This window comes from Schistocerca piceifrons, chromosome 2 (genome assembly GCF_021461385.2).
Source record: "Schistocerca piceifrons isolate TAMUIC-IGC-003096 chromosome 2, iqSchPice1.1, whole genome shotgun sequence".
NCBI lineage: Eukaryota > Metazoa > Arthropoda > Insecta > Orthoptera > Acrididae > Schistocerca > Schistocerca piceifrons.
In genome coordinates, this window is record NC_060139.1 from 899,524,961 (window position 1) to 899,597,049 (window position 72,089).

The 72,089-nt window shown below is 40.3% G+C and overlaps 1 protein-coding gene across 3 annotated transcripts; it reads left to right on the plus strand.

Moving 5' to 3' along the window:
- The first annotated feature begins 4,830 nt into the window (after window positions 1-4,830).
- Window positions 4,831-58,048, plus strand: LOC124777036 (glutathione S-transferase-like). 3 transcript variants are annotated; one of them, XM_047252300.1, is made up of 6 exons: window positions 4,843-4,986; window positions 23,077-23,307; window positions 23,420-23,577; window positions 41,616-41,783; window positions 54,441-54,583; window positions 57,642-58,048. In XM_047252300.1, the coding sequence occupies exons 3-6, from the start codon at window positions 23,442-23,444 to the stop codon at window positions 57,807-57,809; spliced, it is 615 nt and encodes a 204-aa protein (XP_047108256.1). In that variant the 5' UTR covers window positions 4,843-4,986; window positions 23,077-23,307; window positions 23,420-23,441; the 3' UTR covers window positions 57,810-58,048. The 3 variants fall into 3 exon arrangements, with proteins under 3 accessions (XP_047108255.1, XP_047108256.1, XP_047108258.1); XM_047252302.1 differs by having other exon boundaries at window positions 4,862-4,986; window positions 23,127-23,307; XM_047252299.1 differs by lacking the exon at window positions 23,077-23,307 and having other exon boundaries at window positions 4,831-4,986.
- Window positions 58,049-72,089: the final 14,041 nt, after the last annotated feature.

The window sequence follows — 72,089 nt, forward strand, 5'->3', positions numbered from 1 at the left end:
ATGCTCTGGCGCATGTTTTCAGGCGTTGTTGGTGGATCACGATAGCAAATATCCTTCAACTTTCCCCACAGAAAGAGACCCGGGGACGTCAGATCCGGTGAACGTGCGGGCCATGGTATGGTGCTTCGACGACCAATCCACCTGTCATGAAATATGCTATTCAATACCGCTTCAACCGCACGCGAGCTATGTGCCGGACATCCATCATCGCCATTCTGTCATGCAGTGGAACATCTTGTAGTAACATCGGTAGAACATTACGTAGGATATCAGCATACATTGCAACATATAGATCGCCATCGATAAACTGGGGACCAATTATCCTTCCTCCCATAATGCTACACCATACATTAACCCGCCAAGGTCGCTGATGTTCCACTTGTCGCAGCCATAGTGGATTTTCCGTTGCCCATTAATGCATATTATGCCGGTTTGCGTTACCGCTGTTGGTGAATGACGCTTCGTCGCTAAATAGAACGCGCGCAAAAAATCTCTCATCGTCCCGTAATTTCTCTTGTGCCCAGTGGCAGAACTGTACACGACGTTCAAAGTCGTCGCCATGCAATTCCTGGTGCATAGAAATATGGTACGGGTGCAATCGATGTTGATGTAGTATTCTCAACACCGACGTTTTTGAGATCCCGATTCTCGAGCAATTTGTCTGCTACTGATGTGCGGATTAGTCGCAACAGCAGCTAAAACACCTACTTGGGCATAATCATTTGTTGCAGGTCGTGGTTGACGTTTCGCTTGTGGCTGAACACTTCCTGTTTCACCGAGCGAGGTGGCGCAGTGGTTAGCACACTGGACTCGCATTCGGGAGGAAGACGGTTCAATCCCGCGTCCGGCCATCCTGATTTAGGTTTTCCGTGATTTCCCTAAATCGCTTCAGGCAAATGCCGGGATGGTTCCTTAGAAAGGGCACGGCCGATTTCCTTCCCTAATCCGAGCCTGCGCTCCGTCTCTCATGACCTCGTTGTCGACGGGACGTTAAACAGTAATTTCCTCCTCCACTTCCTGTTTCCTTAAATAACGTAACCATCCGGCGAACGCCCGGACATGTGGATGATGTCGTCCAGGATACCGAGCAGCATACATAGCACACGCCCGTTGGGCATTTTGATCACAATAGCCATACATCAACACGAAATCGACCTTTTCCGCAATTGGTAAATGGTCCATTTTAACACGGGTAATGTATCACGAAGCAAATACCGTCCGTACTGGCGGAATGTTACGTGATACCACGTTTGTGACTATTACAGCGCCATCTATCACAAAGCGAAAAAAGTGGTCCAGGTAAAACATTCATATTTCTTTACGTACTACACGAATATGTAATAAAAAATTGGGGTTCCTATTTAAAAAAACGCAGTTGATATCCGTTTGACCTATGGCAACGCCATCTAGCAGGCCAACCATATGGCCATCTGGTTTCCTCCTTCAAGCTAGACAAGTTTCGTTCTTTGTAGTTTTTTCGTTTGATACTTATTTCGTGAGATATTTGGTCCGGTCACTTTCAATGGACCACCCTGTATAATCTCCATACACTGGAAGAACTACAGCACAACGTTGATAGCGCTAATAACGCTGCCATCCCTCTGGCTGGGTTGCTATGTAGTTCTTCTAGTTTGCTAGATCATGCAGTGTGGTGCATCGATCTTAATGGTGGCCGTTCCCAGTATCGTCTGTAAAGAGCAATCCTTTTCATGCTCATCAAACAGTGAACTTGTTTCATGTCAAACTTGTAAACATTTTCTGGACCAGTTCCATGTTGGCTATTCCGTATCTGTAAAGTCACTTGGGCAACAACTATTTTCTTTCATATGAATGCATGGTGATGATGTTTAGTTTGTGGGGCGCGCAACTGCGCAGTTATCAGCACCCATAGATATTCCCAGTCTTTACACAGCCCATCTCGCCATTTTCACGAATGATGAAATGATGAGGACAACACAAACACCCAGTACCCAGGCAGAGAAAATCCCCAACCCACCCGGGAATCGAACGCGGGACTCCATAATCCAGAGGCAACAATGCGAGCCACTAGACCACGAGCTGTGGACTGAATCAATGGTGTCTATTCTTTGGGACATGTTTGAAAGAACCGACACCAAACAGTCATATAACTGATTCACCTCGATGGGCAATGAAACCACAACCTTCAGTGTGGATGCACGTTTACGATCGACCTTCAACAGCAATATAAAATTACCGAGCGTGAAGGTTCAAATGGCTCTGAGCACTATGGGACTTAACATCTGAGGTCATCAGTCCCCTAGAACTTAGAACTACTTAAACCTAAGGACATCACACACATCCATGCCCGAGGCAGGATTCGAACCTGCGACCGTAGTGGTCGCGCGGTTCCAGACTGACGCGCCTACAACCGCTCAGCCACACCGGCCGGCTCCGAGCGTGGACATGGACGGGACTACAGACAGGTGGTGCTAGATGGGGTTGTGGGTTGGCCGTGGAGGGTGCCGGAATAGTTCACGCATTTGCGATAAAAACTTTGTCCTGGCGGCACAGTGGTTAATGCAACTGCCTACTAAGCAGTTTCCTGAACTACTAAAGTACTCAGTAGTAAAAAAGGGAGAAAGGGATAATGTAGACAATTTTAGACCTATTTCTATGCCATCAGTGTTTGCTAAAGTTATTGAAAAGGCTGTGTATGTAAGAACAATTGATCATTTTATATCACATAATTTGCTATCAAATGTACAGTTCAGCTTTAGAAGTCGTTTAACAAGTGAAAATACTATATTCTCTAGTCTCTGTGAGGTACTGGATGGATTAAACAAAAGATGTCGCACGCTAGGCATTTTTGTTTTTGTTTTGTTTAAGGTGTTTGTTTCTTTTTATCACAAAATATTGCTCCAGACGTTGGACCATTACGGAATACGGGGAGTGGCTCATAACTAGTTCAACTCTTACTTTAACAACAGACAGGAAAAGGTCATTATTCACAGTGTTGAGAATGGCTGTGATGTGGGGTAAGGTGAAATGGGGGGGAGGGGGGGGGGGTCCCAAGGATCAGTGTTGGTGCCACACCTGTTCCTTATTTATATAAATGATGTGCCCTCTAATATTATGGGTAATCCTAATGACACTATCTTGGTAGTAAAGGATATTGTGTGCAACACTTGCTCTGTTTCAGATAGTGCAGTTCATAACGTAAGTTCATGGCTTGTAGAAAATGAACTAAAGCTAACTCACAGTAAGACTCAGTTTTCACAGTTTCTAACACAGAATTCAACAGAAAGTTTCTAACACAGAATTCAACAGAATCCGTTGTTTTAATTTCACAGAATGGGCATATGATTAGTGAAACTGAACAGTTCAAATTTCTAGGTGTTCAGATATATAGTAAACTGTCGTGGGAAGCCCACGTTCAGGATCTTGTTCAGAGACTTAATGCTGCCATTTTTACTATTCGAACGGCATCTGAAGTAAGTGATCGTTCGACACGAAGATCAGTCTACTTTGCTTATTTTCATTTGCTTATGTCGTATGGTATAATATTATGGGGTAACTCTTCTCATTCTAGAAGGATATTTTTGGCTAAGAAAAGGGCAGTTCGGGCAGTAAATGGTAAGTTCGCGAACTCTTGTCTGGGTATTTTGACATATCCCTCTCAGTATGTATATTCTTCACTGTCGTTGCTTGTTAACAATATCAGCTTATTCCCAAGAATTACTAGCTTTCACTCAGTTAATACTCGGTAGAAATCCAATCTGCATTTGGATCGCACTTCCTTAACTCTTCTGCAGAAAGGCGTGCAGTATACTGCTGCATCCATTTTCAATAAGCTACCACAAGAATTCAAGAATCTTAGCAGTAATTCACGCACTTTCAAATAGAAACTGAAGAGTTTTTTCTTGAACACTCCTATTCTGTTGAGGAGTTCCTTGAAAAATCAAGCTGATTTTTATTGTATTGTTGATAGCGTTTACTTAAACTTATGGACTGACTTTTTTAAGGTCAATGAACATTTACTTTTATCTGTTATTACGTTTATGTTGTAATTTCATGTACTGACACGTTGCTCCTCAATTTGGTCCTACGGAAGTAGACGAGCAAATAAATAAAAAAATAAATAAACTGTATCTGAGTTCGTGCTTTAAAGTTATAACCTCTCCCACCTCTTTCCGATACTGAAAAGACAGGAAAAAAAACTCCAAGCGACGAAGATGCAGGGCTCAAGAGAAATCCTAATGCATTTTACATAGAAAACCCTGCGGCACAGAGTTCTTTCCCGGCTCTCATTTACCACGGATATCGGGCGCATTGTACTGTCTCTCGTGCATGGTAAACACCATCGGTTTGTGATAAGCTACGTTAAATGCCCAGAATTTCGAAATCATGGAAGTTAGGAAACAGAGCAGACTGTCTTGTGGTATACAGGGATACTTTTATCGCATCGACTCTGTGTTACGGGTTATCGTGTCTGCACTTGTATGCAGATAGGCACTTTTCGTAACGGAAATGGGAGGAAAATCTAATATGTTTCATTTGCTGTCAGTGGCGTCACAGTTCGCTTGAATCGTATTGACCTTGAAACTGGCTAAACGCACACTGCCAACCTTAGTTGCGTGATGTTGCCGGAGCAATAAGTAGCCATTGTGAAAACAGTGTTGGTTCGAGTGCGGTGCTGTGCGTCGTGGTTATTATCGTCACTCAGAAAAGTGAGCCAGGAGGCTGCACCTGGTCCTTCTAGAGTCTAGAGGCTCGCCATCAACTTTCGTTACACTTCTGTGACGCATTAACCTGTTACATGTTCGATTATTTTGTAGGTTGTAAGTTGGCTGCCCTGTGAGAAGGTGGGGGCGGGGCTTGTCCCAGCAGCCAATGTGCCACGAGCCGATGGTAACCACTCGCTCCATGCATCTTTCGCTATAGAGTTATCTTACACAGTAGTCTGCCGTTACGCAGTGAAAGAAGCTCTCGCATTAAACTAGGGGACAGCGTCTGAACTCGAATAGAGTAAGTAATAAGAATTAAGTCTGATGCTAGACGTAACATCAAGGTGAATGATAAGTGTTGAGACTGCTTTGTAACAGATGCATCCTGTACACTCAGAATTAACTAGACACTCAATCGAAGTTTCTATCCTGTATACACTGTGCACGCTTTTGAGAACATGTAAATAGCTGAAACAGGTGAATGAACCGCAGAAGCAGCAACCAACGTATATCGAAGTTTGTTTTTATCTCGATATGGCTTTTCGTATTTCGAGCCGGCCGAGGTGGCCGAGCGGTTACAGACGCTATAGTCCGGAACAGCGCAACCGGCGGTCACAGGTTCGAATCCTGCCGCGGGCATGGATGTGTGTGATGTCCTTAGGTTAGTTAGATATAAGTAGTTCTAAGTTCTAGGAGACTGATGACCTTATAAGTTAATTCCCATAGTGCTCAGAGCCATTTGTACCATTTTTCGTATTAACCATTCGAAATGTATGGAGGACATTTTCTCCTCCTTGTTCTGGTCTGCCGCCCGGGGTAGCCGCGCGGTCAAGGCGTCTTGTCACGGTTCGCGCGGCTCCCCCTGTCAGAGGTTAGTGTCCTCCCTCGGGCATGGGTGTGTGTGTTGTCCTTAGCATAAGTTAGATTAAGTAGTGCGTAAGCCTAGGGACCGATGACCTCAGCAGTTTGGTCCCATAGTCCTTACCACAAATTTCAGTTTGTTCTGGTCTAGCAAATATTCGTGCACAATACGTGATTTTATCTTCGGGATACACGCCAGTTTGGTTACTAGTGCTGAGAATCAAATAATCTCATTTTTAATAGATATTGTACATTCCATTAGGGGCCTATTTCGTTGACTAGTAACATGAGAAAAAACATAGCGAACTGACTTACAGCACCAATGGAAGCTTTTACAATCCGAAAAGACATCTGACATTTTCAGTTTTTAGGACGACAGTAGCGACGCCAAAAAATTTTTAAGATTTCATGACATGATTATGTTTACACGTGCTACTGTATAGTCAATATAATTATGCGCCCTGGCTTCGTCAGACTTTTTTTCTTCTTTTGCGAAGTGGCTGAGTGCCTTCCACTGCCCCTCTCTGGGTACACCATTCTGCATGTTTTAAACAACTGGGAAGTGCATGGCAGAGGGTACTTAACACGATACCACACATTATGGTTTGTTCTCGTCCCAATCGAGCATGGAACGCGCGTAAGATGACGGCTTTCGTGCCTCTGCGAGTGTCGTAATTATTTTAATCTTATCTCTGAGATCCGTATGGGAGCGATACGTAGGGGGACGAAGAATCTAGATTCTTCACTTAACAATGGTTCTCCAAAATTTGCAAGTAGGTTTTCGCGTTATAATTGGCGTCTATGTTCATGAGTCTGCCAATCCAAGTTTTTCAGCATTTCCGTGACGCAAACTTACGAGACGTTCTCGTTTCTATAGGCGGGAGGACAAACAACGAGGGACGTGACACCTCGTATTTGCACCTGTTAAGAAAGTTAGGGCAACACGAAAGTTTCTCGGCTGGAATAGAGATTGCGTTGATGCTGCGACATTTTTGATCAGTTGTAACACGTCTTTAAAAAAATGGCTCTGAGCACTATGGGACTTGACATCTATGGTCATCAGTTCCCTAGAACTTAGAACTACTTAAACCTAACTAACCTAATGACATCACACAACACCCAGTCATCACGAGGCAGAGAAAATCCCTGGCCCCGCCGGCAATCGAACCCGTTGTAGTATCTGGTAAACGTCGCACATGCAAAAAAGCCCATTTCTGCGCTCGATTTCATAGTACACAGATTCACTATTGACTAATTAGTACACTCATCTTTTCGTAACGGACGCTAGTAACAGGCACACGTCTGGTCTGTAAAAGCGATAAGCATCAAATCTCTCACCCGTTCCCCTGCCTGGGTGAAGCAGTTCCACTCGTAAAATGCAATACATTATGTCATCATTTATGGTGAAAAGGCATTTAAGTTATTTTATCAAAGATAAGCAGACTGTAATTTTAAATGATGTCCCTGACAGAATACCAGTTACTGGAATCATTATTATAACTACAGTGCGCAACACAATTAAACGATCACTTCTTTGAACCCCGCAATTGTCTCCTATTGCGATGCAGAAGTTTGAAATTTGGTTCAAAGGTGCCTTCGATCTTCTTCTGTAAGGGTGCAAAAGCGTGGCGCCCTGCAACGCCACCCTTCTTGGGCTCGGCGACGGTTCAAAGAGCAAGGTGTCTACATATCCAAATAAAACGCCAGAGCTCAGAAGATCGTGTGAGATGTAATGTGCATTAACGATTTCACACTGGATACAAACTTCACCACAATTCGGCCCAACGCCATTGCGGACGTGTCACAGGATGGGAAGGTCGTTACACGCCCTCTTACCAACATTTCATCCCTTCGTTAAGCCTCTGCGATGGACGTCAGAACCGAGGGTTTCTTATGGGTGGCCCAGGGAAACGTAGAAACAGAATCAATACGAAAAAAGACCTCAGGAGTTGGCATAAAGCGTATCAATCAAACCAACCTGATACGTTATTTCTATTTTGAACTCCAATTTCCTTAACCTTTATATTAAAGGGAGTGGAAGGACTTGAACCATACAGTGACCATTTCATTTCAACATATTTATTTGCATCATAGATAAATCGTTAAGAGAATTACAATCATAAATCAGATAATAATTTCTTTAAGAAACGCCGTTCAGGCAAACTTTACAAACTGCTTGTTATATAAAACCGCAAATGAATTAATCTCTTTAAAAAAAATTAAAAACCCGCCACTCAGGGCAATTTTATAAACTGCTTGTTATATGAAACCACAAGCGAATTAATCTCTCTGCAAACATTTAAAAAACCGCCACTCGGGCCAAGTAAATCATTTAAAATAAACTTTACATCAAATAACCAGGAAATCAATTGTTATGTCCACGTAGATTAAAAACCGCCCCTCCCGGGCGAGATATTACCAAACAACTTTACAAGGTTATAGACAGTTTGATCAATAAGAACCCAGTTATTTCCCCATCAAAATTGACATACGCCACTAAGGCTGAATTGCACCGCAATTTTAGAAAACGGTTTCAATTAAGACACATTCTTCTAGAAATCCCTCAAAATTCTTAATACAAATATTTAAACCATTTAACGTGGGCAACCTTGAAGAACCACCAGAAGTTTTAGAAAACTGCAGCTTGTAAAATAACTGAGGTCCGAGATTGTGAGGCCGCGAATTGGCCACGAACGGTGGACGCGACTGAGTACTTATCTTCGAATTAAGATGTGGACTCCGTTTGTACTTCCATCCCTTTCAGAACACCGAAATCGGAACCAAACAGCACACGCGAGCTCAGGCGAAGTCCACCGCCCTTACGCCCGCTAGTAATTTAAAAGGGGAGGCCGTGCACTTCGGTGGCCCACTGCTTCCGATCTCTGAAACATAAATCAGAAGCGACAACATTGAACCAAACAACCCTTCCTTCATCTTAATACTCAAACTTTTACAGAAAACTACTTCGATAAAATTGACAATAATAAAACTGATTTTATTTCTTTAAGCAGAACCACGTACACGAATTATGCAAACGAAACTGGCTCATTAAAACACAAGCATCACATGGAGCACCTCATGTGGGCCTGTAAGGTACCACACGGCAGTCTTTAGACACGGAATATGGATCGTTCGGTAAGGCTGCGCACACCTATCAATGTTTTAGACACATGCCAACTGAAGTAAGAACAGTACTATTAAGGAGCGAAGCACACACTTAACAAGAGGCATGAAATGTCACATCACAGTCCTAGCAATGCTTTGCTGCCTGAAGAGCAATCATCATTATATTTCACTAATCGTTGGTAGGACTTGAATTACTTGATGCCAGCTGCTGGATCGATGTGGCTAAGACGCCAGACGTTGCTTAGTCCGATAGTAACAGCGTGTTCCTTCACGGAAGCGAGCACATGCATAGCTACACGAGGTTGCCAAGAAGCCACAGCGCCGGCCCGCTGTTACTGACCCCAGTACGATCAAGAGCTTAACTACCGCCCGTACTCAGGTACACCATGCTTGCTGTCGTCTCTCCAACGTCTCGCTAATACGCGCCCTTCCGCCGCTCTTCAGCCGAGTGACACGACAACTAAAACAAGAATGAAATAATACATACATAAGGAGATAAAAAAAAGGGGAACATAAAACAGAGTAAGGGGAGAAAATGGAGGTAAAAATACACTGGCATGTAGACGTTCATTGGGGACAGTTAAAAAAGTCACCAGAAAGTTAAAAAACACAGTTGGCGATTCTTAAAACACAGAGAAGACACTGGATGCGCATACACAGGTTAAAAGTTGGCCACAGTAAAAAACACTCCGAAACAACACACTTAAAACCCACTTGGAGCACACACGACGAAGAATAAAACTACCTGGTGGGACCTGCCGAGGGAAAGGTCAGAGAGGATGGAAAAGGAGGGGAGAGCATGTGGCAGCTGGGGAAGCGGCGGGATGAAGAGAGGAGGGGCAACCGTGGGTTCACGAAAGGGCAGGAGACACATGGGGCGGGAGAGGAAAAGGGAAGACAGGGCAGGAGGGAGTGCAGAGACACTGAAAGAAGACACAAGAGATGGAGGGGGAGTAGGAGGGGAAAATCCGCTCAGAAGGAGGGGGGAGGAGAGGGAGCCCTGAGGAGGAGGCAGGAAGAGGGGGTTAGAGTTGGTAGGAAGGGTAGATGTCAGGGCGAAGCTCATCATCCGGGAGGGGTAGACGGTGGAAGTTGTATTGGGAAAGGAGATGGAGGGTGTGGAGATGGAGAGAGGGAGGGACACCTCAACGTTGTTGTTCCTTTTCCCTCCGTACTGCCCGCTATATCCTGAGCCGGCCCAGGCTCCAAAGACAAACTTCTGCCACAGGGAATCGATAGTGCGTAACCAAAGATAGCCCCGCCACTGCTCACACCCCTTCCATAGGAGCGTCCATTTTCATACCTTTCGCGCTCGAAAACGATACTTTGCCGTGCGATGTAGAACAGGACAGCTTTCTTGACAAGTTTTGCCAGTGCTAATGCCTCCTGGGCAACTCAACCCTATTTTAAGCACATCGTGAGACTGCAATCCCATTAAAGGTCGTCTCACTCCTCTGAAGTGTAGTGCGAGCACAAGTTTTGCTTTCGTATACAGGGTGGAGCCACTAGGGACCGTTCTAAACCATTCGGCGCAATTTGAACGTGATCTGATGTAGAAAAGGGTGTTAATAGTTTTTCATCCCTCCTTTTTCGCGCCCTCCTTTGGCGTGTGCACGGAGGGTTGCGCCATTGGCATGCATATGAATGAAATGCCAAAGGGTCCATCTAATACCTCCCAGTTCAGGAACACACTTGGTGCCACTCAAGCACCTTTGCCTTGTGCACTTTAAAAATGTCCCCGTACAGAGATACTAATTCACTGATCACTATCTGCAGGCGAGACAAACAGTCCACTCCACACTAGCGCCTGCTGGCCGCTTGCGAAATCAGAGGTGTGTCGAAAGTGCTGTCCCTCTGGCTGGAGGGTAGATGCATCTCTCTGTTCACAGACCTTTTAAAGTGTCCAACGAAGGTGCACAGGTGGCACCAATCGTGTTGCCAAACTGGCGGTTCGTAGAAGGATCCATCGTCATTTTACTCACGTGCGTTTCACTGTCGCATCCTCACCGTACAAACGCCGCAGGAGGCCGCAAAAAAAAAAAGGGGGGGGGGGAGATGAACACGCATAAACGTCCTTTCCTGCTTCATATTTCATCGAATGATTTTGAACGGTCCCTAGTAGTTCTACATCGTACGCCTAAGCACACGCTACACTCTAGAGGGGTAGGATCATGTTGAGTGCGGTTGCGGCCTTGCGATGTCATTAGAAAAGTGTTGGATCGTCCGGAAGTTGTCAGCAGTGACAAAATTTGTCAAGAAAATCGTCCTAGTATACATCGTATAGCAAACTGTCGTTTTCGATCGCGTTTCAGAGAAACTAAAGTGGCATGATGTTGAGGATTATAAAAGAACCAGACTGTGCAAATAAGGAACATTACAAGTACTTGTGTATTTACGTAGTTTCCCTTGTATAGATATGTGAATGCACCAGTAAAACACTGGACTCTATATCTGTACACAGGTCCATTATAAAAATGGATGTGTGTATGTATATATGTATGTTCTACATCTCCTCCTGAATCACAGGACTAATTTCAACTAAACTTGCTACTCAGATGCCTTATTGTCAGGCAACAATCGCTGAGGGGGTAAGAACCACTAATCCATCAGAGTTCAGGAGATATGATATCATAAACAATGAAATGCGTGAAAACTGCTGCATCATAAACTTATGACTTCTGTGCTACAAACTGTATTCATAATAAATTTTGTAGACAGTATCAAAGTATGCCGCTAATTGCGACTACAGAATTAATGTTATGGTACCACGCATAATTCAGGAGGTATGACGTCATAAACAGTGAGATGCTTGAAAAACTAGCGCGTTGTGCATGACGTTTAAATTTGTTACTTCTATGTTACTGTATTTGCAATACAATTTGCAGAAAATGCCCACATATGCCACTTAACGTGCGCACAAATTATATAATTTTATGACACCTAGGTTGGAAGATATGTCGTAATAAACACTGAGATACGTGAAAAACTGCCGCATTATTTCTTCTTTGCTACTATATCTGTTCGCAAGATATTTTCTAGGCACTAGCCACATATGCTGCTGAGTGTACATACACAAACATATCACTGTACGATACATAGTTTCAAATGTGACGTCATAAACACTGAAATGCGTGAAGAAATGCCACATCATGCACGAAATTTTAATACATTTATTCTTTACTGCCACGACACTGCTACAGTCGAGTCAACTTAAGGAAATCCCTGAAAGCTGGCAGTGCTTTTGACAGCTAGGTGAAAACAGTAGCCGTCTACAGAGCAATGAGGAGGTATTGCCATAGAGACATTTACAAAATCGTGCATTAGACATACAAAGCAGCTGCACCCGGTATACAGAAACTATCCAGGAACTTTGTACAACTGTTTCATAATTTCCAAGGTGTTTTCACGAGTGCAAGGAAATGAAATTTTTTAGATACTGGTATTACACTACAACCATAGTTCATTTCTAATTTTCGTTTTAAACAGAAAATTGACAAAAAGTAATCTTGGAAATGCTGCATTTCTCAGCAAGTATGGATACAAAGCTTGTATTCACACACTGCACAATACAATGTGTACACCTCATAATATATTCTAGTGCAATATGCCTCTCACAGTCGTGGGTATTCGACTCTTCCAGTAACAAAGTTAGCAGCGATCCAATTTGTGGCGGTGTCAAAACAGAGGCCGTCACCTGCCCCCCCCCCCCCCCCCCTCACCTGCACCCCGCCCCCCCTCCCTCCAGAGTGCAGAGCACCGGAGGGTGTGCTGTAAGGTCGACATCATGGAGCAGTGAGTGCTGACAGTACTTGTAGTGGCTGTCTCCTAGATATGGAACACAGATGGTATGGCACGAGCCATGGTGCGAGGTGATGAGGCCAGCTGTGGCATGAGGTACTGGGGGCTTGAGGAGATCTGCTCCTGCTGTCGATGGTGGTGGGCCATGTAGGGGCAGTGGAGGTGGTGATGGCATAGCCGTGGCTGGTGAGACGTGTGGAGAGTTAGCTGGCAGGGTGATAGTGAGTTCGCCCACTGGAGAAAGCTGGGAGGACACAGCAGTAGACTTTGCAGTTGGCAGCAAGTGGAAGGTACACATTAGTTTGATAGTGACTAGCAGGGACAGGGAGTCTTGCCACAACCTTGTCTGGTCGAACTTTGTGGATGTTGACTGTAATAGACACTGGTTCAGTAAGTCGTGAGACTGTTAGGTGTGAGTCATCACAAGTGTCATCTTTCTGAAGAACAATTTGGTCATCCAAAGTGGAGAGGATCCACTCAGGTTTCAGCCTGATGATGGAGACTGTCATGAAAGTACCATTTACATCAGTGTTGATGGAGTGACTACCCCATTTTAACATCCAGAATGGTGTCATTGTGGAGCATGACATACACACAGACTGCAAGGTTCATGTGGATGAGTGGTTTTTGGGCCAAATGTGCAGATAGGGGAGTCATTAGAGAATTACAGATTCTTCATATGCTGCACCAACATGGGGTGTTCCATCAAATTGGGCCTGGGAGTAGGTAGAACGAATTCTTTTGGTCGTGTGAGAGTCCCATTGTAGAGTATTTCTGTGAGCGAGGCATGTAAGTCATCTTTGAACTCCATACAGACGGGGAGGAGCACCCACAGAAGGGACTCAGTCCATGCCACCTTCGTTTTGTCGTGCCATCGTTGCATGAGACCATTGCTTTGGTGATGATACATCTTGGTACGATGGCTGAATATGCTGCAGAACTTACTGAGGGCTCTGAATGTTGTAGATGGTACCCAGGCAACCAAAACGTGAGAACCAAGCCATAAGAGAGGCTCAGGCCATGAATCCTGCTGTGATGTTTGTGACTAGCACAGCTTCCACTCTGCATAAACTGCGATCAGTCATGGAGAGATCCAGCAAGATTCAAGTGCATGTGAAGGAAGTGTCCATGCGGTATGTCTAAGTTGCCAAGGAGTGGTTGTGTGTGGTGGCCCACCTTATTGAGGCATGCTGATGTCCATGCTCGGCATAATGCCTAACGGCTGGGCAAACACAGTTCTCAGTGGCAAGCCAGATTGTTTGTCGATCTCCCAAATGAGTGGGGTTGTAGAGACAGAGATTGAACATTGCATCAATATGGAAAGGAGCAACTGAAGCCTTTGCTGGGACAAGTCTCAGAGGACACTGGCATCTGAAGTAGGAATTTATCAGCGTTCAGCTTTGAGCTTGGAGGAATTGTCATTAAATAAGACAGAAATTGTTGTGGGTTGACAGTCATTAATGAATATAGACCATTTCATTTCAGAGGCTGTGAGTTTCTTGGGTGGTGAAGAAATGGAAGGATTGCATATCACCTGCCAGCTCTTGCTCCAGGGCTACCCTGATGGCCAAATTACTCGTGTCTGTCGTGATGGTAAGCTGGGTAGCTGGTGTAGGGTATTCCAGGGAAACAGGCATCGTGAGACATTCTGTAGAACAATCAAACGCCGTTTGTGTCTCTGTAATCCAGACAAATTTCCGTTTCCCCTTTGTCTGTGGGTCCACAATGACGTCACTGAGGGTTGCTTGAACCTCCATGGCATGCAGTATCAGAGGTAAAACATTGTCGATGCCCAGGTTCTGGTGAAGGTCATGGTAGGTTCGAGGTGGTGGCAGCTGGCAAACAGGTTCGGCATGGTCTATAATGTTGGTTTGATCCCATTAGCTCTGAGGGTGTATCCAAGAAATGTTACCTCTGGCTTCCATAACTGCGATTCTTCCTCATTGAAAGTCATCCTTGTGTTAGAGAGGGCAGTGAGAATGAGTCTGAGACATCATTTGTGGCTCTGAGAATCAGTGGAGAAAATTAAGATATTACCTAAGCAAGCATAACAGCAATCAAGCACCCCATAAATAATTCGTTGCCATGCTTGAGCTGCATTTTTGAGTCTACAGGGCATGACAAGAAGCTCTAACAGGCCAAAGAGTGTAATAATAGCCATCTTCATCATCTGGGAGCATGAGGATTTGATAACAGGTCTTTCGGCTATCGATCACACCCCGTGAGTGAGTGCATGAAGTCTTAGATGTTTGGCACAAGGTAGCTGTCATGAATCATGCAGATGGCACCACAGAGCTGGACAGAACCATCTTTCTCAGGGACCAATTTCATGAGAGAGGCTGAAGCACTATCTGAAGAATGAATGATACTGAAGTGCAACAGTTCATACACTGCCATCTTAGCTGCAAAAAGGATAGCAAGCACAAGCTGCCACACACTGTGATGAATGGGTCATATTGATGCAATGCTTCATACCATTCCTGGCATGACACTGATAGAGCCTAACCCACAGTGTGTTGTGTGGGAGATTGGAATGTGTTAGCTGAACTGGGAGGAATGGGATGACCCAGAATGCACTGTGGGCAGTTGCTGTCACAGTGAGTCCTGCAAGGCTGCTTCATCAGGCCATGGCAAGCGGTTGTACCCAGATGTTGGGGGCATGGTTCGATTGTCCATGGTAGTCACAGCATGTGATAGACATCAGAGTCGCTTGTGTGTATAGTAGTGTGAGAGGCTATTCCTTTATTTATTGGCACAGGTCATCGTTAGCAAAGTGTAGCAGCTATGAGTCATAAACAATCACTTAATGGAAGCAGCAACCGAACATGATAATGTTACAATTGATGTGAAACCCATTCTCAGTAGAAATGATCATATAATTCTTGGAGTGCAACTAAGGAGCAAATTTTCGAAACATGTAATGTCACAGAAAATAAAATTTACAGGAGAAGCAAAAAACTTATACTGCAAAAAATAATTTATCAATTTTTTCAAATTTTACACGTTGCTGATAAAAATGTGTTTGTTACAGGGTAAATCTTTTCTTTTACTTCCAAGATGTGATGACTTTTAGCCGAATTGTGGTTCGTTGTTTACTATTGGACGATATGCCTTTTGGTGTAAGCTACTGTAGACACCGTGCATTTTGATTAGTTTTCAGTAACATACAATGGAAAATACTTTTACTTTTTTGAAATTTCCCTTTTTATTGTTCAATACAGCACTTCAATATCAGAAGTAGAAACAAAAACATAAAGGTGCTTCATCTCCAATGGTTTTCCCAAGAACAGGCTCCTCCTCTAAACAATCACAAACAATATCTTGGGCAATGAGTTTTGTACAAGAAATGCTGCTAATATTGTTGGAAAACTTGTGTCTTGTTGTATCTCCAAATTTTTCCAAATCTGAGGAATACTTATTTTTATTGCCTTTCATTTCTTGTTTAATCCTGTTCAGAGTTGACACTTCAGATCTATTATCAACTTTGTATAATTGTATTCACTTTGCCAAGTGGTAAAAGACACTTAGAAGGATCATTAGAAAAGTCAATAATGTGAGTTTGATGTTTACATCAGTTACCCTTTTACTATACTGTATTTCTTCAGATGAATCATTTTCTGACCACTGATCCTGTATATAGGCTTCAAATTCTTACAAAGGTTCTTGTAATAAAGTATTTCCCAATCTTTCCCTGAAATCGTTGTTTTATTCATTTCTGTATAAACTTCCTGGCAAGAGTTTGGATTCAATATTTCTGAAATTTTGCAGTGTTTCTTTATACTTGGCCAAAATCTCAGTCCACAGGGAAAAGGGAGTGTCCTCGAATTGGAAAGCAGAGAAATACATCAGTCACAGGCATTGAGGATTCTCTTCTAACTAAAAAAAAAAAAAAGTGAAAAGCAGTTTAAAAAATATGCATCCATTCTTTATTATACTCTCCATCTAGACAGAATAAAGTTTCTACATCTGATTTCAGTATATGTAACAGTCAGAATAAAAAAATATATATAAAAAACCAAAAAAACAATACTTTAATATTGAAAAGGAATGGCGTTTGGACAGTTAACTGGCTTCACTTCAGTCCACCAGTCTTAAATTGCACTCAGCATTGCTTAATAACACAAATAAAATAAACCAATGGACTTAATGTGGTTTGATTCATTCATACTAGAGGAGAAAATGTTATTGTTGCATCTGCTACTTTTCAAAGTTCTTATTGAAGATTTTAAAACACCTTTTGATGGGATCTAATTGTAGAAGTGTGTACAGTGGGTCAGAAAATATGATTCAATATCAAACTCAAATTTGTCCACCAGTGGTCATTGCACACTTTGAAAAGTTTCTCCTCGTCTGTTGTTGAAAGCAGAAACAGTAGTGTGTAATAGATTGAGTAAAGAGCTGATCAGTGAGAGGAAAAAATTCAGCATTAAGAACAATGAGAATAACTATGGAAACCAAAATGATCTGAGATCTGAGAATAATGAGCTGAACTGTGAGGTCTACAAAGTAAGAATAAAGGAACTAAATAAAAACCCAAAATCTGCTGCAGAAGAAGAACCCATATCACTGCAAATAAATCCAAATGCAAAACCAATGATGAACGGCTGCAAATTGACATCTCCACAGTAGATATGAAATAAATAATAGTCCAACAACTGTTGCAGAAGAAGAGTCAAAATCACTAGAATTTAACCCAAATATAAAACCAATCAATCTGATACATAGCAACAGTTACATATAGGAGCAGGAAAAGCCAAGTGGAATAGTTGCTATGATAATTTCAGTAAACAGAAAGTTGGCACTTCTACATTTGGCCAGTGATTTTTTTTATGGTATGGACAAAGGAAGGAAAAAAGCTGGAAGTTAAACATTAGCGATAAAAAATATGGACATGATAATGAAATAGAGGCTGAAAATTTTATAATTATGGAAAAAGAAATTAATTTCAAAATTCTGCAGTACCATTTGCAGTACCTTAGCTATAAAAAATTATAAACATTTACAAATGAAACATATTGAGACAAAATGATTGTAATTGAATATGGATTAAAAAAGAATGAAGTATGAAGTTTCACCATAAAGTATGTTCTTGTAAACTATTTCTGCAGATCAGAGTGTAAGGGTGAGGAAGTAATAATATTTGTCAAAACAGTTGCGAATTCTGATACTAATTTATATACTCTACAAACAGAATTTTGCAATAATTTTGGGCAACTATGTGAAGTATATGGAAGCAGGAACTCACAAAGGGAAGACAGGAGAGAGAGATCCTATAATTTCAACCACAAAATGTTGGGGAAAGAACAGTGGGCAAACACTCTTCAAGCACAAGGAACAAAGGAAAAATCCAGTGATTTTCAAGGAATTATAACACATTTCTTCACTATAGCATTTCCAAAAACAAAGACAAAAAGAAAAATTCTCTGAAATTATCAGTGGGTAATGAAGTAAATGACAGAACTGAGTGCTACATTAAGAATAATAAAATGATGGGAGAGTACTGAAATTTTCAAAATGTACCAGAAAAAGTATAGACAATTGATAAAAAATGGCAAAAGCTAAATCAATAAATGTGATAACTTCAAAATCAACAAATAAAGTGAAAACAGATTGGGATGTAATTAGCACCAAGAGAGGTAAAAAAAATATACACAGAAAAAATGAAAATATCATAGATAAAACAGAAAGTGACAACATCCTGAAAAATAACTACATACATACAGTAGAAAACCTAAAATATGGACATAATGGCCAAGGAAGTCATCAGATGACAGTTACAGAAAACCAAAGTCACTCGCTGTTCTTGAAACTAGGAACTAAAGAGGAAGTGGCAAAGGTTATGAAAAAGGTAAAGGCAAAGAAGTCTGCTGGACATGATGAAATGTCAGACTACCTAATGAAGGACATAGCTTTCCCGATAAAGTATAATGTAATAACCCCAGCACAATATGGATACCAGAAAGGAAGATTAACTTAAACAGCAAATGAATCCTTAACAGAATTCATTAATTCATTGTTCATGTCTTAGATAAAAGGGTGGTAATTCCTAGAGTTTCCCGTGACTTATCAAAGCCATTTGACACAATTAATCATGCAATTCTACTAAAGAAATAACAGAATACTTGTATCTATGTGCTCGCAGCAGACTGGATACATTCATCTAAGTAACATGAGGCAACAATGTATTTGTCAACAATGTACAGACATATGAAATAAAAATTAGATGTTCTTGCTGATATTATTGCGCTAAATGTGGCTAACAGTTGAGAGATTTGAGATGAACACTTTATATCTGTCGCTAATACAGCACAGCAACTCATGGGGAATGAGCTAACTATTAATTTGAAAAAAACTTCACGTGTAGTTTTCAACAATAAACAAAATGAGGAACAATTGGATGTATTATTGGATGGAAGGACTGATGCTTCAGTTACGTGTTTAGGTATAATAAGAGATAATGCGCTAAAGTGGAAACAGCAGGTAAAGAACAAGTTAAGCCCAGTACTATATGCAAGAAAACAGCTGACTCAGTACATATGTCAAGACCTCATGTGCACTGTCTGTCACAGATTTTTTGACCATATATGCAATACGGAATCACAGTATACAGGAAAACTACCATCACAGGAATGAAAAGAATATTCAAACCACAGAAAAAAGCATTTAGATTATACAGAAGAAAAAAGCAAAAATAATCTTGTAGAAATTGTTTTGAGGATCTTAATATTTTAACATTTGCATCACTGTAAAATATTCAAGAGCACTGTGACTGAATAACAAGATTCCACAAAAGTGGATACCAATGATGCCATTTATTTCCATAAGACAAGAAACTGAAAACAGTTGCATTGGCCTTTCACACAGACGAGATTTTTTAAAAAGAATCTTGGTACTCTAGAATCATATTAATACAAGCATTGCCAAGAGAATTATAAAGCATCAAAAGTGAGAAGACTTTCTGTGCAACCCTAAAAAAATTCTATAGTGTAGCAGAGTACACAAGCTGAGATAAAATTGCTTATTTGGCCATTGAATAATGAATTTTAGTACTGAGAAGAGAAGTAGCATTAGGGTGACAGAGTACATGAGCTGAGATAAAGTTGCTTCTTTGGCCAGTGAATAATGAATTTTAGTAATGGGAAGTGAAGTAGTGTTAGATCTAACTGTTCTATTGAACCAGTCAGGTACAATCAACGATGATAATACAACAGAAAATTATATTTTTTAAACCATTACATCATTATGCACTGGTTAACATTAGATGTTGTGAAATACTGCATTATACAGGGTGGTCAGAAGTAGTCTGAATAGTTAGTATTGGTGTTGCTGGGTGGGTTGTACTGGGAAATAATTGTTAAGAAAAAAATTTGACACATTGCACTGTTTCTGGGTTAATTAAGCACTTCAGTTAGCCAATTAGGGCTTTGCACACACAAATTCAAGCTGCTTGCCAGAGACGGTGTCGCCAAATGTGTTCTTTGTTTGGTTTCCTAAAACCAAATGACTGAATACAAAAATTAGACATTGGATGGTAGTAAGGATTGAACTCAGGCCAAAGGCTGAGCAGTCTCATGTGCTACCATCTATGATATGAGAACAACTACATTAATTGTATCTGGTAAGCTACTTTAATTTTTGACTAACTTCATTGCTAATTAATTCAAAAACAGTGCAGTACACTGAAATTTTTCCTTAAAAATTATTTCTCAGCACAACATACCCTGCATCAGTCTTATATATATTAGATGATGTGTCCTGCATTCCAAGTACAGAGCAGTAATTTATGGGAGCAAAAAATTAAAATCACAATTACAAAAATTCAGAATGATGAAATCATCTGTGTCACTTATGCCATGAAAATACAGTCTTCTATTTTGTTACAAATACTACATTATTGCAAGTTCTGATGAATTTGGTATGCCATCTTCATTTTTCCATAGTTTTACAAAATTAGGTCAGTAACTTAACCAAGCTCAACATTGTCCAATCTGTTTATGTGGATGGCAATATACACTCTAAGAAAAAAAAAATTATACACCACCAGGGAATTATCTGAATGGGACAGAAATCAGTAGATGCTATATATATGTACACACAAACAAACGATTGTAATTAGTCGATTTATTCAAGAGAAAGAGGGTCACAAGTTAAACCCATCAATAAGGGGCTGACCCACCTCTGGCCCTTGTCCAAGCAGTTGATAGAGTTGTTGGATGTCCTCCTGACAGATACTGTGCCAGATTCTGTCCAATTGGGTCATTAGATCATCAAAATCACAAGATGACTGGAGGGCCCTGCCCATAATGCTCCAAATGTTCTCAATTGGGGAGAGCTCCAGAGGCCTTGCTGGTCCAGGTAGGGTTTGGTAAAAACAAAGACAAGCAGTAGAAACTCTCACTGTGTCTGGATTGGTAGTATCTTGTTGATATTTAAGCCCAGGATGGCTTGCCATGAAGGACTACAAAATAGGGCATAGAATGCTGTTGACATACCACTGTGCTGTAAGGTTGCTGTGTATGACAACCATGGGGGTCCTGCTATGAAAATACTATGCTCCTAGCTGTTGGGCTACATGACAGGCAACAGTCATTTCGTATCCCACTGCTGTCCACGGCATATCAGGGCACTTCATCAGTCTAGAATCTCAGTGAATGGAGTAGAATTTCTTCAGTGATAAGTCCCAATTCAAACTGAGCCCTGATGACCAGTGATAATATGTCTGGAGATGCCCTGGACAGTGGTGTACCACCAACCTGACTGTTGCCTGCCATATGGCATAGCAACCAGGAGTGATGGTCTGGGGTGCCATTTCTATTCATAGCAAGAACCCTTTAGTAGTTATCCATTCAGTATACTGCACTGTTTTTGAGCTGTATGTTGATGATATTCTATGCCCAATTTTGTTGACCTTCAGGTAAGCCACCCTGGGTTTACATTTCAGCAAGATAGTATTCACCCACACACATTAAGAGTTTCTACTGCTTGTCTCTGTGCTTGCCAAATCCTACCTTGTCTAGCAATGTCACTGAACATATCAACAATTGAGAACATTTGTATCATCATGGGCAGGACCCTCCAACTAGCTCAAGATTTTGATTATCTAATGTGCCAACTGGACAGAGTTTGGGACGATATCCCTCAGGAGGGCATCCAACAATTCTGTCAGTCAATGCCAAGCTGAATAACTGCTTGCCTAGTGGCCAGAGATAGACCAATTGTTATTGACTTGCTCAATTTGTAAAGCTCTTTCTCGTGAACAAATCAAGTTATTCTGAAATTGTGATCATTTGTCTGTTTGTATGTATATGTAACATCCACCAGTTTCCATCCCATTTGGATAACTTCTTTGTGATGCATCTTCTTTTGTCTTAACATGCACAGTGATGGTAAGAATAAATAATTACTGCTAATTTGGTGACATCTGAATGAACACAGCTATGGTTTGGTAGCAACTGACTGTAAATGTTGGGCACTAAATGAATATTGCTTGTCTGTGTATAACTTTGGTGGTTGCCTACCAGTGACTGCTCTGTGGCACTGACAACAGTGCATATTTACAGAATCATTTAGAAAAGTTTCTACAAAATGTTAAAAAAGAACACTCATTTAATAATAATATAATAGATAGGAATTTTACAAGTGCTTCAGCCCCTTACACATCTGATAATGACATTATTTTGTGTAATTATATGAACAGTGTACAAATAGCTCTAATGCTGGCTTCTGGTTTGATGAGCAGATTTTTGAGAAACACAATTTCCCCCTTTTTGCTAATGAAACTAGACAAGGGTTTTTTTATTTTTTTTTATTTTTTTTTTTGTAGAAACCAGAATGTTGTTTTTTCAGATATTTCCTTCAGTAACAGGTTTACTTAGTAATAGTAATAGTATACATTTTAGCTTCAGAAAAATTAAAGATTTCAATATGGTAATGTTGGTTTTTTGAAATGTGTACCATTTGAAATAAGAATAATCTGACCGTGATATTTCTTAAATGAAACTTTTGAGATTAGAAAAAAAAATTTCTTTACAAGTGTAATAGCCCTCTAATAAATGTCAGTTTTTGTCAAACCTCACATTTCATCACAATGAACTTCTCAAGAGGATAAATGCAACATAATTGTTCATTTGTATGACTATTTATTAAAACATTCTTGTAAGATTGTAGAATGAAGGCTTTCACGACCGGGTGACATGGCTGTTGATATACTTTCCGGGATGTGAGGTCGTGGTCCAATAACTTTTCTGCTCCTTACGTTTCGTCCAGGACTGCGCTGGACTTCCTCAGAGGCGCTGCTCCGCTGAATCTTGCCGAATCAGTCGGCAAGACTCAGCGGAGCAGCGCCTCTGAGGAAGTCCAGCACAGTACTGGACGAAATGTAAGGAGCAGAAAAGTTCTTGGACCACGACCTCACATCCCGGAAAGTATATCAACAGCCATTCTTGTAAGATCCATACAAAGTTCAAGTTAATATTACAAAAAGTGAGAGCATAAACAATTTGTGTACATGATAAATATGTTATGCTATAATTCTGTTCAGTAGTGATATAGCATTTTTAATGTATGGAGTGGGCAAAATAAATTGTTCAGAAAATATGTTTTTCAGTGTCATGTGCTGTGTAATTATGCATGAGCATCATTTTGTACTGCATTCAGCTGGTCACTGCACATGTCTACTCCTCTGTCTCTCACTCAAATGTAATGAGACAGTGAAATACTTGGGCCATAGTGTGCAGGAAATGTGCATGCACAAACAAGTGATGGGAACTGATTGGTCAATTGAAATCACTATTTCAACATTTTCTGTGATGAGCAGTTCTACAGTTCATTAACAAGGGTCAGTTCCATGTCAGTCTTATAAATATATTCTGGCCCAGTTTTATTATGCCCACCTAGTTGTGATTGTTTGAAACCCAGTTGACAGTATATGACATTTGTTTTTGATGTAGTTTCAGAGAGACAGTGAAAGACATGGCACCAAAATACAAATTATTTTACTTTCCAATCAGAGTTATTGCTGAGCCAATTCGATTCATTTTGGCATATGTTGGTGCTGAATATGAAGATATTAGAGTTGAATGGGCTGACTGGCCAAGTCTTAAACCAGGTAAACCTATGACATATATCCTGCAAATAGCAGTGAGTTTTAGCCTTTATACCAGTGTACTATGCAGTTGTAACATAATGTGTAAATTATTACAAAAGTCATACATGTTGATGTAAACAAATAATTAAAGTTTCATTGAAATAAAAATACACATTGCCTAGGAAGTTACTGTATCTCCATTTATAATACAATCTTTGTTGTATCAAGATATCAAATCAGACAGTTTCTTGGTGTGTTTCTGCAGCATGAACTACCACACTGCTCCAGGACAAAACTTCAACTTACTCATCAGATCAGTTTGTAAAATGTGGGAGGTGCTATAATGCCAAGAAAGTTTCTAAGTTGCAGTTAATATATTGTTGAGATGTGGATCCAGGAGTGAAAAGTACCCCAGATATCAAACCATTGTTTGTTAATGTCCATTATTTGTTGTCAAGCACAATGACAATTTCACTCCACGAAGTCCCAAATTATGTGCTGATACAAAACAGCTAGAATTAAATGAAAATAAGCAAAATTATCTCAGGAACTTGTCAAATTATATATCAATGAACTGTTACTAGTGTTCATTATTGCTTGAGGAATTGGCAGATAAGGTTATTTTAGAAATGTTTTTCCAATTATTATATAGATCAAAATGCAGTCATAAATTAATGGGGTAAATGAATTATTATCAAATATCTTGACTGATACAAATTAGGAACAGCTTCAGCTGGGTCAGTTTTGGGAAGTTGTAGATACCAAAGACATCCCTCTTTAGACATTATGAATAAACTTTCAATCAGAAATTTTCTTGACTAAACGGTTATGGTAACTGTCACAGCACTTTTCCCTAGCACTACATTAAGCACTACATTCCAAGGTATTGTTTCCTTCAGTCAAACTGTGATATTGCAGTGCCTGTGTTGTTAAGAAGAACTGTGTAATGTCCATCTAGACATGCATGCATGTCAAAGGAACAGGCACTACAGTGGCTACAGCCATTATGAAAAACATGAAATGTATTCACAGTTGCAAATATAAACAACCATCAGCTGTATTGGGGAATGACAGCAATTAAAATTTATGCCATACCAGGATTGAACCCAGATTTCCCCCTTACATGAGCGGTTGCCCTAACTACTTTGGCTGTCCTTCCAACACCTACAGCCATACCCCAACTTCCATACGTCATGATTTCTGCATCACAATCTGTACTTGTACACACTTTGTGTAGTTCCCATACAGGGGAGGACATCTTAATTGAAAATTGCTGCCCAATATCAATGGATAAATGCATTCCAGTGACTGTAGTGTTAAGAAGAATGGTGCAATGTTCCTTCAGACATAGAAGAATGGTGCAATGTCCCTTCAGACATAGAAGAATGGTGCAATGTCCCTTCAGACATGTATGCATGTCCAAAGAAACAGGAATTGTGGTGACTACAGTCACTATGAAATGCATAAAACATATTCACAGTTGTGAATATGAACAACCATCACCTATGTAAGAGAATGATGGCAGTGAAAATTTTTGCCAGACCGGAATTTGAAACTAGGTTTCCAGTTTTATGCCAGTGGTCATTTTAAACCACTTTGGATATCCATGCATGTCCAAAGGAACATTGCCTCATTTTTCTTAACAACAGAGGCACTCCAATAGTGTATTCATCTGCCAATACTGGGCAGCAACTTTCAACTAAAATATCCTCTTCTGCATGGGAATTAAATAGTGTATGTACAAGTACAGGTTGTGACACAGAAATGATGATGTATGGAAGTTTCTGCCTGGTTATCCATGCATGGGTAACCAAACCAGTTAAGGCAACCACTTGCGTGAAGTGGGAAGTGCAGATTCAGTTCCTTATACAGCTAATGGTTATTTGTATTTGTAACTGTGCATATGTAGCAGCAGCTGCCGAGCTGAGAGGATGCACAGCAGAGCAGCAGCAGCACTTGTCTGATAAACTGCAAATTAATTTAGTCTTTGTTTTTTGTTCACATGCTTCTGCAAAGAAATGAACTGTACGAGTGTATTTTACTGTGTAGATTAGTGGTTAGAAAATTAATCGTAGTTTTTGTTATTGCATAAGTCTTGCGAATATCCATCCTAGTTGGCTTTCTAGTGTAAATTTTCCCATTGCCAGAAACTCTGTCATGCCACTGAGTTTTAATGTTGTGCTAGTAGGCAGTTTAGATCAGTGCATTCTAGTTTGACTATTTATCTCACGCAGTAACTTTATGGCAAACAGGATTTGTAATAACAGGTATCTGTGAGTACATCAACTTCAGTAGAGAAATTTATTTCTGTTTAATGGCATGTGGTCTCAGAGTACAGTGAGAAATCTGCACAGCAACTTTTAGTGTTACTTTATTCTCCTTCAGTATATTTTCAAACTCAGTAGCGCCATTTGAGACCTGGTATCTATTTTATACACAGTATGATATGGTTAGGGCTGTGCATGTAGTGAGTGAACACAAGGAGAGTTGGCTGCTGTCCATAAACAGCTGGAAGCTGCATTGGCTACCATCGACAAGCTTCTAGCTAATGCTCAAAGTTGCGGTGAAGTCGGGGCAGCAGTGACGAGACCTGCGACACATTTGGTGCCACTGGGATCCCTTGGTGGCTCGGACATCACTGCAGTTTCCAACACGCAACATCTGACCAGTCCGTCCTCACTCCAGAGTGGGTGGTAGACAGTGGTGGGTTTGCATGTCACTGGGCGGAAGGCGAAAGAGGGAGCAGGCCATGCAGCTGGCTTCCTACATCTTAGCAACAGCTACGAGGTGCTACCCAGTGTTGATGATAACTCTGAGCCAGCACTGGATGTCTCTCCTGTTGGGTCAGAGGTCGATTTTCCTGCCCAGTCTGGACAAGTACAGAGGATGGGTATGCTAGTCATTGGGAGCTCCAATGTTAGGCAGCTGATGGAGCCCCTCAGAGAGACAGCAGGCAAGACAGGAAAGAATTCCAATGTACATTTGGTATGTTTACTGGGAGGTCTCATCCATGATGTGGAGGAGGCCCTGTTGGAGTCTATCAAAGGCCCTGGCTGCAACCAGCTGCAAGTAGTGTCCAAGTCAGCATGAATGATGCCTGCCACTTGGGTTCTGAGGCCATCCTTGACTCCTTTTGTGGCTGGCTGATTTGGTGAAGGCAACTAGCAATGCATGCGGCATGCAGGCTAAGCTGTCTATTTGTAGCATCATACCCATGGTTGATTGTGGTACTCAGGTTTGGAGCAGAGTGGAAGGTCTAAACCAGAGGCTCAGATGGCTCTGTGATGGTATCGGATGTGAATTTCTCGACCTCTACTATCAGGTGCAAAATTGTAGGGTTTCCCTTAGTAGGTCAGGCATGCACTACACACAGGAAGCAGCTGCTAGGTAGTGAAGTGCATGTGGTGTGCACATGGGACTTTTTTAGGTTAGAGAACACCTCCCTTGGGAGTAAAGACTATTTGTCTGTCAAATCAGCCACAGTGACCTCAAAGAATCATGGTCCTCACATATCAGAGATAGAAAAGATTAATATGATTTTAGTAAACTGCAGGAGTATCCAAGGAAAGGTCCCAGAATTAGTATCGCTTACTGAAGCTTATAATGCACAGATAGTATTGGGAACAGAAAGCTTGTTGAAACCAGATGTAAATGACAACGAAACCCTAAGTTCAGAGTGGAATGTTGATCATAATGATGGTCAGTCGCCAATGGTTGTTGTTGTTGTTGTTGTTGTGGTCTTCAGTCCTGAGACTGGTTTGATTCAGCTCTCCATGCTACTCTATCCTGTGCAAGCTTCTTCATCTCCCAGTACCTACTGCAGCCTACATCCTTCTGAATCTGCTTAGTGTATTCATCTCTTGGTCTCCATCTACGATTTTTACCCTCCACACTGCCCTCCAGCACCAAATTGGTGATCCCTTGATGCCTCAGAACATGTCCTACCAACCGATCCCTTCTTCTAGTCAAGTTGTGCCACAAACTCCTCTTCTCCCCAATTCTATTCAATACCTCCACATTAGTTATGTGATCTACCCATCTAATCTTCAGCATTCTTCTGTAGCACCACATTTTGAAAGCTTCTATCCACTTCTTGTCTAAACTATTTATCATCCATGTTTCATTTCCATACGTGGCTACACTCCATACAAATACTTTCAGAAACGACTACCTGACACTTAAATCAATACTCGATGTTAACAAATTTCTCTTCTTCAGAAACGCTTTCCTTGCCATTGCCAGTCTACATTTTATATCCTCTCTACTTCGACCATCATCAGTTATTTTGCTCCTCAAATAGCAAAACTCCTTTACTACTTTAAGTGTCTCATTTCCTAATCTAATTCCCTCAGCATCACCCAATTTAATTTGACTACATTCCATTATCCTCATTTTGCTTTTGTTGATGTTCATCTTATACCCTCCTTTCAAGACACTGCCCATTCCGTTCAACTGCTCTTCCAAGTCCTTAGCTGTCTCTGACAGAATTACAATGTCATCGGCAAACCTCAAAGTTTTTATTTCTTCTCCATGGATTTTAATACCTCCCCCGAACTTTTCTTTTGTTTCCTTTACTGCTTGCTCAATATACAGATTGAATAGCATCACGGAGAGGCTACAACCCTGTCTCACTCCCTTCCCAACCACTGCTTCCCTTTCATGTCCCTCGACTCTTATAACAGCCGTCTGGTTTCTGTACAAATTGTAAATAGCCCTTTGCTCCCAGTATTTTACCCCTGCCACCTTCAGAATGTGAAAGAGAGTATTCCAGTCAACATTGTCAAAACCTTTCTCTAAGTCTACAAATGCTAGAAACATAGGTTTGCCTTTCCTTAATCTTTCTTGTAAGATAAGTCGTACGGTCAGTATTGCCTCACGTGTTCCAACATTTCTACGGAATCCAAACTGATCTTCCCCGAGGTCAGCTTCTACCAGTTTTTTCATTCATCTGTAAAGAATTTGCATTATTATTTTGCAGCTGTGACTTATTAAACTGATAGTTCGATAATTTTCACATCTGTCAACACCTGCTTTCTTCAGGATTGGAATTACTATATTCTTGATGTCTGAGAGTATTTCACCTGTCTCATACATCTTGCTCACCAGGTAGTAGAGTTTTGTTAGGTCTGGCTCTCCCAAGGCTGTCAGTAGTTCTAATGGAATGTTGTCTACTCCCGGGGCCTTGTTTCGACTTAGGTCTTTCAGTGCTCTGTCAAACTCTTCACGCAGTATCATATCTCCCATTTCATCTTCATCTACTTCCTCTTCCATTTCCATAATATTGTTCTCAAGAACATTGCCCCTGTATAGACCCTCTATATACTCCTTCCACCTTCCTGCTTTCCCTTCTTTCCTTAGAACTGGGTTTCTATCTGAGCTCTTGATATTCATGCAAGTGGTTCTCTTTTCTCCAAAGGTCTCTTTAATTTTCCTGTAGGCAGTATCTATCTTACCCCTCGTGAGATAAGCCTCTACATCCTTACATTTGTCCTCTAGCCATCCCTGCTAGGCCATTTTGCACTTCCTGCCGATCTCATTTTTGAGGCGTTTGTATTCCTTTTTGCCTGCTACACTTACTGCATTTTTGTATTTTCACCTTTCATCAATTAAATTCAGTATCTCTTCTGTTACCCAAGGATTTCTACTAGCCCTCGTCTTTCTACCTACTTGATCCTCTGCTGCCTTCACTATTTCATTCCTCAAGCTACCCATTCTTCTTCTACTGTATTTCTTTTCCCCATTCCTGTCAATTGTTCCCTTATGCTCTCCCTGAAACTCTGTACAACTCTGGTTCTTTCAGTTTATCCCGGTCCCATCTCCTTAAATTCCCACCTTTTTGCAGTTTCTTCAGTTTTAATCTACAGTTCATAACCAATAGATTGTGGTCAGAGTCCACATCTGCCCCTGGAAATGTCTTACAATTTAAAATCTGGTTCCTAAATCTCTGTCTTACCATTATATAACCTATCTGAAACCTTTTAGTATCTCCAGGGTTCTTCCATGTATACAATCTTCTTTCATGATTCTTGAACCAAGTGTTAGCTATGATTAAGTTATGCTCTGTGCAAAATTCTACCAGGTGGCTTCCTCTTTCATTTCTTAGCCACAATCCATATTCACCTACTACGTTTCCTTCTCTTCCTTTTCCTACTCTCGAATTCCAGTCACCCATGACTATTAAATTTTCGTCTCCCTTCACTACCTGAATAATTTCTTTTATCTCATCATACATTTCATCAATTTCTTCATCATCTGCAGAGCTAGTTGGCATATAAACTTGTACTACTGTAGTAGGCGTGGGCTTCGTGTCTATCTTGGCCACAATAATGCATTCTCTATGCTGTTTGTAGTAGCTTACCCGCACTCCTATTTTTTTATTCATTATTAAACCTACTCCTGCATTACCCCTACTTGATTTTGTATTTGTAACCCTGTATTCACCTGACCAAAAGTCTTGTTCCTCCTGCCACCGAACTTCACTAATTCCCACTATATCTAACTTTAACCTATCCATTTCCCTTTTTAAATTTTCTAACCTACCTGCCAGATTAAGGGATCTGACGTTCCACGCTCCGATCCGTAGAATGCCAGTTTTCTTTCTCTTGATAACGACGTCCTCTTGAGTAGTCCCCGCCTGGAGATCCGAATGGGGGACTATTTTACCTCCGGAATATTTTACCCAAGAGGACGCCATCATCATTTAATCATACAGTTAAGCTGCATGCCCTCGGGAAAAATTATGGCTGTAGTTTCCCCTTGCTTTCAGCTGTTCGCAGTACCACAACAGCAAGGCCGTTTTGGTTAGTGTTACAGGGCCAGATCAGTCATTCATGTAGACTGTTGCCCCTGCAACTACTGAAAAGGCTGCTGCCCCTCTTCAGGAACCACACGTTTGTCTGGCCTCTCAACAGATACCCCTCCATTGTGGTTGCACCTACGGTACGGCTATCTGTATCGTTGAGGCACGCAAGCCTCCCCACCAACGGCAAGGTCCATGGTTCATTGGGGTGGTTTGTTTATCACAGTAAAAAATTCAATAAAATCTAGTGAGGTTATCATGGATTCTGAATGTGAATTAATCTGGATGAAACTGAGTATCAAAGAATGGTTGCAAATGGTGATCAGATGCTTTTATAGACCACCTGGGTCAGGCTCTGTAGTTGTAGAGTGCTTCAGATAGAACTTGCAGAACATCATTAGTAATTTTCCTGATCATGCTGTTGTAATAGGGGGTGATTTCAACATGCCAGGTATAGATTGGGAGTGTTATACCATCAAAACTGGTGTCAGAGATAGGGAATCATGTGGCATTGTTCTGGATGTCTCGTCTGAGAATTACTTTGAGCAGATAGATAAAGAACCAGCTCATGAGCATAACGTCTTAAACCTCGTGGCAACGAATAGACCTGAACTTACCAAATCAGTTAACACAGAGGAAGGTATCAGTGATCATAAGGCTGTGACAGCATCTATGACGTCGGGTCCTACAAGGAATGTTAAAAAAGATAGGAAGATATCTTTGCTCAGCAAGGGTGACAAGACACAAATTTCAGAATATCTCAGCAGTCAGCATCAAGTATTCGCCAATGAGGATGAAGATGTGGTGAACAAGTGGAAAAAATTCAAAGGCATCGTTCAATATGCCCTAGACAAATATGTTATGAGTACGGTTTTAAGGGATGGGAAAGACCCACCATAGTGTAATAGCCATATCTGGAAAAGTGTTATGTAAACAAAGAGCACTTCATCGCAGATTCATGAGAAGTAAAAACCTAGCTGACAAACAAAAGCTGAATGAAGTGTAAATGAGCATAAGGAGAGCAATGAGAGAAGCATTCAATGATTTTGAAAGTAAGATGTTATCAACTGACCTGAGTAAAAACCCTAAGAGATTTTGGTCATATGTAAAATCAGTAAGTGGGCCAAAATCATCTATTCATTCTCTTAGCGACCACACCGGCACCATAATGGAAGATAATAGAGAGAAGGCCGAAATACTGAATTTGGTCTTCCGAAGTTGTTTCACTGTGGAAGATCGTAACACTGTCCCTCCTTTCAATCATCGTATGAACATCAAAATGGTATATATTGAGATAACTGATCACAGAATTGAAAAGCAGCTACAATCGCTTGGTAGTGGAGAGGCTTCAGGACCAGATGAGATACCTATAAGATTCTATAAAGATTACGGCAAAGAAATTGCTCTCCTTCTATCGGTAATTTATCGTAGATCATTTGAGCAACGAAAGGTACCTAATGACTGGAAAAAAGCACAAGTCATTCCCGTTTTTAAGAAAGGCCATAAGACAAATCCACCCAATTATAGACCTATAACATTGATGTCAGCTCTTGGAAAATGAACATCTCCTCTATAAAAATTAACATGGATTCTGCAAACAGAGATCCTGCAAAACTCAGGTCACTCTGTTCCTCCACAAGATCCACAGTGCAGTGGACAACAACGCTCAGGTTCATGCCATGTTCCTTGATTAAGGAATTTGCCATTTAAAGAAAAAATGTGAGATAATGGAGTAGTGGAACAGACCTGCGATTGAAATCAACACGCCACTCTTAACGGAACTAAATTGACAGGTGTAAAGGTAATATCTGGGATACCACAGGGAAGTGTGGTAGGACCTTTGCTGTTTACAATACATATAAATGGTGTAGTAGAAAGTGTCAGATGCTCTTTAAGGCTATTCACAGATGATGCAGTTGTCTGTACCAAAGGAGCAACACCAGAAGATAGTCAGAATTTGCAGAATGACCTAGAGAAAATTGATGAATAGTGTTGCCTCTAGCAGATGAACCTGAATGTAAACAAATGTAACATATTGTGCATACACAGGAAAAGAAATCCACTATTCAGCTACGCTATTGATGACAAACAGCTGGAGACAGCATCTGCCATAAAATATCTAGGTGTAACGATCCAGTGGACCTTAAGTGGAATGACCATATAAAACAGATAATGGGAAAAGCAGACACCAGATCAGATTCATCAGAAGAATCTTAAATGTAACTCATCCATGAAAGAGGTGGCTTATAAGGCATCGTTTGCCCGATTCTTGAGTATTGTTCATCTATCTGGGATCACTTTCAGGTATGACTGATAGAGGAGACAGAGAAGATACAATGAAAAGTGGCACATTTTGTCACGGGATTGTTTAGCTGCGAAGAGAGTATTATTGCAGATGTTACAAGAGAGGCGTTCTGTGTCACAGAGAGATTTACTATTGAAATTTCGGACAGCACTTTTCAAGAGAAGTCAGACAACTTATTACTTCCCTCCCACATACATCTCGTGTATTGACCACGAGGAGAAAATTCGAGATACTAGTTCCAAACAGAGGCTTACCAACAATCCCATGCGCTATTTTCGAGTACAAAGGGGTTGGAGGGATCAGATAGTGGTACTGAAAGAACCCTCAGCCACACACCATTAGGTGGCTTGTGGAGTATGATGTAGATGTAACTACAAATGCAATTCACGTATTTCACAAGGACTGTAGCCACACCAGGACTCGTTTCTTTTGCTGAGTATGCTTGTACAGCGGGACATTCCATGATTCTTCTTTACAGCACAGGCATTGCTATACTGTATTTATCTGCCAATACCAGGCAGCAGCTTTCAATCAAAACATTCTCCCCAGCATGGAAATTATGCAATGTATGTACAAGTATAGGTCGTGATGTAGGAATGATGACATATGGAATTTTGTGTCTGGCTGTGGGTCATGCTTGGATAGCCAGAGCAGTTAAGGTGACTGCTAGTGTAATGTGAGAAATCTGGATTTGAGTTCTAGTCCAACACAAAGTTTCATTGTTATTCCCTTATACAACTGACTGTTGTTCATATGCACATCTGTGAATACATTTCATGTATGTCAGTCAATGTAGACTGCAAGAGATGACAAAAAACAATTCTGACTGTCTGTTGTGACAACTGTTCTTTCATTGCATTACAGCTTAACAGATAATTATTTTTATGACAGTAACTTTGATATAATGTCCTAAATTTTTAATCATCGCCATTGGCCACAACTGGCATCAGTTTTAAACTATACTGTTGCTGATGTCATTATGATGAAATCCTTTTACTCAGCACTATGCAAAATAAGTTGTATAAAACAAAATTATGAAGTATTTATGAAAAGAAAATATGATACAATGCTATTTGAGAAACTATGATATTTGTTCAGTAAGACATTGTTCATTAGTAGTAAAAGGCCATAACAATTCATCCATTTTTGTCTGGGCATTCTAAGGCCTCTGCCAGCATTCCTCCATTCTCTAACTGTGAATCACTTTGTTCTCTTCCTCAGACTACTTTATGCTACTGTTATTCTGTTTGCTGTATTCAGTCCTCCATTTATAATTCTTCCTTCCTAAGAGTTGCTGATTCTGTCACTACTTGTTCTCCTACATTGTTGTTTTTCCAAATTTTTCTATGGTTTGCCTCTTTCATTCAAGCAGTTGTCTTTTTTGTGCGAATGTGCTTTGTAGTCTGCCTGGCTAGACTTTTTCCAGTCATTCTGAATGTATGTCCAAAGAATTATCCATTTTTCTGCATCCTTTTTTAGTATTCTGGAATATTTCAGCTTTACTTTTTATATTTTAAACTACAAATCCCCATCTCAGTAATTCTAATCTATCTGCCTTTCAAATTCATATGACACTGAAGGGGCTTGAGTAATACAAATAATAGGAAGAATAGATTAAAAAATCGACTCACAGAAGGAGAACACACACATATAAAGGTTAAGGAAATCTGCAAGCTTTTTGAGCCAGTGGCTCCTTCTTCTTGGCAAAAGGGTTTAAGGGGATGCAAGAAGGATAAGGGAAAAGGACTGGTAAAGTTTAGGAAATGGGGAGAGTTTGGAAGAGTTACCCAGAACCCCAGGTCAGGAAAGATTTACTGGACACAATGAGAAGGAAAGACTGATTCTTGGAGACTGCATCAGATGAGATTTAACTTACGAGCTTAGAGGTGGAAGATAGGGTAATAGGCAAGGCAGAGATTACTGACAAAACATTAAGCAAGAGTTAATAAAATCATGTAACAAAGCAAGTGGTTGACTTCCATCTGTTATGTTTTTCTTCCCCCCAAAGTAATCTCATTTCTCTCTCTCTCCTTTTTTTTCCCTCTGGATTATCATTCACACGGAAAGTGCACGGCACATAAAAATCTTGAATACTGAATCAGGGCTTCTCCAAATTAGCTTTATTATCTGTTACATTCCTTTGGTTATTTAGAATCTGTTAGTGTGATTAGTTTGCCTGATAGCTGTGATAATCAGAAAATACCAGTAATTTGAAATCATTGTTCATATGTAAACATACACCCAATTTCTAACTTCACAATAAAGTAGATCAAAAAGGTATATAAATAAAAATTCCTACAGCTGATGATGAAAATATTTTAGCAACATTTGCACTCATTTAATTTCAGAGTAGCTAGCTTCTGCAGTTAAAACATTGTTACTGCAATAAAAGCCAATATTTAGGCAAACTAGTTAGCATAATTCAATAGAAATGATTTCTGTATCTAAAAGTGCACATTAAAATGAATATCTCTCTACTGTTTGGGTATATAGAAATGTAAATCTTTAATTGTAATGTATAAAAGTCAGTGAACACCAATAGCTAAAGTCAAGTCTAATAATTGTAAATTTATAAAGAAGCTATTCCAGTCAGACTGTGGAATGTTATGAAATGAGCCAGGTCTGTGTTCAAAAATACAGGGTAATGTACAAGTTACAAGTCAAAAAATGTGCTGAGTGTTATCTACATTCCATATCTGGGAGATTAGTGAATGATTCAGTGACGGTTTTCAATAACAGACTGTGAACTTCTAATAGTTACTTAATGTACGCATCATTTCTGTATCTATTTGACTGTTAGATCTGAAAGACAAAATTTTAAGAGTATTATTTTGTGACTGTGTTGGTTATTTGCTTGTCACAGGCAAAGTTTTTGTCATTTTAGTGTTACGTTACTGCACTCATAATGTTATAGGACATGAAATGAGTGTGATATGTGGCAAATCTAAGGTGAGACTCAAACTGACCATAAGCAGTAGTTCAACCAACATCTACATGCAATTAAAATACATGACCTGCAAATCTGGTATGGACCACATTGTTAGTGGAAAATTGTTCCCACCATCAACTTTCCAGCCAGATTCGATGGAGGTGCAGCTACCAAAGACATATTAGGAAAGGTAATGATCATGCCACAAGTAGGAATCTAAGGGCACTGCATGTGGCAGAGGTAGCAGAGGGAGGAAATATACAGGGTAGAAAATAAAAGACATAGAAAACTAAAAATGAGTGCAGAAAGGAATAGTTACTGAGAAGAAATGCTGAGACCGAAGAAATTGACAAAAATTAAGACCAGGTGGGTAGTAAAAACCAAAGACACATTGTAATGCCAGTTCCCAACTGCAGAGTTCTGAGAAGCTAGTGTCTGGGGGAAGAATCCAGTTGCCTTGTGTAGTGAAACACACACTGAAGCCACAACTCGCATGTTGTAGAGCATGGTATGCAACAAGATATTGTGATTTGCCAGTGTACACCCTCTGTGTATGTTCATTCATCCTGACTGATAATTTGGTGGTAGTCATTCCACTGTAAAAGGCTGAACAATGTTTACATAACAGCTGGTGTCTGACATATCATTTCACAGGCATCTCCCCCTTTGATAGTGTATGTTTTGCCAGTTAGAGGACTGGTACATGTGGTGGTAATAAGGTGCATAGGGCAAGCCTTGCACTGGGGATAGGCACAGGTTCTGACCTGTCTACCCCTGCCCCTCCTGCCTCTCACACATACAATGCACTTAGCTTTCCATTCTTATTAACTATAGCATTAAGGTATTATTGTTTTGTAATGACCTCCGTCTTGCTTATTGCCCTATCTTCCACCTCTAAGCTCTTAGGTTTTAAAATCTCATCTGGTGCACTCCCCAGCTACCAAACTTCCCTAGTCATTCCATCTTGTAATTCTCCTCTGACCTGGGTTTCCAAACTCTCCCAATTTCCCAAACCTCACCAGTTTTTTTTTCATCCATCTTCCTTCCTCTTCAACACTTCTGCCAGAAGAAGGAGCTGCTGGCTCCAAAAGCTTGCAAATATCCTTAACTTTCATATGTATGTGTTCAGTTTGACATCAGTTACTGATTTTCGTACTCGGGTGGTACATGACAGGTAGATAATGTTATTATAGGCCAAGATAAATTTAATCAAATAAAAGCTTTTCCTGTTAGGTATGGTCTGTCTCATCATGATGCACAGCTAGTTTACAGTATCACATAGCTCCATTCAGTAATGCAAAACAGTCCTCCAAAATAGTGTGTTCTGATAACGATTTAACAATTGCAGATTTCAGGGAAAGCTTGCAACAGTTAGACTGGGTAGAGGTGTATGGGAAACCTGATACTTAATTAAAATTTAACCTATTTCATGATACCTTTGTGAGTATTTGAAAACAGTTTCCCTAAGAAAACAGTGAAACATATTGTAAGAAACCATCTAAAAAGCCATGGATTTCTAAAGGGATAAAAATATCTTGTAAACAGAAAAGGGAAATGTATCTTATAGCTAGAAGGAGTAATGATCCAGAGACAAATATTATAAAAACTACTGCAATGTATTAAGAAAAGTTATTAAAAGTCCAGAAGTATGTGCATTATATCTGAGATTAGCACCTCTGATAAAATTAATCCAGTTTGGAATATTGTTAAAAAGGAAACACGGCAACTGAGAGCACAGGAAGACTGTACTTCCATCAAACAAAATGAAAAGTTTATTAACAAAAAGTCAGAAGTAGAAAATATTTTTAATAATCATTTTCTATGGTTGTAGAGAAAATAGGATCCAGCTAGTCATTACAAAATACTGTATATGGAAGAGGCAATACCTATGCAATTTGATAAAATTGAAACTCAGCCCACCTCTCCTACTGAAATTAGGAAAATAATAAATTCAGTCAAAAGTAAAAGCTTGCATGGAATTGATAGTATTTTCAACAGAGTACTAAAAGCTTGATCCCAGTAGATAAGTAGGATTCTCGGTCACATATGTAGTAGGTCACTGAAACATGCCATTTTTCCAGGTAGACTGAAATATGCTATTGTTAAGCCATTGCATAAAAAAGGTGACAGGTCTGATGCTAACAGCTATTGCCCAATCTCATTTCTGACAGCTTTATCCAAAATTCTTGCAAAAGAAGACTAGTTTCACATATCTGTAAAAATGTAGTACTAACAAAATGTCAATTTGCTTTTCAGAAAGACTTTCAACAGAAAATGCTATATATGCTTTCACTGATCAAATATTAAATGCTTTGAACAACCAAATTTTTTGTGATCTCTCAAAGGCTTTAGATTGCGTAAATCATGAACTACTCCTAGATAAGATTAAGTATTGTGGTATGAGTGGGACAGTGCACAAATGGTTTAATTCATATTTAACTGAAAGAATGCAGAAGATTAAAATTAACAGTAAAGATAGTCTGCAAAAATTAGCAGAGTTCTCTGACTGGGGAAGTATCAAGAATGGGTCCATTATTGTTCTTAATATATATTAATGACTTGCTACTCTATATTCATGGAGATGCAAAGCTAGTTATTTTTGCTGATGATACAAGTATAGTAATCTCACCCAACAAACAGGAATTTGCTGAGGAAATTGTAAATGTCTTTCAGAAAATTATTAAGTGCTTCTCTGTCAATGGACTTATTAAATTTAGAGAAAACACAGTATATGCAATTCTGTACAGTAAATGGCATAACACTGTTGGTAAATATAGACTTTGAACAGAAGTCTGTTGCTATGGCAGAATATTCAAAATTTGTGGGTGTGTGCATTGATGAAAAATTGAATTGGAAGAAACACATTGATGAACTGCTGAAACAGTTTGGTTCAGCTACTGATGCTGTTAGGGTCATTGCAAATTTCAGTGATAAACACATTTCAGTAAATTTGCCTAATATGCCTATTTTCATTCATTGTTTCATACAACATCATATTTTAGGGTAATTCATCATTAATAAAACAAGTATTCAGTGCACAAAAGCATGTAATCAGAATAATATCTGGAGCCCACCCACTGTGACTTACCAAACGAGAAAGCACTGGTAGATACACACAATAAAAAACACACAAACACACACACAAATTTCAAGCTTTCGCAACCCAAGGTTGCTTCATCTGGAAAGAGGGAAGGAGAGGGAAAGATGAAAGGATGTGGGTTTTAAGGGAGGGTAAGGAGTCACTCCAATCCCGGGAGCAGAAAGACTTACCTTAGGGGGAAAAAAGGACAGGTATACACTCGCACATACACACATATCCATCTCTGCCCAACCTCTTTGCCTTTACATATGTGTGCCTGTGTCCGTATATGTGCGGATGGATATGTGTGTGTGTGCGAGTGTATACCTGTCCTTTTTTCCCCCTAAGGTAAGTCTTTCCTGATGAAGCAACCTTGGGTTGCGAAAGCTTGAAATTTGTGTGTGTGTGTGTGTGTTTGTGTGTTTTTTATTGTGTCTATCTACCAGCACTCTCTCGTTTGGTAAGTCACAGCATCTTATATAAACATTCCACGTGGGAAAAATATATCTTAAAACAAAGATGATGTGACTTACCGAACGAAAGTGCTGGCAGGTTGATAGACACACAAACAAACACAAACATACACACAAAATTCAAGCTTTCGCAACCAACGGTTGCTTCTTCAGGAAAGATGGAAGGAGAGGGAAAGACGAAAAGATGTGGGTTTTAAGGGAGAGGGTAAGGAGTCATTCCAATCCCGGGAGCGGAAAGACTTACCTTAGGGGGAAAAAAGGACAGGTATACACTCGCACACACACCCATATCCAACCGCACATACACAGACACAAGCAGACATTTGTAAAGGCAAAGAGTTTGGGCAGAGATGTCAGTCAAAGCAGAAGTACAGAGGCAAAGATGTTGTTGAAAGTCAGGTGACGTATGAGCGGTGGCAACTTGAAATTAGCGGAGGTTGACGCCTGGCGGATAACGAGAAGAGAGGATATACTGAAGGGCAAGTTCCCATCTCTGGAGTTCTGACAAGTTGGTGTTAGTGGGAAGTATCCAGATAACCCAGACGGTGTAAAACTGTGCCAAGATGTGCTGGCCGTGCACCAAGGCATGTTTAGCCACAGGGTGATCCTCATTACCAACAAACACTGTCTGCCTGTGTCCATTCATGTGAATGGACAGTTTGTTGCTGGTCATTCCCACATAGAAAGCTTCACAGTGTAGGCAAGTCAGTTGGTAAATCACGTGGGTGCTTTCACACATGGCTCTGCCTTTGATCGTGTACACCTTCCAGGTTACAGGACTGGAGTAGGTGGTGGTGGGAGGGTGCATGGGACAGGTTTTACACTGGGGGCGGTTACAAGGGTAGGAGCCAGAGGGTAGGGAAGGTGGCTTGGGGATTTCATAGGGATGAACTAAAAGGTTACGAAGGTTAGGTGGACGCGGAAAGACACTCTTGGTGGAGTGTGGAGGATTTCATGAAGGATGGATCTCATTTCAGGGCAGAGCCATTTCTTCATCCCCTCAAGCCCAGAACCTCCCACAGACGTACTACAAAAGTGCCCCACTTGTGACAGGGTACTTTCCGGGACTGGATCAGACTCTGAATGTGGCTCTCCAGCAGGGATACGACTTCCTCAAATCCTGCCCTGAAATGAGATCCATCCTTCATGAAATCCTCCACACTCCTTCACCATCATGGTGAAGCTGATTTTCAGATGAATGTTGTACAGAAAAGTATGAAATTTATGTAGCCCTTCCCTGTTGTGTGGCCATACAACAGATGTGTCATCCACGTGTTGATCTACAGAAGACATGATGATACTCCAGTGCACGGAGTTTATCAGGAACCTACCAAGACCTAGTTGCCATTTGACACCACCATCTATCCAAGCCACTCTGAACATTACATCTTCACATGCATTCCACATTAGTGACAGAAAGAACATGTGGCCAAAGCTAGACATTTCATTATGCAATTGAAACCATACACTTTGAAGCTTAGGAAATGAATTTGAAAATAAGATCAGATTGTTAATCCAAAGTTAGATTCTTCTGCCATTGGGGACTGGTATACCTGCAATCACATACATACTCAAGGTTTCTTGTAAATGAAATGAAATTATCGAGTGGCATTGAGGCCGGGAGGCCTCGTTTGGGAAGTTCGGCTGCCGGGTGCAAGTCTTATTTCAGTTGATGCCACATTGGGTGACTTGCACTTTGGTGATGATGAGAAGATGATGAGGACAATACAACACACAGAAAATCTCCAACCCAGCCAAGAATCAAACCCACGCTTGTTGCATGGTAGACAAGCACGTTACTACTCAGTTAAGCAGGTGGACAAGGTTTTTTGTTACTACATGTCACTAAACGAGATTGTAGTATAAAATTAATTAGTGGCGATGGCTCTTGAAACACTATACCAAGTTATGTACATAATGAAATTTTTGTTCCTGACATTTCAAAACTACTGGAACTTAGCATCACAGTCACATGACCAGTGTCCTTTCTTTCATACAATTTTGTCCATTATTTCCAGTATTTTCCTTTATTATCCATCATTCCCTTAAAAATATCTATATCGAAATAGCATATTTATTAAGCTACAACTTAATCTTTTATGGAATAAATTTTATGTGCAGTTGGGTATTGTTTCGTTATGGTTAATTGTTGTCTGTGTATGTTACAAAATTAAACATTTCAGCTATTTGCTGAAGAATAATTTCTTATTTATCTAATTTCGATTATGTTTTTAAATCAAGTAGAGTGTAATAACATGCAGTATCCGTTCCACATGGAGTTCTTTTTCATAAGAAGCTGTTGATGAAAACATGACAACAGCTAGTAAAAATATATTAGACATATATTTATAAATTTTTTATTAAATAACATGAAACATGTTGTTAAAATGAAATATTATTCATTCACCTTGAAATCATGTTATTTACTATTGTTTAATTTACCATACTAATAAATAGAAACTATATTCCTGTAGATACACCGTATGGAACATTACCTGTCCTTGAAGTTGATGGAAAGAAACTTGGTCAGTCCATTCCCATATGTCGCTACCTAGCAAAGCAATATGGATTACTGGCTGAAAATGACTGGGATAATGCACAAATTGATGCAGCAGTTGATGCTATAGATGACTTGAGATGGTGTAAGTTGACATTTTTATTTCAAATTTTAAATTTCAAAAAAATTGATACTAGCATTGGCCAGATGTATTTAGCTTCTTATACCCATTGTATCACAAATTTGACACCACCAAAGTAAAATCTACAGTGTACTGAAGAACTTCAATAAATTAATAATATGCTGATCTATAGGAAAAACATGCTGTTGATAGTAATAATTTGTGTAAGAATGAATACAGCCAGGGTTCAAATTGTAGCTATGAGACTATAATGAAATAGATAAATAATAATCTTTTTTGATTATGTTGTTATTAAGAAGTGACTTAAAATTTTAGTGGAAGTATAGAGCCTTTCTTAAACTTTCAAACTTCATGATATGAAGATGTCAAAAGACTTGTTAAGTATGGGCTGTAATATTGATAGCCAGAGTCTAACTAACCATCTCAACTACCAGTTGTGTATATTAGTTCCATGGTCAACATCCAGTTAAGTAATCTTAACTTTTTCTTATTGTTTACATGACTATTATATATATATATATATATATTTTTTTTTTTTTTTTTCGGTCATCAGTCTACTGACTGGTTTTATGCAGCCCGCCAGGAATTCCTTTCCTGTGCTAACCTCTTCATCTCAGAGTAGCACTTGCAACCTACGTCCTCAATTATTTGCTTGACGTATTCCAATCTATGTCTTCCTCTACAGTTTTTGCCCTCTACAGCTCCCTCTAGTACCATGGAAGTCATTCCCTCATGTCTTAGTAGATGTCCTATCATCCTGTCCCTTCTCCTTATCAGTGTTTTCCACATATCCCTTTCCTCTCCGATTCTGCGTAGAACCTCCTCATTCCTTACCTTATGAGTCCACCTAATTTTCAACATTCGTCTATAGCACCACATCTCAAATGCTTCGATTCTCTTCTGTTCCGGTTTTCCCACAGTCCATGTTTCACTACCGTACAATGCTGTACTCCAGACATACATCCTCAGAAATTTCTTCCTCAAATTAAGGCCGGTATTTGATATTAGTAGACTTCTCTTGGCCAGAAATGCCTTTTTTGCCATAGCGAGTCTGCTTTTGATGTCCTCCTTGCTCCGTCCATCATTGGTTATTTTATTGCCTAGGTAGCAGAATTCCTTAACTTCATTGACTTCGTGACCATCAATCCTGATGTTAAGTTTCTCGCTGTTCTCATTTCTACTATTTCTCATTACCTTCGTCTTTCTCCGATTTACTCTCAAACCATACTGTGTACTCATTAGACTGTTCATTCCGTTCAGCAGATCATTTAATTCTTCTTTATTTTCACTCAGGATAGCAATGTCATCAGTGAATCATATCATTGATATCCTTTCACCTTGTATTTTAATTCCACTCAACCTTTCTTTTATTTCCATCATTGCTTCCTCTATGTACAGATTGAAGAGTAGGGGCGAAAGGCTACAGCCTTGTCTTACACCCTTCTTAATACGAGCACTTCGTTCCTGGTCGTCCACTCTTATTATTCCCTCTTGGTTGTTGTACATATTGTATATGACCCGTCTCTCCCTATAGCTTACCCCTACTTTTTTCAGAATCTCGAACAGCTTGCACCATTTTATATTGTGGAACGCTTTTTCCAGGTCGACAAATCCTATGAACGGGTCTTGATTTTTCTTTAGCCTTGCTTCCATTATTAGACATAACGTCAGAATTGCCTCTCTCGTCCCTTTACTTTTCCTAAAGCCAAACTGGTCGTCACCTAGCGCATTCTCAATTTTCTTTTCCATTCTTCTGTATATTATTCTTGTAAGCAGCTTCAATGCATGAGCTGTTAAGCTGATTGTGCAATAATTCTCGCACTTGTCAGCTCTTGCCATCTTCGAAATTGTGTGGATGATGCTTTTCTGAAAGTCAGATGGTACAGGGTGTTTCAAAAATGACCGGTATATTTGAAACGGCAATAAAAACTAAACGAGCAGCGATAGAAATACACCGTTTGTTGCAATATGCTTGGGACAACAGTACATTTTCAGGCAGACAAACTTTCGAAATTACAGTAGTTACAATTTTTAACAACAGATGGCGCTGCGGTCTGGGAAACTCTATAGTACGATATTTTCCACATATCCACCATGCGTAGCAATAATATGGTGTAGTCTCTGAATGAAATTACCCAAAACCTTTGACAACGTGTCTGGCGGAATGGCTTCACATGCAGATAAGATGTACTGCTTCAGCTGTTCAATTGTTTCTGGATTCTGGCGGTACACCTGGTCTTTCAAGTGTCCCCACAGAAAGAAGTCACAGGGGTTCATGTCTGGCGAATAGGGAGGCCAATCCACGCCGCCTCCTGTATGTTTCGGATAGCCCAAAGCAATCACACAATCATCGAAATATTCATTCAGGAAATTAAAGACATCGGCCATGCGATGTGGCCAGGCACCATCTTGCATAAACCATGAGGTGTTCGTAGTGTCGTCTAAGGCAGTTTGTACCGCCACAAATTCACGAAGAATGTCCAGATAGCATGATGCAGTAATCGTTTTGGATCTGAAAAATGGGCCAATGATTCCTTTGGAAGATATGGCGGCCCAGACCAGTACTTTTTGAGGATGCAGGGACGATGGGACTGCAACATGGGGCTTTTCGGTTCCCCATATGCGCCAGTTCTGTTTATTGACGAAGCCATCCGGGTAAAAATAAGCTTCGTCAGTAAACCAAATGCTGCCCACATGCATATCGCCGTCATCAATCCTGTGCACTATATCGTTAGCGAATGTCTCTCGTGCAGCAATGGTAGCGGCGCTGAGGGGTTGCCGTGTTTGAATTTTGTATGGATAGAGGTGTAAACTCTGGCGCATGAGACGATACGTGGACGTTGGCGTCATTTGGACCGCAGCTGCAACATGGCGAATGGAAACCCGAGGCCGCTGTTGGATCGCCTGCAGTACTATCTCCGCGTTGCCCTCTGTGGTTGCCGTACGCGGTCGCCCTACCTTTCCAGCACGTTCATCCGTCACGTTCCCAGTCCGTTGAAATTTTTCAAACAGTTCCTTTATTGTATCGCTTTTCGGTCCTTTGGTTACATTAAACCTCCGTTGAAAACTTCGTCTTGTTGCAACAACACTGTGTTCTAGGGGGTGGAATTCCAACACCAGAAAAATCCTCTGTTCTAAGGAATAAACCATGTTGTCTACAGCACACCTGCACGTTGTGAACAGCACACACTTACAGTAGAAAGACGACGTACAGAATGGTTTACCCACAGACTGCGTTGTCTTCTATATCTTTCACATCACTTGCAGTGCCATCTGTTGTTGAAAATTGTAACTACTGTAATTTCGAAAGTTTGTCCGCCTGAAAATGTACTGTTGTCCCAAGCATATTGCAACAAACGGTGTATTTCTATCGCTGCTCGTTTAGTTTTTATTGCCATTTCAAATATACCGGTCATTTTTTAAACACCCTGTATATCGCCAGACTCATATATTCTACACACCAACGTGAATAGTCGTTTTGTTGCCACTTCCCCCGATCATTTTAGAAATTCTGATGGAATGTTATCTATCCCTTCTGCCTTATTTGACCGTAAGTCCTCCAAAGCTCTTTTAAATTCCGATTCTAATACTGGATCCCCTATCTCTTCTAAATCGACTCCTGTTTCTTCTTCTATCACATCCGACAAATCTTCACCCTCATAGAGGCTTTCAATGTATTCTTTCCTCCATTACCATAATAATAATAATAATAATAACAATAATGTGAAAGTATTATTGTTTCCAATGTTACTTTTCACCACCAATATCTCTGGAACTCAACAGATATTGACAAACAGCTTTCAGGGGGATGAATGTACCATAGAGTCTTACAAAAGTAAGTACTATGAGACATTCCAAATCATGTGCAGATATTGGTCTCATCACAAACTTATGTATTTTTAAATGGACACCCCATATTATTAGATATGCAACTAGTAACATGAGAAATCACAATAATAATGGCATTGGTTGCATCGCAATACATCAGTTACATCCCAAGAAATTGGAATGCAGATATGATACATGAAATGAATGAAACAAACTACTATTGAAGGTTCTGTGATGCAATCGTGAACCGCACATTGCATGTAACTGTAATGTGATTGACATATGTGTTCTTACTTTCAGTGTTATTACAAGTGCTGAAAGTAATAATAGGGATTCATGCCACAATTATTTATGTACAGACTACAGGGAAAGTACCAGCCAGTGCTCCTTACATCACCCAGGCCAACCCTTCACCTCTGCAGTTGTGTACAGGAATGGACCACAATCAGCGCTGTGTGTGGGAATGGCTCACTACGAAGTAGGTTGTTCTGTGTGGAAGAATTTACGCATACACAGCACTGGTGTACTGTACACTGTAACTGGTGTCACTGTTATAATCATGATATTAATTTAACTGTTCATCCACTTTAGGGATTTGACATGGTATTCACAAATGATGAAATGTTGGATGTGACATTACTGTACAGAGAAAGTCACCAAAATGGCACACATACAGCACAGGTCTATGCCCAGCGGTACCCTCATAGATGTCATCCAAGCTGCCCTACCTTCATGAATTTGTTAGAAGGCTTCAAGTGACAGGACAGCTGTCTCCACAACTATGAATCCATCGCAGAGGCGTAACACATGAAGCAGCAGAGATAGCTGTTCTGGCCACCATTGCAGTAAACCCTCATGCAAATATTCATGAAATGAGGAGACAGGTGGGAATCCCTTGAATAAGTATCCACCCATATCATGTGGCACTACATCAAGTTCTCTGTGGCAATGACATTCACAATCATCTGGAATACTGTCAGTGGGTTCTGTGTCAAGGCCATGACTTTATGCATAGGGTAATGTTCGCCAATGAGGCTACATTTACAAACCATCAGAATGTCAACTTACACCACATGCACTACAGGTCAAACCCACAATGAATTTGCCAGGTTGAACATCAGCATTAGTGGAGTGTCAGTGTATGGTGTGATATTGTATTACACCACATTATTGGCCCATAATTCATCAATGGCAGCCTTAATGGGTGACAGACAGTATGAGTGGCTCCTGAGATGTACTTTACCTGGTCTGATGAAAGACCTATCACTTCATTTGCATTAAATACTGTGGTATCAGCATGATGGATGCCCTGCACATAATGCCATGGTGGCACGGCAGGCACCACATTATTGGCCCATAATTCATCAATGGCAGCCTTAATGGGTGACAGACAGTATGAGTGGCTCCTGAGATGTACTTTATCTGGTCTGATGAAAGACCTATCACTTCATTTGCATCAAATACTGTGGTATCAGCATGATGGAAGCCCTGCACATAATGCCATGGTGGCACGACATGCACTAAACCAACAATTCCCACATCGATCAAATGGATGGGACAGTCCCATTCAGCAATTTCTAGTGTAGACACTGGACCTCACCCCCATGAACTTTTTTCTATGGGGACATGTGAAAGATGTGATGCATCAGCAGATTCCAATAACAATGGTCAACATGGAAGCCTGTATTGCCACTGCATGTGCTGCAATAACAGCACAAACACTGACAGCTGTGAATGGATCCATGGTGGAGTGTGCATAATGGTGTTGCCGAGCAAATGGCGATCTCTTCAAACATACATTGTAGTGTTTCATCTGTGAGACATGTGATTGCACACTGGCATACATTTTGTGTATTACAGAGAAGATGTATCTTTGTTTTGTTGGTACTACTGCACATTAATGTATGCATTGCACAATCTGCAATGATTAAATTATGTCGTAGCCATTAAAGATGTTCAGTGACTTGTCCTGTACATGGCATGTACCATTGTGTAATTGATGTAAAACTACACTCCTGGAAATTGAAATAAGAACACCGTGAATTCATTGTCCCAGGAAGGGGAAACTTTATTGACACATTCCTGGGGTCAGATACATCACATGATCACACTGACAGAACCACAGGCACATAGACACAGGCAACAGAACATGCACAATGTCGGCACTAGTACAGTGTATATCCACCTTTCGCAGCAATGCAGGCTGCTATTCTCCCATGGAGACGATCGTAGAGATGCTGGATGTAGTCCTGTGGAACGGCTTGCCATGCCATTTCCACCTGGTGCCTCAGTTGGACCAGCGTTCGTGCTGGACGTGCAGACCGCGTGAGACGACGCTTCATCCAGTCCCAAACATGCTCAATGGGGGACAGATCCGGAGATCTTGCTGGCCAGGGTAGTTGACTTACACCTTCTAGAGCACGTTGGGTGGCACGGGATACATGCGGACGTGCATTGTCCTGTTGGAACAGCAAGTTCCCTTGCCGGTCTAGGAATGGTAGAACGATGGGTTCGATGAAGGTTTGGATGTACCGTGCACTATTCAGTGTCCCCTCGACGATCACCAGTGGTGTACGGCCAGTGTAGGAGATCGCTCCCCACACCATGATGCCGGGTGTTGGCCCTGTGTGCCTTGGTCGTATGCAGTCCTGATTGTGGCGCTCACCTGCACGGCGCCAAACACGCATACGACCATCATTGGCACCAAGGCAGAAGCGACTCTCATCGCTGAAGACGACACGTCTCCATTCGTCCCTCCATTCACGCCTGTCGCGACACCACTGGAGGCGGGCTGCACGATGTTGGGGCGTGAGCGGAAGACAGCCTAACGGTGTGCGGGACCGTAGCCCAGCTTCATGGAGACGGTTGCGAATGGTCCTCGCCGATAGCCCAGGAGCAACAGTGTCCCTAATTTGCTGGGAAGTGGCGGTGCGGTCCCCTACGGCGCTGCGTAGGATCCAACGGTCTTGGCGCGCATCCGTGCGTCACTGTGGTCCGGTCCCAGGTCGACGGGCACGTGCACCTTCCGCCGACCACTGGCGACAACATCGATGTACTGTGGAGACCTCACGCCCCACGTATTGAGCAATTCGGCGGTACGTCCACCCGGCCTCCCGCATGCCCACTATATGCCCTCGCTCAAAGTCAGTCAACTGCACATACGGTTCACGTCCACGCTGTCGCGGCATGCTACCAGTGTTAAAGACTGCGATGGAGCTCCGTATGCCACGGCAAACTGGCTGACACTGACGGCGGCGGTGCACAAATGCTGCGCAGCTAGCGCCATTCGACGGCCAACACCGCAGTTCCTGGTGTGTCCGCTGTGCCGTGCGTGTGATCATTGCTTGTACAGCCCTCTCGCAGTGTCCGGAGCAAGTATGGTGGGTCTGACACACCGGTGTCAATGTGTTCTTTTTTCCATTTCCAGGAGTGTATAAGTTTGTGCTGAAACTGATATTTGCACATGGTTTAGAATGTCTCATAGTATTTGCTTTTATGAGCATCTGCTGTACATTCATACCCGTGAAAGCCATCTGTCAATATCCATTGTGGTTCCAGAGATATTTGTGGTGAAAGGTTTAGATGTGACACCCTGCATATCCGTATTAATAACCTTCGGAAGTTGTATGTCATAAATCATCATAATTTCATTCTTTGGTGATGGAAAGGGTGTTTTTTTTTTATTTACTGGTGGTATTGTAGTTTTGTCATATTTTTGTGGTGTTTCTTGAATTTGTGTTTCATTTCAAAATGGCGTTTAATGTTTTGTCAACATGGTAGCTGATGTGTGTAGTTGATAAAGTTTTTACAAAGTAGCCAATTTCCATAGTAACTTGACACTGTAGCAGTCTAAAAGATAGACAAAGGCTGACAAAAGATAGCAAATTCAAAAACTCACTGGTGAAGGAAATTGGGGGACTTAGACAATCATAATGAGAACTATCTTAGAATGTCATGAAATCTTTGATGTCATAAATGGTGAACTGCTTAAGCCAGAAGGAAACAGATGAAATTACAAAACCAGCCTTGCTAAACGGACCAAGGCTAAGGCAAAGACAAGGAAACAATGAATTCTATTACTTGACACCAAACCTTTACATTGTGTTGGAGACTGCAAAACTGCTAAAGAGATTTGGGATAGTCTAGTAAAATTTATGACGTTCACTCACCCAAAAACATTGATCTGCTTCAACACAAATTTCATAACATTATGTGGGAAGAATTTGGTGGTATACAAGGTCATTTAGCCAAATTTGATGAAGTACAAACTCAGCTTTCATTGTTAGACAGCCAACTGATGATGATGACCTCTGTGCCTGATTTTTGCAAACTTTGCCGAAAGAGTTCAATTACATTTATATTACATGTCTTGATTTATCTGCTGATGAGGAGATGTGAAATAAGTTATGAAAACAATGTTAAATTAAGAAATGAGAATAACACATCATGATGACAAAACTGTTGCTACAGCATGTAACCTCCCACCTATTTCCAGTTATTGTCCACAATAAGCAAAGTCTTTTATGAAAAATTTGAGAGAAGTGAAGATTACAAAAAATTTTCTAGTTTACATAGCTTTTCGTGCAGAGTTGCCTCCAGTTCTTCTTGTTTAGAGGTCTGATTCTTGAAGCTGAAATTCTAAAATGTTAGGTCCTCATGGTTGAATTGACCTAAATAAACTTGAACATTTCAGTATGTCATACAGTCTTATGAATTTTCACATTAACAAAGCTGAAATTACATTGTTCACTCAAAATACAAAAATATGTCTGATCACATTAAAGGCATGCCTACTACTACCTCACTCTGCAGTAATAACAGTATTCCAAACAGTTTAACATTTTTCTCGACAAATGACTTTATATTAGTTTTTATTATTATTTCATAAATGAAACCAAAAATAAAATTAATAAACAGTACTAGATTTCTTAATTAAGAATAGAAATGTTAACAGTGCCAAATAATTCATAATTTCAAATGTTAATGAAGAAAACAAATTGAACTGCACATTCAGAACTAGTATTTATCGATTATAATATTCAAAATGCAATAATTCCTTTCCACAAATTTTGGCTTCAAATATAATATATTGTGCACAAAATTATATAAAAGTTTTCAGAAAAGTAGGTGAGATAATACTTAACTGTACAAAATTTGAAAAATAATACTGGTATTGACAACTGCTGTTGAGGAAAAGTAATGCTTGATGAGGATGTCCCATTAGTAGCAGAGATGTTGAAAATGAAGATTAACAACCAAATGCTATTATTCTTGGAAAATATTAAGCTGCATGCCTGATGTGTATCTTTGATGTCAGCTTTTTTCAATGGTGGAGCGGAGACGCCTTTTTACAGGCATCACTTCTATGGGCCTCTAACTAGTATGCTGCACCTCATCAAAATTAATGGGTCACAGGGTCTGACATCTCCTATGAAGATTAGTTATACTGTGAACATACTTTGCAGAATGATGGAGCTGTTTTAATGTTTATTTTTGTTGCATGTTTTTCAATACCTAATCTGTGTTCTTTAAATAATCTCTGACTATATATATATATATATATATATATATATAAAACAAAGATGAGGTGACTTACCGAACGAAAGTGCTGGCAGGTCGATAGACACACAAACATACACACAAAATTCTAGCTTTCGCAACAAACTGTTGCCTCATCAGGAAAGAGGGAAGGAGAGGGAAAGACAAATGGAAGTGGGTTTTAAGGGAGAGGGTAAGGAGTCATTCCAATCCCGGGAGCGGAAAGACTTACCTTAGGGGGAAAAAAGGACGGGTATACATTCGCACACACACACGCACACACACATATCCATCCACACATGTACAGACACAAGCAGACATATTTAAAGACAAAAGGCAACTCACTGACCCTTCACAACCTTTCCAGCAAACCTCAACCTTCTCTCACTGCACACAGACCCAGTCTCTCCCATCTACTCAATCTCCCACTTCCAGCTCCACTCCCCCTAAAACCTCAAAATTCCAATCAATACAATCTGGAACCACAACACCCTAATTCAGTAGTTAACATTTCCTCCAAACCTCTCTCCCAATCCGAAACCTCTGTCCCATCCAAAGGCCTCACCTTCAGCCCCACTCCCAGATTCAACCAAACAGCCCTCGTCAAAGATTTACTGTTCTACACTTGTACTCTCTGCTGGAAATATCACTTTGCCACGAAGAAAAATGATCCTAATCCTACTCCTAATGATCCAACTCCCCAAGACACTATCCAAATTGAACCCTGCCTGGAACAGTTCCGTCCTCCGTCACAGCGGGACTCACCTCCTCTTCCTCAAAATCACCCTCTCCAAACCTTCTAGGAATTTCTGACTTCCAGCCTTGCCTCTCAATCCTTCTTAAAAAACCTTAATTCTACTGCCAACATCACCACTGCTGAAGCCCAGGCTATCCGTGATCTGAAGGCTGACCGATCCATCGTCATTCTTCCGGCGGACAAGGGATCCATGACCGTGGTACTTGATCGTCGGGAGTATGTGGCTGAGGGACTGCGTCAGCTTTCAGTCAGTCCAGGCGGAGCTTCAAGGAATCCTCAGAACCTTAGGCCCCCTACAAAACCTTTCACCTGACTCCATCAACCTCCTGACCCCACCGACACCCCGCACCCCTACCTTCTACGTTCTTCCTAAAATTCACAAAGCCAATCATCCCGGCTGCCCCATTGTAGCTGGTTACCAAGCCCCCACAGAACATATCTCTGCCTACATAGATCAACACTTTCAACCCATTACATGCAGTCTCCCATCCTTCATCAAAGACACTAACCACTTTCTCGAACGCCTGGTATCCTTACCCAATCTGTTACCCCCGGAAACCATCCTTGTAACCATGGATGCCACTTCCTTATACACAAATATTCCACACATCCAGGGCCTCTCTGCGATGGAGCACTTCCTTTCACGCCGATCACCTGCCACCCTACCTAAAACCTCTTTCCTCGTTACCTTAGCCAGCTTCATCCTGACCCACAACTTCTTCACTTTCGAAGGCCAGACATACCAACAATTAAAGGGAACAACCATGGGTACCAGGATGGCCCCCTCGCATGCCAACCTATTTATGGGTCGCTTAGAGGAAGCCTTCTTTGTTACCCAGGCCTGCCAACCCAAAGTTAGGTACAGATTTATTGATGACATCTTCATGATCTGGACTCACAGTGAAGAAGAACTCCAGAATTTCCTCTCCAACCTCAACTCCTTTGGTTCCATCAGATTCACCTGGTCCTACTCCAAATCCCATGCCACTTTCCTTGACATTGACCTCCATCTGTCCAATGGCCAGCTTCACACGTCTGTCCACATCAAACCCACCAACAAGCAACAGTATCTCCATTATGACAGCTGCCACCCATTCCACATCAAACGGTCCCTTCCCTACAGCCTAGGTCTTCATGGCAAATGAGTCTGCTCCAGTCCGGAACCCCTGAACCATTACACCAAAAACCTTAAAACAGCTTTTGCATCCCACAACTACCCTCCCGACCTGGTACAGAAGCAAATAACCAGAGCCACTTCCTCATCCCCTCAAACCCAGAACCTCCCACAGAAGAACCCCAAAAGTGCCCCACTTGTGACAGGATACTTTCCGGGACTGGATCAGACTCTGAATGTGGCTTTCCAGCTGGGATACGACTTCCTCAAATCCTGCCCTGAAATGAGATCCATCCTTCATGAAATCCTCCACACTCCACCAAGAGTGTCTTTCCGCCGTCCACCTAACCTTCTTAACCTCTTAGTTCATCCCTATGAAATCCCCAAACCACCTTCCCTACCCTCTGGCTCCTACCCTTGTAACCGCCCCCGGTGTAAAACCTGTCCCATGCACCCTCCCACCACCACCTAGTCCAGTCCTGTAACCTGGAAGGTGTACACGATCAAAGGCAGAGCCATGTGTGAAAGCACCCACGTGATTTACCAACTGACCTGCCTACACTGTGAAGCTTTCTATGTGGGAATGACCAGCAACAAACTGTCCATTTGTATGAATGGACACAGGCAGACAGTGTTTGTTGGTAATGAGGATCACCCTGTGGCTAAACATGCCTTGGTGCATGGCCAGCACATCTTGGCACAGTGTTACACCGTCCGGGTTATCTGAATACTTCCCACTTACACCAACCAGTCAGAACTCCGGAGATGGGAACTTGCCCTTCAGTATATCCTCTCTTCTCGTTATCCACCAGGCCTCAACCTCCGCTAATTTCACGTTGCCGCCGCTCATACCTCACCTGTCTTTCAACAACATCTTTGCCTCTACACTTCCGCCTCGACTGACATCTCTGCCCAAACTCTTTGCCTTTACAAATGTCTGCTTGTGTCTGTGTATGTGCGGTTGAATATGTGTGTGTGTGCGAGTGTATACCTGTCCTTTTTTCCCCCTAAGGTAAGTCTTTCCACTCCCAGGATTGGAATGACTCCTTACCCTCTCCCTTAAAACCCACATCTTTTCGTCTTTCCCTCTCCTTCCATCTTTCCTGATGAAGCAACCGTTGGTTGCGAAAACTTGAATTTAGTGTGTATGTTTGTGTTTGTTTGTGTGTCTATCAACCTGCCAGCGCTTTCATTTGGTAAGTCACATCATCTTTGTTTTTAGATATATTTTTCCCACGTGGAATGTTTCTCTCTATTATATATATATATATATATATATATATATATATATATATATATATATATATATATATATATATATATATATATATTATGTGTTACATTTAAATGAAGTAATGCTCAATGTGCTGTAAAAATTAAATCGAATATTTATCTCACCCCTCTTTCATTTTATCTTACACAGCTATAAAAGAGTTCTTCTTTGAAACAAATGAATCAAGAAAAAAGAATCTGAAAGAAAAACTAATTAAGGAAACAGTACCATTTCACTATGCAAAATTAGAGGCAATGGTGAAAAATAATGGTGGTTATCTTGCAGGTGGTAAGGTATGTGAAAGTAATGGATTATCAGTTAGTATTCTGTTACAAAAGCCAGCTTTGACATTATTTTAAGGTAGTTATATCTCAGATTCATTTCACTGAAATCTTTACTTGGTTCACAAAAGTGGGCACACAAGCAGACGTGATATTTCTCTCCTTTGATTAACGCATCTAGAAAGAAATCCATATACAATGAACAGCCAGAACATTATGACTACACACCAACTCTCAAAATAAATGCATTCAGGGTATAGCAGGGTCACCTGGTGAGGCATTACTACTAATCAGACACATGCACAGTGCATGGTGGTATCAGTGACCATGCTGTCAGTGTGTCGAATGGGGTAGGTGTGCAATCTATCTTTGTTTGATTGGGGGCAGATTGTGATGGTCTGGTGGCTTGACATGAACATTTTGGAACAGCATGACTTTTAGGGTGTCTGAGGAGTACTATGATGACCGTCTTCAACACACGCCAAAACCAAGTTGAAACCACATCCAGACGTCGTGCAGTTGGGTGGCCAATTACAGATGTCAGATGCTGTAGGCTGGACAGACTGATAAAACAGGACAGGCAGTGAACAGTTGCAGAACTAACATCAGACTTTAATGTTGGGGAGAGTACAAGTGTGTCTGAACACACAGTGCACCAAACACTCCTAATGGCGGGCCTCCACAGCCAACAAAACATGCATGCGCCAGCGTTAACACAATATCAGCAACTATGAGTGAAATGGGCTTATGACCATCAGCACTGGATGTTGCCACAGTGGCTGAGCATTGCATGGTCTGATGAATCCTGATACCTTCTTCATCATGCTGATGGGAGGGTGTGAATCCATTGTCTTCTAGGGGAACAGCTCCTTGATACCTGTACTGGGGGACGGGCAAGCTGGTGGTGGCTCCATTATGCTCCGAGGGACATTCAAAAGGGCATCTACAGGTCCAGTGGAGCTTGTGCAAGGCACTATGATGGCCAAGGAGTATTGTACACTGGTTGCAGACTGTGTACACCCCTTCATGACAATTATGTTTCCTGATGGCAGTGGCATTTTTCAACAAGATAATGTGCCATGTCAAAGGGCCAAGAGTGTGATGAAGTGGTCTGAGGAACACAGTGGCAAGTTACAATTGATTTACTGGCCATCCAACATGCCAGATCTGAACCGGATTGAACACATCTGGGATATGATTGAATGTGGCATCAGAGTTCATTGCCCCCCTCCCCAGAATTTACGTGTATTAGGTGACTTGTGTATGCAGATGTGGTGCCAGCTCCCTCCAGCGACCTACCAAGGCCTCATTGCTTCCATGCCACAACACACTGTTGCTTTTATCTGTGCCAAAGGTGGACATACCAGCTACTATGTAGGTGGTCATAATGTTCTGGCTGATCAGTTTATTATAATCAAAGACTTATCAAGACGTTGTTCTGTGATGTAGGATTACACAGTGGAGGAAATAGAATGTTTAGTAAATTCATTCATCTAGCATACTTTAAAATTACAATGACTCATTGACTTGGGCATGAGGTTCAGATATCCGGTGTTTTCAAGTCAGAGGACTTTCTCCTGGAATTGAGAAGAAAGAGAGAAAGAGAGAGAGAGAGAGAGAGAGAGAGAGAGAGAGAGAGAGAGGGACAGAGGGGGGGGGGGGGAGAATGGGGGAAGAGAGAGAGAGAGAATCCCACAAAAGAATATCACAAAATGGCTAACATGACAGACTTCATTAAGCCTAGAAAGCAGCTTATTATAAAAGGTACACTAGCCATTTAGTGGCTCACAATAACTCGACAATAATCCATATGTAAACAAGTAATTGAGTTAGAACTTGCAGGACCCATGTCTAAAAGCTGTCAGACAGCCAGCAGAGGGTGTGGGCAAGAGGCTGTGCGCATATCAATGAGTGGCTGTCTCTGATGGTAATTGAACTTATGGCTGCATCTGCTGACTTCCATGGTGTGCCTTACAACTATGTGTGTGTGTGTGTGTGTGTGTGTGTGTGTGTGTGTGTGTGTGTGTGTGTGTGCGTAAGAAAGAGAGAGAGAGAGAGAGAGAGAGAAGTGTGAACATTTTTGGAAGGAGAAAGTTCCTCACTGATAAAACAAAATTCTGACAGACAGGAAAAACTATGATATGCTCAGGCCACGGCTGCACTCTCTATTTGATCACATCCACTCCTGAGCACACAGTGGTGCAATGGATATTTTATATATTCTTTTTATGTGTTTGACAAGCCAGCATGGTGTCAATTCCTATGAGTGGAAAGTGTTGGTTCAAATGGCTCTGAGCACTATGGGACTCAACTTCTGACATCATTAGTCCCCTAGAGCTTAGAACTAGTTAAACCTAACTAACCTAAGGACATCACACACATCCATGCCCGAGGCAGGATTCGAACCTGCAACCGTAGCGGTCTTGCGGTTCCAGACTGCAGCGCCTAGAACCGCACGTCCGCGGAAAGTGTTCTCGTTGTATTTGTGGCATGTATATGAATTAAGAAGAATTTTCTGAAGATCTGATGATGACAGCAAAATTCTGCTGAAACCACTCATTGTGAAAAAAAACTAAAAATACCAAGTTTTCTTGGCTGCAGAAGATTGTCCTATTCGCCAATGACTTAAGAGCATGTGCACTTTATATTTTTTACTATCTATTGAATCACAGTTCTCAATAAACATTGTGCAATTAGTCATAAGTGTCCTCATTTGAGTAGCCTGAGATTGGTGGTTTTCTAACAACACATTACTCACTTTTAAGTTAGTATCAGTACTACTTCTTTAAAGTAAGTTTCTTACAGTCTTATTCATGCCATTAAGTTTATTTTGCAATCAATGGCAAGTAAAAACATGTGGTACAATGTCAGCACACATGCAAAAATAGTGGAAGTCAAAAATACACAATGTGAATCAAGATTTCACTTTGTGATTACTCTTTTCTTACCGTTCTTATTATCACACATTAATTCAAGGAAAATAACACATTATAACATAAGTAACTAGAATTTGTTCTTTGTTAGAATAACAGTTAAATTATGTTTTCAAATAACTATTTTACATTTACAGTTGACTTGGGGTGATCTGTACTTCACAACTATGCAAGAACTTTTCGATCATGATCTTGAATTTGAAATAACCAGAGACTATCCACACCTTGCAACACTAAGGAACAAAGTTGTGAACATACCATCAATTAAATCATGGATTGAGAAACGACCAAAAACAGATCGATGAGGCATATTTTGATGATGTATACTTTCATGTGATACAGGAATATTTGTACTTACGTGTGAAAACTTACTGACAGATATTAATTATAACTTTATGAGGCTTAAACCACAAGAAGTTTTACTATTCCTATGTTTTATACCACAAAACATATGGCAATGGCTTTGTAATGAAAGACACATATAAAATTTTGTTATTATGTCATGTAGTCAAAGAAATTCAATAAACTACACACTAAATCTCAACTGTGAACTAAATTTTTTTCTCATAGATTTGATGTTGACCATGCCTTAAGAAAAGAGATATAAATCAACCTGACTCAAGTAGTTAACTGTTTCACAATGGATTAAGCCTCACAGTGTTATTGTGCATTTTTATGTGTTATACTAACCTCCCAGTCCACATAACCAGTCTGCACTGGAAACCTATGGCTTCAGTGAATGGCCAACACATTGACTGCCTACATAAATATCTTCTCAAATAAAAAAGTCTACTGGCACTGAAAGATGCTTCACAAAATTTTTACATTTGCAGTAATATGCAAAAAATGTTAATAATTAAGTGAATAGATAATGTGTGAAATGGAGAATTACTAGACATGAAAAGATTGTCATAAAATGAGAAGCAATGGAATGTGACACTGTAGCAACCAAGAGACAGAAGAAGGCCCTGTAAGTGGGCTTATACTGCAGAAAGTGTAATGTCAAAGTATTTATGACATTATGAAAATGATAGATTGCTACTCACCATACAGTGTGACTGAGTCTGAGACATAGACAGTCACAGCAAAACGACTGCTATACATTTGAGCTTTCAGCTAAAAGGCCTTCTTCTAAAGTGGGGAACACACACACATTCACTTAAGCAGAACTCTCTCTCTCTCTCTCTCTCTCTCTCTCTCTGTCACACACACACACACACACACACACACACACACACACACACACACATGACCCCTGTCCCTGTGTGTGTCTTAATTACTTTAGAAGAAGGCTTTTAGGCTGAAAATTCAGATGTGTAGCAGTCTTTTTGCTGTGCCTGTCTGTGACTCGAAGTGTCCTCTATATAGTGAGTAGTAAACTATCCTTTTAATAATAATGTATTTATTTCATGTGACATGTTTTACATTGTCACTGGAAGAAGGTAGAAGACATTCACATGATGTCACATGTGATTGGATTTACCATTTCTGGATAGATAAATGCCAATAGAGATCAAATCATCACAAACTTTTGTTGATATGTCCTAGCTGCCTCAATTATGTGTTCTTTTTAAGAAGAGTGTTTTAATTTTTTGAATAATGAGTCAGAGACAGAAGTTACTTTTATTTTTTGTTACATGAATTTTACCATTTATGGCACCTGAATAGCTAATATTACCCACACATGGTCAGGTTAACTGCAAAACATATCCACAATGCTTTATAGAAACTGTGTAAGATTTTGAGCAAACTGTTGCAGAAAAAGATAGTAGTTTGAGGCAGGGGTGTAATTACAGCTGTGGGAATCCCATAGCAAACACATAATGTGGTGCCTGACACTCCCTCCCTCCTGCCCACCCTCTTCCCAACTCAACATGTCATCCACATGTCATCTCTCACAACCAGCTCCTCCCCACCATCCCCTCCCTCCCTCCTCCAATCTCCCTTCATATACTCACACACTGCATTATACCATTCCCTGTCTACTTGAGGCAAAAAGTGAAATAAAGTTAGATAAGAAAAATAGTCTACTTCATTTTAAATACTTTGTTGAAGTGAAATCGAATGTCAAGAAGTTTTCCCTGTTCACTCCTTAAATAAAAGAGCTCATCTTCCCTGCATCACTGCCCATGTAACATACTGCGCACCACTTCAAGGTACATTTTAATTAAACATAAAAACATACTGTTTCTTATGAGTTTCTGTCTTTAACTAATAAGACATCTTATTACTTCAGGACAAAAAAATGTTAAAAATTAATTAACACAATCAACAATGCCACAAAAAGTGAAATAATGTCATGTACTGTGCTGCATGATAAAACAGGAACAAACAGATAATTTGAAGAAGTGCATTGGTTTGAATAACCTTGTGAGACAGTAAACTGCCAATGAAGTGTTTGTGCTTAGTGACCCAAACTTTTTGTTTTACTTGAGTGATCAATCAGTGCAGGGTTTCATGGCTGGTATTTGCATAGTTGGGAATTTTTGTTTAATATGCTTTAGGCATTGATTCAAAACATTCTATTCCTTAATGTTAGAGACATCATGAGAGGTGTAAACATTCAGGTAACAATTTCATCAGGCTATGACATCATCAGACCACAGACTGCAGAGTCATGTCAGCATTGTTACAGAGGTCATAGTGAGGAAGAACTGTCACTGTTTGTTTTATTTCATGCTAAGGCCCATAACCTGTCTCGTTTCAGTCATTCTTTTCTGCTAAAGTTGTTTCTGTTCTTTTGAAGGATTGAAATTAGACAAGTTGTGGGTCTTAGTGCTAAATAAAGCAAACACTGCTGACTATTTTTCGCTAGAAGCACCTTAACCCAAGTCAGTACAACTCTGTTGGCTCGATCACAAATTGGTTTGCTAATCTTGTTTCTGTTTGAAACTGTTATTCAAGTCTTTATAGCCTCAGATGATATATCCATCATTAAAAGACGAAAAATTAGGCACAAAAACATGCCATGGACTAACACCTGATCCCCATAAAAGAAAAATTAATTAAATAACTTTTTCCTCGTTCTTGGATGTACAAAATTACAAACTATTTTCAAAAAATCAGTATTTCTTACTCTCTAATTTTCTACATAAATTTATACTCCTACATCTCCATCTTTATTCTGAAAATCACTGTAAACCACTTGGGAGAGAATATTTTAATTGAATCATACACTAAATTCTGTTTCAGTTTCATTTGTGAATGGAGTGTGTTAAGAACGGTTGTTCCTTCCTGTTTTTTCTAAAATATTTGAAAAACTTGTGGCAAAACAACTAGAAAATTTCCTTGCAGTAAATGACATTATTTGTAAAAAATCAGTTTGGTTTTCAAAGAGGAAAAAGCATCATAAATGCCATCAGAGAATTTACAGAAAAAATAAGCACATCACTTGGCCAGGGTACAAAAGCCTCAAGAATATTCTGTGATCTTACAAAAACCTTTGACTCAATGAACCACTCATTGTTACTTCACAAACTGAAGAGCTATGAGATCAAAGATACTGCATTACAGTGGTTCAACTTTTATCTGACAGAAAGGAAACAAAGAGTTATTTTAATGTCAGCTACCACTTTGAATGGAAAACAATTTCCCAAGGAGTTCTACAGGCTTCAATACTGGGACCTTACCTGCTCTTGTTGCACATAAATGATTTATCATTAAATATTGATGCTCATTCAGTCTTGTTCACAGATGACACCTCAGTCCTGACAGAAAATGATAGAATAGAAAAGATTCGAGATAGTATAGAAAATGTTCTGGGGAAACTGGAATCCTGGTTCCACAAAAATGGACTAGAGCTCAACATCACTAAGACCCAGAGAAAGCAATTTTTCTCTAAATTGCAAGGAATATGTCCTGTACAAATGCCCACAATAATCAGCTGATGACAGAAGTGAGCCATATGAAATTTTTTGGCCTAAACCTTGATAAAAGTTTAAATTGGAGGACACATAAAGACTTCCTGGCAAACAAATTAAATTCTCTAGCTTTTGCAATTTTTATTTTATCAGGTGCCACTCATATGGACACAAGAAAGACAGTCTACCACAGTTATTTTGGATCTGTTATTTGGTATGGGATAATTGTCTGGGGAAACTCTAGAAGCAGTACAAGGCTACTAATTCTTCAGAAGATAATCATTAGAACCATGAGTGCTGCCCACAAAAATGAGTCATGTAGACATACCTCTACAGTACAGCATGTGCAGATGGAAGACGTCACGGAGAAAGAGATAGCCACTGCCTATATACTGTATACTGGTGCACTATCGGGGTAAATAGGATGAATATTGAGGAAACACCAAGTAGGAACTGTCTTTTGCCCACCAAATAAAACACAAGCATTATTGGGAAGTGTCAAAGACAATCTCAGTTTGCAGAAGGCTGGCATATACCAGATTCTGTGTCAATGTGGGAAGACTTATATTGGATAGACAGTGCACACCATCAAAGATTGTTGCCAAGAACATCAGAGGCACACTCGACTGGGCAACCCCAACAAGTCAGTGGTCACAGAGCACTGTTTGTCCAAAACTCATGAAATGGACTACCAACATACCAGGGGGTTGGCACAGACATCTAAATACTGGGACAGCGTCATTAGAGAGGCTATCGAAATTCGTACCAGGGACAGACTCATCAACTGAGATTGCGGCTACAACCTCAACAGGGCATGGGAACCAGCATTGAGTCTAATTAAAAAGACGCTCAGCAAAGGAAACGAACAGACAACTAGGGCAGACAAGGCAATTACACCGACACTACCACAGACGCCAACGCCAGCATCTCAACGACCGCTGACATGCAGGTGCGGAAAGAACGCCTCGCGAAGGGAGGGGATTTAAGACGGACGCCTGTCCTCAGGAGTTCAGTTTGTCAGCACACCTAACGATGGCAACATGTCCGAAATATTGTGTTCGTTGAACACTATGGACCAGCAGTACACCTGTGGACAGTTCGAGAAATCTGAATTTTGCGTACAATGGAACCATGTTAAAAACAGTCGGACCACTTGAATATTGTGTAAATTGGTACCATGTTCAAAATATTAAACATATTGACAATACTGGTGTAACTTACAGTATTTCTGTGTCTGTATTATTTATTAAAAATGCATAAGCTTCAACTGAATTATATAAATTGGTCCCATGTACAAATACATGTAAATGATCATAATTTTTTATTGAAAATATGTAAAAGTACTTTCTTGTCTATATTATTTATCGAAAATAAATATGCTTAATCGGCAGCACACAATGTTTATTGGTTTATTTATTTATTAATCAACAAGTAATCATGTACATAATTTGGTTTTAGTCAACCAAATGCACATTTTTGGATACATATGTATGTGATGAATATACACAATTTTGTAGATTCCTACATACACACACTATTACATATGCAACACAAAATATCAAGTATATATACTCCATTAAAAGTGAACTCATACATCAATTACAAGGTGATACTGCTATTTACAAGATGAACAAACACAGGGAAATTACAATGACTGAAAAATGAAACATATAGATTCATCTTGATCACAGCACAGTTCTGTAATATTTATGCATAAGTTATGTAATTGAAGTAATGATTGAGATTTTTGTTTAGGAATTCTAAGTGCTGCAATGTGAAACAAGTCAGATTAATTGTCTGTAGGAATGCTAAGTGCAAGATTTTAAATAGTGTGAAAAGTGGCCTACAGTATTCATACTTCTTTTTAAAAGATGGTATTCTCACTGCATGCTTCTGTAATTTAAAAATGCTAATAGATTCAGAGCTGTTTCCCAAGGAATAGAGGCCTCAGCTAATAACAGACTGAAATAGGGTATGGTCTATAAAAAGGCTGATGCATGAAGCACACAACAACTTCCACCATCATACCTTTGTGATTTTTGCCAGGAAAACAAGAAAATCTGGTCCTGTATAAAATGACTTAGCAATTCGAAGGCTTCCATTATTCAACCAGTCTAGTGTGGTAATAGATGACAACAAAATGAACACTGAAGTTTTAAATTTGGCATTTAAAAAAATCATTCACACATGAAGATCACACAGGCATACCATAGTTTGAATACTGCACAGACTCTCATATGGAGGACACAGAAACAGACATCCCTAGCACTGAGAAGCAACAAATAAGTTGCCAGTTCAGATGAAATACCAATTCAGTTTTACAGGGAGTGCTCTACAGCATTGCATTTACTATGAATATGTGGCCCAGTGTCAAAGTCCTAAGTGACTGAGAAAAGGTGATGATGACTCCTGTATATAAGAAGGGTAAAAGAACAGACCCACAAAATTATGGAACAATTTCCTTGCTGCAGAATTCTTGAGTCAGAAAAGCATCTGTCCTCAAGTCAGCAGAGATTTAGAAAGCATCACCCATACGAAATTTAGTTTGCCCTTTCCTCACATGATATCCTTAGAACCAAGGGCGAAATTAAAATTTCCAGGCTGTTAGGCCATTCATCAACCACAGCCTAATAGCCTGGAAGTTTAAGTGAGGTGAAGTCCATGTACCTAGATTTCCATCAAGGATTTGACATAGTGTCCTATTGTAGAGTGTTAACAAAGGGTGGCATTTGGAATAGGTTCCCAGATGTATGAGTGGCTTGAAGACTATTTAAGTAATAGAATATAATATGTTACCCTTCCTGGCAAGTGTTCATGAGATCATCAGCAGTACCTCAGGGAAGCATGATAGGAAAGTTCTTGGGAATGTGATTGGCCTACAATTTGCTACATCTATTTTCCACTTTTTAAAATATTGGTAGAATTTTTGCAATTTTTAGATGGCGAGGATATGGTCCCTCCTCAAATGATGCATTTATGATATCAGAGACATAGTGTGAACACATTGCTAGCAAAAAATTAGGGATTATGTCATGCATGGCAGGCATGACCTTTTTCAACTTTCTTCTTATAATATTTTCTATTAGGACAAGGGAGTTCACGAGAACATCTGTGATTAGAAGAGTGAGTACAGTGTTCTTAGTGTCATGCAATAGTTTTTTGTGAAATCTCTGAGAATTATCCATTAAATTCGTTGGCAGTCTCCTATGTACTATTTTTAATTTTCCATCCATATTCAATGTAACTCATTCATCAGCAGCTCACTTCCTTCCAATCTGCTTATTGAAGTTTTCATTCATCAGCAGCTCACTTCCTTCCAATCTGCTTATTGAAGTTTATGTCAATGTTATTTCCATATCGATGTTATTTCTCAAAATATGTAAACACCCACCCACCCACCCACCCACTTACCCACCCACACACACACACACACACACACACACACACACACACACACACACACACACAGAGTGATTATTTCAATGTTGTTGTCACATCAAGAATGCCTGTATTATTGTTCTATAAAATGCATGTTAGCTAAAATAATAAGTCAGCTACTGGACGAGAGAAGTTACGTACCTTACATTGACACCTAAATAATGACCATGCACTTTCATTTTAGGTGCCATAATTATAACTTCCATGTCTAAATTACTCTACAACAGTACAAACCACTATAGCTAAAAATAAAACGTTGCAGTAATAGTTGACAATTCCTCCTACATCTAAATGAGGATGTGTTGCCAAAAACAAAGGTGACCAAGAACCATTTTAGGAGGGAAAAGGATAAATTTTCAAGAAAAATATAATTAACATTATTGAATGGCCACTATTGCTTCTTTTATTATTTATGGTTTTGAACTTACCTGTGGTAGCATATTTAGCCACCAATGTCACATTTTCCTACATTTCGTCAGAACAAATTTTACTACAAATGGTGTTTTGACAAGATATTTAATGTGTTAAATCACTTAAACTGCATATTTTTCATAATGCACAAATATAGCTTCATAAAACACCAAATGAGAAATGTAAACAGAACACGGTAAAAGTTAATGATGGAAAAGTTCCTGCTCAGAAGAGAAAGTTCTATGTCTATAACACATGCTCTTTGGACCAAAATGAAATTCTTTGTCTAAATACATAGATTTCAAGCATAACACATATGCAGTTTAATGTGCTAGTAAAACTAAAGATCTCTGATCCAAAGGAAAATTTAATCATTGCACCAAAACAAAATTGTCTGTATTATTTATCAAAATGCACAAGGATTTTGAGTACAAAACACACATTCACATATTCATTCTAAAACACAAGAAACCACGCGTGACATTACTGATCTAACTTACAGGTTAAAATAACTTGACACGAATTGACTTATGGTGACACACACTACAAACTACATGACATCCAGCAGCATTAATACACAAGTAACAAATTGCATCATACATCATCTTTTCACAGATAAGCATCAGTTACCATTACCTTGATCATGGTGAGCCCAATTACACTGAATCCAATGGGGGCAACGATGGTTGGTATGGTGACATCCATTACGCTAACATGGTGACTAGCATTATCCTGAACATAATGGGACAATGATGTTCAGTTGACTTGGTGACTGCCATTATTGTGATCACAATGACTACTACCACCCGAATGCAGTTGGGGTAATGACAGTCACTAGGTATGGTGACTGCTTTTATCCTGATTATAGTGACTACTATTACTGCAAACACAACTGGGACAATGATGGTCAGTTGACATTGTGACTGCCATTACCCCTCAACCATTGTGAATATCATCATTACTACAAATGCAATTGGGGGAATGATGGTCAGTTGACATGACGACTGCTGTTACCCGTCTATCATGGTGAGTACCATTTGCATGATGTTAGTCTATGTGCCAGAACTTGACAGTAGATGTCAGCTACTGGACCTTAAAATGGATCATAAAACCAGAGGCTGACAGTGGATGTGCCATAACCTGACAATGGGTATCAGCTACTGCTCCTCAAATACAGGGTGTCGCACTCGAAACAGGTCCCACAAACAAACATTTACTTAAACTATGCTTAAAGGTTTTGCATAAAAATCAGGAAATTAAATTAAATGATCATGTCATACTTTGTTTATGGAGAAATATAGGTGAATCGCAAAATGTGTTGGAAGTGACCACCCTTGACTTGTAAACATAGTTGAAGTTACAGATTCTCAAATTCCGCTGCCAGAACTTCTGGTGTCACTGCCTGGATTTCACAGATGATGTTCTCTCGTAAATATTCCAAGCTGTGAGTTCTTATAGACTTTGCCTTTTAGGCTAACCCCAGAGGAAAAAGATAGATGATGTTAAATCAGATGACCCTGGGGGCCACAGTTCTTTTGAAATCACTGTGCCGGTGAAAAATGATTCGACCTCATCCTGGTCCCTTGAAAAGTGCAGCATGTGGTGCCAGGCTGTTGGTGCCAGCTGAGGGTAAGTTATTGATCATCCAAGTGGTTTACAAATTCCCAGACTATACTGATGTGAACTGCACTTGTCACAGCAGACTTGAAAAAAACTGGTCCGATGATGTGATGCTATGATATTGCACAGAACACACAAATCTTTTGGGAATACAGGGGGTGCTCGACCAATGCATGTGGATTTTCATTACACCACAAACGTGTATTCTGAGTGTTTATATAGCCAGAGAAGTGGAATCATGCCTCATCATTGAGCCATTTGTACTGTAGTATTCCTGGCCTCTGAGCAATAAACTGTTGAAACCAACAGCAAAGTGTAATGTGCTTGTCTTTTTCATTGACATTCAGTTCCTGAACAACTGTAAACCTACATGGATACACATGCCTGCTTTCTTCATGGCTCTGTGACATGTGCTCCGTGACATTGCACATTCCTGAGATAAACGTCAAACGCACTCTCCAGGAGAGGGCAACAATCGTCGTTTCATGTTAGTCAGTTTTTCTTCCAATAATGGCTGCCGTCCCCCGCCTTGAAGATCCAACACTGTTCCACTGCTGCCCACTTTGTTCTTTAACTGTTAACATTTAGACGGTATATGCTGGTCGCCAAACCATTCAACAAACATTCCCTGACATGTCTTAATGCAACCAATAATCCAATATTGTTTCACAGGAAACACGAACCCTTCAACATAACAGCAATACATTGTCACTAAACACTGAACACCGAGCTCCAGCCACATTGATACACATAAACACACTGTTGTATACTTGGCCACTGTTTCTATGTTTCGATACAGTGTATCGATACGTGGAACTGTTTCAGTGTTTCGGAACGGCTGTGGGTCACTGTTTCGAAACAGTGGTGTTTCATTCCGCCCCTGTCTCGGATAACCGCACCAGATTCGATCTCGAGCCAGACACAGAAACTCCATCGTTGTTTCAAAATAAGGCTGTTTCAGTCCACCTGCGCTTGGAACGGACTAATTGCATCGAAACAGTGATGTTTCATTCCGCTCTGTGTTGTACGAGATTCGGGCTCGGCACAGATTCTGAAACACAACATAACACTTCATGAAACTCTTTCAAGAGTGTCGAAATCTTTTTGACAAGCAATAGCATGAAGCTTAAGATATCCGTTTCTAACTGACTGTCCTATTACGAAATGGCGTAACATCTGCTTTATAAACACTAACAAAACAATAAAACAACACATACTATTCAAATTCAAAATAATAAGTATGTGAAAATCATTCGATTAAATTACACTTTTTTTTATAACATACGCTTCTCTTTTCATACACAGTAATCGTATTAAGAAACGCAAGTAGGCCTATAACATTTTGAATAAAAAAGGCGTAGAGTGACAGTTATTAGACATATATATAAATTTGATCTAGGTATAATTGCAAGCAATCTGTTTGGCATATCACTGATAGTGTAATTGTGAACGGGAAGGGCTGGGAAGCATGGTGACTTTATGGTAACGGTTCGAAACACCTTGAAAGATAAAATTTTTTTCTGTTATATTTTGTTATTTATTCGAATTATTTGGCGTTTTTTATGAGTCTATAGTCACTGTGCCTATTATCCAACAATGATTCCCTTCGTGTGCATGGAAATTACCAGGATGGGTATATGACCCATACTAACGGAATGTGGGAATCCCAGTAGCATATCCGTTGTTTCTGCAGTTCTCCAGTTCCGTTCGTGGTGGTTCTTCTGTCTTCAGCTATGGCTGTCCTCAACCAATTGAAAAGTATGAAAGTCACATAACATGAAAGCAGCGCATTTACTGCAGGAAACACAAAACTGCCAAGACGCCCAAGTGATAGTTTCATACTTTCTGCGAAATAATTAGCGCTCTCGCACCTCATTTGTGTTTATATGGACATACTTATACAATAGACATTCAAGACGATAAAATGTGTAGGTTTATTAGATTACAAAACACAAACTGTTTCACTGTTTCGAACCAGTGTATCGAAACATTACATTGTATTGTTTCATTTGTTTCGAAACACTTAAGTGTTTCAGTTTGCCCATCTCTACACTGTTGTGTCAAATGATGTCGCAGAGCGCAGTGTTGCCACGTCAAACGTCTCGAATTACACGGTGCAATTTCAATATAGTTCCACACGTTTGAGGGGCCTCTTTCGAGTGGGACACCCTGTAGTATACTAACACCAGACACTGACAGTGTAGGTGCCATAACTTGACAGTGGATCTTAAGTAGTATTCTTATAGGGTATAAGAAGCTGATAGTTTATGTGCCATAAGTTGGCAGAGTGCATCAACTACTGCTTCTTAAAACGGGAATGTAACATCAGAAGCTGACAGTGTATGTGCCACAATTTGCCAATGAGTGTCAGCTACTGGATCACAAACTACCTCTGGGCATTGTCATGTTACAGTAAACTGTAACAAACTGCTTCATACAATAACTGCACATTTTCGCGATTTTGACTGAGATAAACTCACACTGCAGCGCTCTTCTTCAGCATGCCATCCCAGAAGTTGGCACAGAAACAACTAAGTGAAAAATCCGTGCAATTAATACTTTTATTTATATGTAAAAGACGACTTCGGAATTTTCCTTTGTGTGAGACCGCATGTGCAAGATTCATGTAAAGTTTTAAAATTCTAGATTCGCTTATTTTACTGTTTGCATCGCTTCTGCATAGTCTTTCATTGATTGTATGGCTATCAATTTTTAATGTGATATAGCGCAAAATTTTAAACGTTCACTACTGGCGCAATAAACTCGTACTGTTATCGTTAATTGTAGACTTAAACTTATTTGTGCTCTTTTAAAATTTTTGAGAACAGTAGGCCTATCCACGTCCAAACCAATCTTTTTCTAATTTGGTTGCATAATAACGTGAGAAAACGTTATTTATGAAAATTTTCAGATGTTTGCAAAACTATATTTTCATGAGTTACCGGTGTTGAGTGTTTTGGATAACTTATTTCTTTGCAAATCAGCGTTTGTGATTCACATAGATAATCCGGAATTTGATTCTATATCAACACAAATAAATGTGCAACTTCAAGAATTTTCTCCAATTACCACTGACATGTACAAATGTAATTTGTAGGAAAATGGCGTTTGTGATTTAGTTACTGTGCCAGATACTGTAACTAATATATTGTGTTAGATGTAGTTTTCCCTTTAAAAAAAGAGTATATGTTGTCTACATTTATCATAAATTAACTCTATTTTCGAGTTTGCTGACAACTATAATTAACATTGAAAAGTTTTTAAAAAACTCGTTTTGTATGAATTCATACAATGAATTAGTTTTTTTTTTTTAGCTCAACAGTTGGAAATTGGCTTGAGTTTGTGAAATGATTGGCAGGTGCTGCGAATCGCTGTGGTGGTACGGATCCAGAGAGATACCTCAAGTGCTATCCTCTTCTGGTCCTGCCTTCTCTGCAGAAAGTAGGAGATCTGTCATTACTCGTCCACTTGACTGCGAGTGGGGTTTCAGTATTAGGTCTATGCATTCTGTACAGGATGAATGGGGACCAGGGAGGACTCAGGGTATTATAATGATTCCCCTAACCAGCAAATTCGGAGTGCTGTCTTTCACTAAAGCGGGAACTGTGTCAATGGGGCTCAGTTCACATGTTTTGGGCAAACCTGTGTTGACTGATGTCAGGACAGGAAAGGACTCTAGGTGTACTCAGTATGTATGCCTGGGGGCCTTATTGAACATGGTGAAGAGGCTATTCCAGCAGCCATTGAGGGAACAGAGTGCAACCAACTGAAGGATGTGGCACACGTTGGAACACATGATGCCTGTCATCTGGGCTCTGAGGTCATACTTGGATCATTCCAGCAACTGCCAGAAACAGTTGAGAAGACCAGCCTTGTGCATGGAACTTCAACGAAGCGTACAATTTGTAGCATTGTCCTCTGAACTGATCGTGGTCCCTTGGATCTGAGTCGAGTGGAAGGACTCAACCAGAGACTTTGAAGGTTCTACGACAAGCTAGGCTGCTACTTCCTGGACTTTCACCATGGGTTTGAGCACTGTAGGGTCCCCCTAAACGGATCAGGTGTAAACTATACATCAGTGACTGATACACAGGTGTGTGTGGGCTGCACACGAGGTTTTCTTTTAGATTAGGTGACTCTCCATCCAATCGAGATAACGATATCTGTAGGAAACCCAGAAGTAGCAGTATAAGACTGACAGAAATTCCTCTCACAGATGAGAGTATTAAAATCCTAGTGGTTAACTGCTGAAGAATTCGCAACAAAGTGCCTGAGTTTGCAGTGCTCCTGAAAAGCATTAGGGCCAGAACATGGGGCTTTGCGTTGATTTGCTTGCCCTTCATAACCTTAATATATTGAAGATCCCTCAAACTAAATAATTGTGTTCACTTGTTGGAAGAAAGCACTGGGCATACCCATTTGCAAGAAGGGCAGCAGAAGTTGTCTACAAAACTGCTGCCCGACATACTTTCATCCCTCTGTTGTAGAATCATAGAAGATATTCTGAGCTCAATCATGCCTCCGTGCCAACCAAAATGAATTCCGAAAAACAATGATCAAGTGAAACACAACTTGCACTTTTCTCACATTACGTACTGAAAGCTTTGGATGAAGGCAGACAGATAGATACCGTGTAGGTGTTCTCAACTGTTTTGAAACACAGGGTTGTTTAATGATTAGCCTCTTAGACACTCCATCGCCTTTAAGGAGTGAATTTAAGTTGTGACTTCATGCACATCGTCTTCATTTTATTTGTTCAATTAACTGCTATTCGTATCATAATGCAGACTGATCTTTGACCCGCAGAGGAGAAGAATGATTCGCATATCCTTACATCACAATATTTTGCAAAAGAATCTTTCATTATTTTAACACAGTGAAAGACTTCTCTTGATTAATCGATTATACGAATTTTTCGCCTTTTCTTTCACATCTTACCCTTCGGGGAGGGTGGGGGGGGGGGAGGGGGGTGCTGGGGTTGCAATGCTCCGGTCGACTAAGCCCAGGTATGCCCTTACTGTTATCGATGGATCGTTTTCTTAATTATGCGTTGATGCTTTTGCGGGTATCCTCTTTGAGTAAACAAACATATCGCGGAATGCTTCAGGTCTCAACAACGGAAGTGTATCCGCTGCGGCCCACGCCGTTGCCTCGCAAAGGTTTGAGACGAGAAGACTGGCGATCAACACGAACGTTGCCGTCCCCATTCGGCAAAATATTAAGAAATCCGTGAAACGCAGCTAAAGTGCGGAGCAA

Bases quoted from the DNA above. Each gene is read 5' to 3' on its own strand.
- LOC124777036 (XM_047252299.1), top strand. From the start codon at position 23,442: ATGGCACCAAAATACAAATTATTTTACTTTCCAATCAGAGTTATTGCT. The intron at 23,578-41,615 runs GTAAACCTATGA...ATATTCCTGTAG, and splicing joins CTGGCCAAGTCTTAAACCAG to ATACACCGTATGGAACATTA. The intron at 41,784-54,440 runs GTAAGTTGACAT...TATCTTACACAG, and splicing joins TATAGATGACTTGAGATGGT to CTATAAAAGAGTTCTTCTTT.